This window comes from Leucopleurus acutus (assembly GCF_964270905.1).
Source record: "Leucopleurus acutus genome assembly, chromosome: X".
NCBI lineage: Eukaryota > Metazoa > Chordata > Mammalia > Artiodactyla > Delphinidae > Leucopleurus > Leucopleurus acutus.
Genome location: NC_139148.1, coordinates 32,913,837 through 32,985,925, shown reverse-complemented (window position 1 = coordinate 32,985,925; position 72,089 = coordinate 32,913,837). Strand labels below are relative to the sequence as shown.

Genomic DNA, 72,089 nt, shown 5'->3' with positions numbered 1-72,089 from the left:
CACCAGAAACTAATACAATGTTGTAAATCAACTATACTTCAATAAAAAAAAAAATTTTTTTAAAAATCACCCTTACGTTGGAGAATGGGACTGAGGGAAACTGGTCTTTTTAATATTGACCCCCAGAATTAGAGTTACCGCCCAGTCATAAGCAGAAACATACTCTCTGATGAATCAATAAAGAGGAAGGTAAGAAGAAGCCACTCCACTTCCCAAGGCGGGAATGAGTGAGAGAGTAAAGAAAGATCAGGAATGCTCTGTGAATTGATGATTCTCCACATGGAGAACCATGTGAAATCCCTTTCATATGAAATCCCAACATGAGTGGGGATGAAGCACTGCTCCCTTAACACTTGTCACTGATTCCGATTTTCTTTTTTAAACACTGTGTAGCCTAACCTTGTACAGGCCAAAGAAAACATGTCCGTGGGTTAATGTGGCCCATGGGTCATTAGTCTGCCTCAATTTCATGGTCTACCAGCCTCTACCTTCCCCTCCCACCCTATCCCAGTCTCCTCCACCGTTCGCCTGATGTGGTCGGGCACTGTGATCGTTCTACACATGGTCAACAGGCAAGGGGAAGAAAATTAAGTCAGCTGTTGTCTGGCCTTAAGGCCAATGCAGTATGTCTGGGAGCAGCTATTATTCTTGCACCCTTGATAATACTAACTAGAGAGTTACCACAGAACTACTGTTCTGTGAATCAGTATGCTCTTTTGGGAGGGCACTTTGGCAACATCTATCAGTTTTTTAAGTGTTATATCCCATGAACACAGTTCTTAACATCTATACAACAGAAATAATAACATGAATGGATAAAAACAAACATTTTCCTTGCAATACTATTTGTAAAAGCAAATTAAACAAACAGAAGAAAACAACTAAAATGTCCACCAGTAGGGGAAGAGAGAAATTACGGAGAAGAAAAGGGGAAGTATCACATTTCACTTTATGTATTATATGGTTAGAAACAGTTAAACAATTATACATTACTTTTAAAAATGTAATTTAAATTACACAATACATGAATGCATTTTTTATGCAAAGCTTTTCCATATAACAAAAGCTTAACAAGCCCCTTGCTCCCTATCTTATCCCCTTTTGATCTCCCATCTTGCCATCCACTCCCAAGGGTAATAGGAGGTAATAACTGCTATCATTTTGATGTATATGAGTCTAGGGATTTTTCCACATTTATATACATATACGCATGTATTATTGGAAAACTGTATATAACATGTTATTCTGCAGCTTGCTCATTTTAGGCAACGGTATGCCTTTGGGATTTTTGTTCATGTCAACATATACAGAGCCACCTTGTTGAGTTTAGCTGCTATATTGTATCACATGGTATGGATGGGCCACAGTTTATTCCATTTCCTATTGGTGGACATTCCACCAATGTTCCACTCTTACAAGCAATGCTGATATGAATACCTTTGCTCAAAGCTTCTTGTGTCCACGTGTGAATGTTTCTCTAGAACACTTTAGAATTGGAATCATTGGGTTATAAGATGTGTACCTTTTAAGTCTTAATAGATTGTATTTCTTCTGTAATTTGTCTTAAGAAGAGAGAAAGTAATTCAGACTCTTGAAAACAGCAAGCAGATATATTTGTACATAGGAGGGAATTTCCCCTCCCATGTGCAAATATACATGTATACACATGGCTAAAGAGACCCTGTGCCAGCCCTTAAAATGATCCATTCTAATGGGATTCATCGGGAATCACAAAGCACAACAATCATACACACTGGGCCTGCTCTTCTCATTCCTAGGATATCTTACCCGTCCAAGTCTTTATATGTGATTATGTGTATTTGTGTGTGTGTGTGCACATGTGTGCATGCGTGTGTGCTGCATAGAACTTGCAGTAGGGTTTCTTCTGCATGACTGTCCTGAACCACAGCAATTGCTGTGGAAGTAGGAGGGAAATGTGTAAATGTAAGAAATATAATGGAGTTTGAATTATCTGGAACTCATGACTGGTAGGTCTAGGGAGCCAAGCAGAGAGAAAAACTAAGGATGCCATAGGGTTTGGTTTCTCATCGGTTGAGCTGAACAAGGTTTGTTGAAGTATCTAAAATCACACGGAGCACCATTCACTGGGATCAGCTTCGTTAATGCCTGTAGCTTTGCCTCTTTGCTGCCAACAATGGCATTTGACTGGGAGTAAGAAGGCCTCCATTTTAGTTCTGGCTCTACCTCCGGTTGGCTATGTGATCTTGAAGTAATCATTTCACCTTTCTTCAGCTGTACTTTATTCATCTGTGCAATGAAGAGGGCAGGTTAAGGCCTTTTATTTTATTTGATTTTTAATGTATTTTAACAGGTAATACATTTTATTTATTTATTTTTGGCTGCGTTGGGTCTTCGTTGCTGGGCGCGGGCTTTCTCCAGTTGCAGCGAGCGGAGGCCACTCTTCCTTGCGGTGCGCGTGCTTCTCATGGCGGTGGCTTCTCTTGTTGCAGAGCACGGGCTCTAGGTGTATGGGCTTCAATAGTTGTGGCACGTGGGCTCAGTAGTTGTGGCACACGGACTTAGATGCTCCGCGGCATGTGGGATCTTCCCGGACCAGGGCTCGAACCCATGTCCCCTGCATTGGCAGGCAGATTCTTAACCACTGCGCCACCAGGGAAGACCCAGGTTAGGGCCTTTTAAACTTTAGTATCATGGACTAAAAAAATAAAATCCAAATCAAGAGTCTTCTCATCTAACAGATATTTGACACGACATCAACCATTTGCATCTGTCCAGAAGCTTCTCTGGTACTTTTTCCCTCATAATATGTTATAGGGCTCTACAGAACTAAAATGGAATAGAAAATCCAGTGTTTTAGACTGGCACCAAGCAAAGGAGCAGGTTCAAGCAACAAGCCTGGCTAAAGCTGGCTGTGATCCAGAAACAGGAAAGGCAGACGGAGAATGATCAGCTGCTGAGGCCAGAAGGCTTTGCAACATTGGACGATATTCTTCTCCAAGTCGGCCCACAGGACATATCTTATGAGAAAACCCATATCAATTCTACGTATGATATTTACAAATTTTTGACTCTTTGGCTTTAATGGTTCAGGGCAGTGTCAGAGGAGGGGCCTTAGAACCCTGTCTGTTCTATTACCATTTGGGCCAGTATTCCCCAAGTGTTGTCCATAGACCAACCACCTACAGTGGGAAGACCGGAAGTGCCAGCTAAAAGGAAAATGCCCAGGCTCCGTGCGTGCTTGATGTGCTGAATCAGAGGTGGAGGGCGAGGTAGGGGAGAACTGGAATTCTCCATTTTTGACATTCTCCTCTGGTGATCTGTATGCATGTTAAAGTTAAGGGAACCATTAGCCTTGGGAGTCCACTATGTTCAGGACACATTTTAAACATAAGCTCTCCAGTCACACAAAAGCAAGAGTAAAACGTGTGTTGCTAGGCAGAGGTAAGATGCAGACAGTGAAGAATACAAGGGGGATGGAGATGCCTGCGGCAAGTGAAAGTCTGAAGTGGGAAGGTTAGGGATGGCTGGACTCATAGACTCTTTTTCTTAATTTTTTTTTTTCCGGTACGCGGGCCTCTCACTGCTGTGGCCTCTCCCGTTGCGGAGCACAGGCTCCGGATGCGCAGGCTCAGCGGCCATGGCTCACAGGCCCAGCCGCTCCGCGGCATGTGGGATCTTCCCGGACCGGGGCACGAACCCGCGTCCCCTGCATCGGCAGGCGGACTCTCAACCACTGCGCCACCAGGGAAGTCCCGGACTCGTAGACTCTTGATAGAAGGGAGTGGAGTGAGAAGGGCTCATCATGAAGTCATACAGAAATCCTTTCTACAAGCACATGTGGCAGACGGTTATGAGAGGAGGCTGTCTACGGCCTGGATTAAGGGGTGTGTTTTACATCAAAACTTAGCTGTTGGGGTAATGTCTTCCATTAAAACCAGTCCCCTGGGATGCTGAAGTCATGTGGGTAAGGAAGCATGGTCAGGTTTCAGGAAGGAAAAACACTGCGAGATCTTTATCCCAGGCAAACACACATGTGCACACGCTTCTGGTGGCCACAGGCTTTGAGAGAGAGAACCCTGACATTTTTGTTTTGCCTTCTCTTCTTCCAGGCATTTGTCTTCCTGTGCAGGTTAGCTGTGCTGCCACCAGGGGACAGAAGGACGCCACTGATTGTGTCCTGAAGTCTAAGCTTCAAAATCTCTGCTCTCCCTGAGATTCCAAACCATGGTTCTCTGGTGGCTTTGATCACTTACCCAAGATGGATAGTCAGAGATCTCCAGCTTTTCCCATAAAACATATCCATTTGTTCAAATGGCTAAAATATGTCAGAGTTTAAACCTATCACACTGGAACCTGCATTTCCCAGGCCTCTGAGTATAAGTAGGAGAAACAGAGTAGTTACTGCTTTGTAGCAACTCGTCCTCAGAGAAATCACCAGAATTCCAAATCCTTCTGTTTCATTTGCGGTCTCTGGGCTGGGTGTCTCATTTGTATTCCTCAGTAGCCCTTCTGGGCCTCCTCTTGCCACACTCCCAAGACCTACTTTCCTTCCCTAGTCTCTTCCCACGTACAGCATGAAGTCAGTAATTCATGCAGTAAATATTTACTCAGGGTTGATTACGTGCCAGACACCATTCCAGGCTCTGGGGAAATGAATGAACAAAACTCTCCTGTCGTGGAGCTTACATCCTATTGGAGAGGCAGACGATAAACAGGTATGTTCAGGGGGTAAAAAGTGCCATAGAGAAGTCATAATAAGTAAGAAGTTACACTGGCCGGGGGGTGATTCAGGGAGGGGACAGTGGCAGGGCTGCTGTCTCAGATGGGGTGGTCAGAGCAGACCTCTCTCATAAAGGTGACATTTCATCTGAGAAGGGAAGGAGGTGAGGGAGTGGATCACACAGATTCCTGAGAGAAGGCGCCTTCCAGGCAGACGGAACCATAAGCGTAAAGATCTTGAGGTGAAACCAATCTTGGTATGTTTAAGGGACAGAAAGTGGCCAGCGTGGCTGGAGCTGAGTGAGAAAAGGAGGGACTTAATTGGAAATAAGACCAAATAGGTACCAGGGGACTTGATCACATGGGACCATTTCTGCGTGAGATGACGTTGCGCTGACGTTTTTGAGCTGAGAAGGGATGTGATCCCCATGGCTGCTGTGTTGACAGTGGACAGTGGGCCGGTGGGGACAGAAGCAAAGAGCCCCGTTAGGGCCACTGCGGTAGTGCAGGCGACAGATGACAGTGGCTCAGACTAAGGTAGTTATGGTGGAGGTGATGAGAAGTAGAGGAGGTCCGATTTTGGACATGCTTTCAAGATACGGTCGAGAGGACTTGATAATGAACTGCCTGTGGTGTGTAAGAGAAGAGTCAAGGGCAGGCTGAGGTTCTGGGTAAGGAAATGGAGTCTCCACACACTGGAGTGGGAAGGCCTGGGGGACAGGCAGTGTAGTCAGAAGAAAATGAGAAGAGGGTGGGGTCCCGAAAAGTCCAGGGAAGAGAGTTTCGCAAGGAGGGAGGGTGTGATCAGTTGTCATGCATGAAGGAGGTGGATGGCATCCCTTGTGGTTGCAGCTGTGGTGACAGTTGCTGCCCACCCCACAATCTCACTGATATCAGTGGACTTTTCTGTCATGTCCAACACTCGCTAGTCCTCCTTTCCCAAGTGTTAGAGACAATTTTCATACACGACCGCAAAACACGACTGTCCTCTGTGTTCTGTTCTCAGTTTCCTATTTCTTAGGGCCCCACTAGATGGTAGACAGCTGAACTCCCATCCCACAGCAGGAGACAAAGGGACACATCACTCAGAGCTCCTGTCCAGCACGCCCTGGAGGAAGTCTGTAAGAGGAACCCAGTTTTCTCCATTCGGGGTGGTTCTTTTCCACCTAGAATGCTGCTTCGAGTTGACCATCCACAGAGCACCTAGGGCTTCAAGCAACACCAACCCCTTCCACAGCCATTCACCTCTCACATCCAATCTCCCCAGATAATCACAGGTACTCCAGGACCCACGGTGGCCCTAGATCTGGAAACCATACTGCACTATATTCAAGGATTATGCCTTAAGCATTTTGTCAAAGTAAATGGAATTACTAAAATTGGTGCACGTTATTCTTACTCAATGGTTAACTGTTTACTTAACATCATAACCTAATTTCGCTCTTATATATTGTCACTAATTAAATTTCTGGGTTTGAAAGTAGAATTCTCTTCCAAGATCATCTTTTTTTTTCCATTTTTCAACTTTTAATTTTGAAATAACTTTCGACTTGCAAAACAAAAAAAGTGAGAAAAATAGTACAAAGAATTCCTGAATACCCATCCCCTAGTTTACCCAAATGTTATCATTTTTCACGCCACAGAGAAATGATAAAAATAAGAAAGTTAACATTAGCAAAATACTGTTATCTGATCCACAGTCCTTAAGTTCATCAACTGTCTGACTAATGTTCTTTTTCTCGTCCAGAATCCAGTCCAGGTCCACATGTTGCGTGTAGTTGTTTTGTCTCCCTTAATATGGAACAGACTTTCAACGTCTTTGTCTTCCATGACCTTGACATATTTGAAGAGTACCTGCCCAGGTATTTTTTAAGAATATCCCTCAATTTGGGTTTGTCTGATCTTGACTGAATTCAGGCTATGCATTTTTAGCAATTTTAGCAAGAATACCATAGAAGTGATTTTCCAAGATCATCTTCTGAGGTAAACTCCTGCCCTCCATCCCAGTGAACGCCAGTATCTTCATTCATTTACCTTGATCCTTCGTCATTATTCTATGAAGATCCAGGGTAGTAGTTAAGCTTGGTGGGAGACACACCACCCGGATTCAAGTCCTAACTGCTTTGTTTCCTAGAGGTATGACACTGGGAAAATTGCTTAATATCTCTATGCCTCAATTTCCTCCTCTGAAAAGCAGGAATAATAGTTGTGAGGATTCAATGAGGTGAAGCATATAGCATCTTTAGCACATAGCAGAAGCAAGAAGATGGAGCCTGCCCCAGCCTGGGTCCATATAGGAGGAAAATGTTGAACAGTCTCCCCTCACCCCCAGCCAACATGCAATGGTCATGTAGTATAGCAAGAAGTAAGCTTCTATTGCTTTAAGTTGGTAAGATTTGGAAGTTGTTTGTTACTGCAGCAGAGCCTAATCCTGACTTACTGACATAGAAACTGAGATCAGAAGTAGGGCATACTGTGACAAAACCTAAAATAGGCCTTCCCTGGTGGCACAGTGGCTAAGAATCCACCTGCCAATGCAGGGCACACGGGTTTGAGCCCTGGTCCGGGAAGATCCCACATGCCGCGGAGCCACTAAGCCCATGCACTCCAACTACTGAGCCTGCACTCTAGAGCCCGCGAGCCACAACTACTGGGCCCACATGCCACAACTACTGAAGCCTGTGTGCCTAGAGCCCATGCTCTGCAACAAGAGAAGCCACCGCAATGAGAAGCCCACGCACCACAATGAAGAGTAGCCCCCGCTCGCCGCAACTAGAGAAAGCCCGCAGGCAGCAACAAAGACCCAACGCAGCCAAAAAAAAAGGAAAACTTAAAGAAAAAAAACTCTAAAATAAATGACTTTGACATAGCGATCTGTTGGTGAGTGGCAAAAAAGCAGATACTGAAGGCTGAAAAAGTGAAGATCTTTGTTATGCAAGAGGCAAAGCATTTGTTAAAAATGTTGCCTGTAGTCACTTGGGAAGAAAATCATGTATCTATTAAGCCTGTAGATCTAGGAGGGAAAGATGGAAAACTTAATGTTGGCAACGTGCTCTTGGCTGTTAACTGAGAACTGACTGGCTTGCAGGTAGAAATTACAGTAACTCCTGGGTATCAACCAACATTCCTGGACTTTGAGCTTAATGCTGTGACAGGAAGGGAGACCTTTGGGGTTGTCAACCTTCTGCAAGGGCTGAGCGTATTTTGTGTACAAAAGGACCATGAACTACTGGTGCTCTCCACAAGTGTCAAGTATTACTTGTAGGCGTGTGGCAGGATAGCACTTTCCAGTTCCCTTGATATTAGGCATAATATCAATATTATTAGGTACAAAATCAAGAAGTAAAGAAGTGAAGCCAAAGAAGTAAACACAGTCCCTTTTAAGTCACATTAAAAAGTCGGGGCTCTATTCTGAAGTAGTAGGAAGCCTTGAAAGTTTTTCAAAAGAGGAAAGACATAAGATGGACTGACCGGGATTGCATTTCCCACTGAAATTTAGAATAGGCTAAAGTTTTGTAAGCAATATCTATGCATGACTCTGATCATGTGAAATCTGATCAGAATATCCAAAAAGTAACATAACATAACATAACATAACATAACATAACATAACATAACATAACACAACACAACATGGAGTAAAAGTGAGAATCCCCTTTCACCTAACCCCAAATCTCTCTTACTTCCTCAGATTATCATATCATTATTTTGGTGTGCATCTTTCCAGAACTTTTTACATATACCTAATTCTCCTGTGATTTGTCTACAGGCAGACCTCAGAGATATTACAGTACCAGACAACCACAATAAAGCGAATATCTCAATAAAGCGAGTCACACACATTTTTTGGTTTCCCAGTGCATATAAAAGTTATGTTTATACTATACTGTAGTCTATTAAGTGTGCAATAGCATTATGTCTAAGAAAACAATGTACATACCTTAGTTAAAAATAATGCTGTTGGAAAAATGGTGCCGACAGACCTGCTCCACACAGGGTTGCCACAAACTTTCAATTTGTAAAAAAACACAATATCTGCAAAGCACAATAAAGGGAAGGACAATAAAATGACGTATGCTTGTAATAATTCTGAAATCAGAAAACCAATAAACAACATGTACATTATTATGACATTATAACATTATACATAATATAGATCATTATTTTTTATTAGTATTATTATCTTCGAGCTGAGTTGTGCTAGTATTATTTTTCCTTCTCTGTGGATCTAATGTCATGTCTATACCACTAAAGAGAGAATATTCCTAGAGTGACGTCTGAATGGATTCCTTTTTTTTTTTTTTTTTAACTCCCATCAAATGCTTTTCCCACATGCTCAAGAAACCCAGCTCTCTAACACTTTGCTTATTCCATCAACTTCCTTTATTTCCTGGAGATCGTTTTGGAGCACTCTTCTCCTGCTTCTGTCTGAAACAGCTGCTCAGCCTGAAATACACCACAGCCATAATCCTGGGACATTTTTTCTCTGCTCTCCTGGGTTAGAACAATTGCTTTCTAGATCCTATTTCCTCATTTGTTTTAGATTACTTCCTCATTTTTCAAAAATACAGCCTCAAGTGACTTCTCAGGAAAGAGTTACGGGAGGTTAATTTTAGTGTACCTAAAAATCTGAAAATGTCTTAGAGTTCCAATTGCTCCATGTACCCACTAACACCAAAAGTTTTAATTTTAGCTGTATTGGTCGATACCAGTAGGATTGCCTTGTGATCTTAATTTGAGTTTTCCTGATGCCTGATAATATTGAGAAATTTTCATGTTTATTGGCTATTTAGATATATTTTGTTGAGAAGTGACTGTCCAAGTGTTTTATTCATTTTGAATTTTTTTGTCTCTGTTACAGATCTGTACAAGTTCTTTATATATTTGGAATATGAGTCCTTTATGGATATATGTATTGTAATTATCTTCTCCTATGGAATCTTTGCCTACCCCCACGATCATAAATATAGTCTCCTATGTCTTATTCTAGAAGTTTTGTTCGTTACCTTTTCCATTTAGGTCACTTAGGTCTATGCTAATCTCTAATTTTGGTAGAGGTCAAGGTTTATATGATTCCATATGGATGTAGAATTGTTCCAGCACCATTTATAGAAAAGACCATCCTTTCCCTTGACTTAATTGCAATCGTACATTTGGTTTACATCAAGTTAATATATTAACTTGATTTATTAATATATATTAAGTTGAATATACATATAAACTTGAAAAAATATATATAGCTTATTTTATATCCTTGCCCTTATACCACACTTTCTTAATTATTATACCTTCATAGTGTGCTAGTAAGTTATAAATTGGGACAACCACTTTGGAAAAGTTTGAAAGTGTCTATTAAAGCTAAACATACACTACTCAGGGACTTCCCTGGTGGTCCAGTGGTTAAGACTCTGCACTGCCACTGCAGGGGGCATGGGTTTGATCCCTGATTGGGGAAATAAGATCCCGCATGCTGCACAGCACAGCCAGGAATAAAAAAATAAAAAAAACCTTCAAAAAATACACTATTCTATGATCAAGGAATCTGACTCCTACATATATGCATATGTCTACCAGAAGATATATAAGAATGTTTAGAGCAGCTTTACTCATGATAACCCAAACTTGGAAACAAACCACATGTTTATTAATGGAAGAATGGATAAATGAATTTCAGTGGCATCACACAATGGAAGATTACACCACCATAAAAAAGAAGAAACTTCTGCTGCACACAACATGGATGAATCGCAGGAAGATTTTTGAGCAAAAGACACAAAACTGCATATACTACAGGATTCCATGTGTATGAAATTCAGAGCTTGCAAAAAACAACAAGTATATGATATTAGAAGTCAGAACAGTGGTTACCTCTAAGGGGTAGGGGATTGACTGTCAAGGGGCATGAGGGAAATCGGGTTCTGGAGATGTTCTATATCACGATCTTCATGGTGTTACATGGTGCCTACATATGTAAAAAATTCTCGAGTTGTACAGTCAAGATTAGTGCTCATTATACAACTTGCTTTACATATATTATATGTCAATAAATAATTCGAGGGAATTCCCTGGCTAACTGCTGGCGGTCCAGTGGTTAGGACTCGGTGCTTTCACTGCTGAGGGTACGGGTCAATCTCTGGCGGGAGAACCAAGATCCTGCAAGCCACGAGGCATGGCCAAAATAAATAATTCAAAAAAAGGAAAATGGAAGTCAGAAAATGTCTTTATTCTGCCTCACCATGGAGTGTTTAGCTGGGTTATGGGATATAAACTATGTGCTTCTTTCTCTCCGATTCTCTCAAATGCCTCCTTTCTTTCCCTCTTGGTCAGAGCCCCATCTGTGTGGGCTGGCTCCTTTCCTCCCCACACAGACTTCAATGAAATGTCCCAATGCAGAGTATGATGTCTTCCTAGTTCCTGACACGTCACTGATGCAACCCAAAAGTGTGACCAATATTCCAACACCAGCTGGGTGTCCTACAATTCAATTCAGTTCTGACACCATCTACCTGGAGTTATCAACAGATTACACAAGTTAAAGGCTCAGTCCCACAAGTTGGCTCCCATTTCAGATGCCAATCACAAGTCCCAGGTTGTCACCTGTACTTCTGACCCACGGGCTATAAATTGGGGTTCCCACAATCCCCTCCTCAGCTTTGATAATTTGTTAGATCAACTCACAGAACTCAGGAAAACATTTTACTTTCTAGATTACCAGTTCATTATAAAAGGATACAGTTCAGGAATAGCCACATGGAAGAGATGCATAGCTTGAGGTATGCGGGAGGAGCCGCAGAGATTCCACACCCTCTTGGGATGTGCCACCCTCTCAGCACCTCTATGTGTTCAGCAACCTGGAGGCTCTCCGAACTCTGCAGTTCAGAGACGCTTACGGAGGCTCCATCACACAGGCAGGATCAGTTATTAACTCAATCACCAGCCCCTCTCCCCTTTCTGGAGGACAGGGAAGTGGAGCTGAAATTTCCCTGCTTCTAATTATGGCTTGGTCTTTCAGGTGACCAGCCCCTATACTAAAACTCTCTAGAATTCTGTCCACCAACAGTCGCCACATTCGAACCAAAGATGCTCCCATCACTCAGGAAATTCCAAGAGATTTAGGAGTTCTGTATCAGCAACTGGAGTCAAAGACCAAATATTAGAACAAAAGATGTTCCTAGCACCTATATTGCTTAGGAAATTACAAAGGTTTTAGGAGATCTGGCCAGTAGTCTGGAATATATATATATCTTATATTGCAATGTCATAGGAGGTTACAGTCCCATGGAATGGATCTTGACCAGTGGAAAACAGACAAGAGGAATACACTGGCAAGATAAATTCCCACCCTTTCTTTCTTGGACCACTTGGAGGTGCAGTGCCTTTCGAAGGCCTTCGAGAGAAGACTCAAGCACTGAGCATACACACGTAATGAGTTTGGGGCTCAGTGTGAATCGGTGGTCAGTGCAGTGATGCTTAACATCTGGTGCTTCATACTTCCTTGCCTCACTTCCCCTGTTCCTCACCCTCACCACCCTGGGCTTATACCTAGCAAGCAAAGTATCACCACTTTAATCTTTGCTTTAAACTCTGCCTTTGAGAGGCCCTACTCTGAGATAGCATAGAATTCAAGGTTGAATATAACTTCCAGCAAAACTTTGAGGGCCTTAGTTCATGGTCTTCTAGTTGCCAGTGTTGGTAGAAACAGTTTGAGTCTTTCTGCATTATGGGTTAACTGTGTTTTGATTTGTTTGATTTTGCTTTAATTTTTCTTCTCTGTAGGCTATTGCCATCTTGCTTTAACCTGATATTCTGAAATGTTGTAAAATTGTGTCTAGATGTGGGGTTGTGTTTTCAATGTACTGGTTACTCAGTGGAATCTATCAGCGTGATGACTTGTGTCATTTAGCTCAGATAAATTATCTTATCTCTTTGATGCTTTTCTCCCACCTGCTATCTCTGTACTCTTTCTGGAACTTTCATTGGTTGGATGAGGGATTCTACTCTTGTCAGTCACAGTTGTCACTATTCTCCTTCTTTATCTCTGGTATCTCCATGTCCCTAAACCCTCTGGCATTCTTCAGGATAGGTAGGCATCTTCCTAAGCTTTAGTCTCCTCCTCACATAATTCTGGTTTTGGTTTCCTCCATCCCAGTTCATGAATCACCACTCCTCTACCAATTATCCAGCTTCTAGGAATATGTTGAAATCTTTTATCCCTTGATGGTCCTCTTCTATTCTTTTTGCACGGGTTATACTATCATTATTTTTAAATGTGCTTTATGAGTCTTGGGAGAAAGAGAAGGAGAATTCACCACCTTGAACCGTAAGTGTCTGAATTTTTATTGTGTAGTTCAATCTGTCTTTTCCATGTGACTTGTGGGTTTCATGACTATTTAACAAGGCTATGTTTTTTCTAAATGCTGGGTATGCTTTGGATTCATTTTCCCAGTATAATCTTCACTTAGAGAAGAGCTTATAAGTTCTCTGCCATCTGAAAGCAATCAATACCACCTTCAGCAGAACTTTATCCAGCAGGTCAAAACTTCCTCATTTCTGAAAATAACTAATTTTGTTTTTAAATACCAGTAAGAAAGTGAAAGTTAAAAGAAAAACTTTTTTTAGTATATTCTGTATTTTTCACTTTCAGCAGAAGATTTAAGGAATTGTTTTTATAAGAATAAAACTACTTTTCTTTTTCAATGCCTTAAATATCATGTAACTGTTTTCCCCTCCCCACTTTTAAAGCAACCTAATTCTTGATTTTTATCTTTAAATTAATTGTAAACAAAGTTTATTTTTTTAAGGAAAACCTATACAAGTTCTCCTTCCCTTTCTCCAAGAAATGTGGACATTCCTGTACTGGAAATTAGACATACTAACTTATTATTAGACATACTAATAATGCAAAACTTAAGCCATCTAGGAACACCCTGAAATGAGTCATTCTCAATATCTGCACTTTCCAGATAACTGAAAATTTACCCTTTAAACATAGGCAAAAATCTTAACCACTGTGCATGAATATTTAGCTGACTCAACATGATTTAACTCTTTTGTGAATGGAGTATTAAAAACATCATTGCCATTACACATGTTATTGTGTCAAATTGTAGGTTCTAATGAGTATTCCCAGCCCTTTAGGTTCTGGCCAGTACACTGACCAGAGAAAAAGCTCAGTGTATATAGCATTTGTTGAATAGGAATGAATGAATGAATGAAGACATACAGTACCAAAAGAAAAAAAAAAGAAATACAGTACCATGATGCCTTTAAGTTCTGTTGAGGTATATGGACCTCTTTGCCCTTACACTAAATGACCCCAGATTGTTGGGCTTCTGAGTTACGGGCCTCTCACTGCTGCGGCCTCTCCCGTTGCAGAGCACAGGCTCCGGACGCGCAGGCTCAGCGGCCATGGCTCACGGGCCCAGCCGCTCCGCGGCATGTGGGATCTTCCCGGACCGGGGCACGAACCCATGTCCCCTGCATTGGCAGGCGGACTCTCAACCACTGCGCCACCAGGGAAGCCCGCTTCTGAGTTTTTGAGTCTGTTTGTAGCATTTCTTTCTTTGTCCTTTCTTTAGGTTCTCAGATGTCACTTGGTACCATTGTGTGTATACCTCTAATAATTCTTCTCTCTTCTTTTAACCCTGGAACCAAGATCACGAAGCTTGTTATGGCAAGTGTGAAAAAGCTCTGACTGAATTTCAGATTGTTTTTGGCAGATTTGGTTTCAGAGTTTAATGTACTGTTTGTGGATTTTAGTTCTATTTTGGCAGCTCAGACAATTCCTCCTGCCCTCATCCCCAGTTTTTAGTTCTGTTTCAGACAGTAAGATTGCCCGATAGCTTATTTCTACATAGAACAACATGCTAGTCATTTGGGTAGAACTGTCTAAAATAAATTACCTGTATTTTCTACGTGGCAACAATTTGGGATCCATGATCCCAGGGATTTTCAAAGCAAGTAAAACTCCACATAAGTCATGACAATTCAAAGGATATAGTGCTTTTACTCATAGTGAAGCCAACATGTTCTTTATGGCAACCCCCAGAAAACTTTCCCATGCAATGTGAGCATGAATATAATCACCTTCAACTCTCATCCTGGACCCCTCCAGATTCCGCACTACTAGGTCAAATCTGCTCCATTCTACACATTTCACCTTTGAACAAGCCAGCCTGGGCATACTATCATGGAAAAGGTAGACGAGAAAAAGAGAGAAGAGAAGCATGCCAGGTTTCTTGAGGTCTAGACTCTAGAACACACACATCAATTTCACTGCATTCTATTGGTCAGTGCAAGTCACAGGAATAGCCCAGATTCAAGGGGTGAGCAAATACACTCCTCTTGATGGAAGAAACTGTGAAGCCACATATCAGAGGACATGGATACAGAGAGAAGTGGAAAATCGGGGCCACACTGCAATCAACTGAAATGTTATTTACTTTTTTTAAAGCAAGGAAAAAGAATCACTCCATTTAATTTTAATATTCCCTATTTTGTTTCACTCCGTCTCATTAATGCTGTATCATCTAGTGATGTTTCATTTTTTCCCTATTTCCACCTCCACTCTCGATATACAATATCTTAAAGAGGAAGAAGATTTCTCAAAATGCATTTTTCTACCTACCAAGTGGAAAGTAAAATTTGCTGAATGTTTTCTACAAAGGAAAAAAGTGCAAAAAGTCATATTCCTGAAAGGAGTTTTACAGTCTACTTTCATTGTGAGTTGGATGTGGCCTTTGATCTCAGTAAAGTCACAGGCACATTGGCCCTAGAAGAATGAAACACCGAGTAATAAATGGACCAGGAAGTTGACAGCAGAGTTGCCTGAGTTTAATACTTTAGCCCTGGATAGGTGCTGCAGAGGTCCCAACTGGAAAACAGGATCATCAGATAGGTGTGCTGACCTTCATTAGCTACATATGGAATAACTACCATGTGAATCGTGTGCTCTGGTGATTTTCAGCCACTACAGGTGTGTTAACTAACCCCAGGAAATGCTTAGATAGCATGATTCTTTTTTCTTATCAACCAATGCAAGGATATCTGAAATTTGCTCTAAAATCTCAGGAAAGACAAAGGTGATTCCTTCCTTCTGCCCTGAATTCCCCACCGTCCCCCATCTGATCTGAACGAGTGATGTTTAGCTTCTATGTGAGTGGGAGGGCTGGTGATTTTCTTGTTACTTAATTGGGAACTGCATGACTGGAAAGAGGAAGCCATGTTTAGTAATCAAGTGATCTAACGTAATGGTAAACTTGGTGATTACTTAATATTCTAATGTAATTCTGAAACTTATGAAGGTCTTTTGAGCCTAATTTTAAAAACATAAGTCAGATTTACTGTATTTGGAGTAGTCCTCTCCGAAGGATGAAGTTTCAGAATATAATACTTTGGGCTGTTTCCAGAAATCAGACAGGTACAGTTCTCAGAGTAAGATCGAGAAAATAAATTCATAGCGGCCACTATTCATGTCTAATGTTTCTTAGTACTTCCTTTTGTCCACAGAATGGTATATACACAACAACATTTAGAGTTGAGAAATTGTCCTTTTATAACTTAGCTTCTTCCTCATGCAATTTTACTTCATAACACACCCACACCCCCCCCCACACACACACAATATTGACGATAACTGGCCTTTTCTGTCAGATAGAAATCCTTTATGCACAAAATAAATATAAAAATGTAGATTACATAAATATTATTGAGCCACTCTGAAGGCTTCTTTTCTCCAAGCAAAATCACTCCATTTCTTAATAGGTCCATTCGTAAGTGAAAATTAGCTTACGGGATAGTGACGTAGGAGAACCCAGCTTCCTGATCTCCCTACAAAGATTAATGACTGGACACTCTCCCTGAACAGAAACAGCTCTGGGAGACCTCTAGAGTCCACTTAGGAACTTTCAGCAACACCGTGGAACAAAAAACCTGAGAACAATCACACACAAAGAAAAGAAAAACGAGTTCTTTCTGCCCCCATCACCCCTCCACCCCAGCCCCTGCAGCCGGCATTGTTCAGGGCTAAGAAGGAAGCTCCCAGTTAGAAAGAGTGCCCCTCACCAGAACTCACCCCTTCCTTAAGAGTGGGGTGAGTGACAGCGTCCTCAGCTTCCTGGGACCCCTCACGAAGGTTCTGCTTCAGTTTCACCCCACCCCACCAGCAAAGCTGAAACGTCAATACAGCCGGCCACGAGCTAGGAAGGAAAGCAGAGGCTATTATTAGCAGACACGTAGTGGGAGAGAGCGTGATTCACAGAGACCCGCTCTGCACAGAAACTCAGGTTTTCCCACTGATGAAGCCAATGGCCAGCACAGCTGCTGCAGACGCGCTGCTGATCTCTCCAGCTTTTGCCCCACAGGTATTCTGTTCAATGACGCTAACTACCTGAGTCTCTCCCCGCTCCCCACCTACTGCCACCCCACCCACCAGAAGCGGGATCACACCTGCAGCCAGTGAGCTCTCTGCGGCTGGGCAAGTGTAAGAGGCCAGCCGCCTGAGTCCCTCCCCACCCCATCAGAGCCCTGGAGCCACGCTCACAGCCGGGTGGAGCTTCTGCAGCTGCCTAAGTGCAAAATCCCAGCCTACCCCCCACCCCTAGGTGATCCCACGGCCATGCCTGCTCTGGAGGCTAGCCCCTGTAGCTGTGCACCACTGCAGCCTGCAAGCCCGGGGGGAGGGTGTGTAGCCACGGGTGAGTGAGCAGCCATGGGTGAGTGCACCCACAACCACAGCTGCTTGTGGGCCCAGATCAGGCCGTGTCCTGTCACTGGCCAGCACCACCCTGCCCACCTGTGCCCACCTCCGGCTTTGCACCTGCACGCCCCCAGCCTGACCCCATCACCAGCCTCCACTGCAGGGTGCACACCCAGCAGGGGAGAGTATGCAGCCACAGGAAAGCACGTGAACAGCCAGGTCCCCTGCAGCTACTAGAGAGCACATAGTTAGCCCGACCCTTGCTACCTGCCCTGGTTCCCATCACCACGAGTGTGTCTGCAACTAGCCTCAGTCACTACATGGGCACCTGCAGCTGGCCTCCACAACCAAGTGTATGTATACCACCAGTTCTGGCCACCCCCACCGCCTACACTAGCTACTGGAACTGGAGGTACAGTTTAGGATCCTAACAGCCCTTGCAGCCACTGCAGACTGCCCCCAGCCCCCGCCCCATGCAGTACTCACCAAGGACCACACAGCGGCCTGAGCTGAAGAGACACTGCACTTCTCCAGACCACACTTGGCACCCTGCACCAGTAGACCCAGGGTCACAACATGATCCAGTATGCCCCCTTCTGCAGGTAAAAGGCTTCCCTTACAGAAGTCAGTCCATCAAGTCTGGAAGAAATGACTGCTTCTTCAAATATGCTGACATCTATTGAAGGCTACAGGGATCACGAAGAATCAGGGAAACATGTCTCCACCAAAGGAATACAGTAACATTTCAGCAACTGGCCCCAGAGAAATGGAGATCCAGGAATTGCCCAATAAAGAATTCAAAATAATTATTCTACATATGCTCAGAGAGCTACACGAGAACACAGATAAACAATTTAATGCTATCAGGAAACAATACAAGAACAAAATGAGAAGTTCTAAAAAAGACAGAAAAATTAAAAAGAACCAAACAGAAATTTTGAAGCTGAAGAATACAATAACTGAACTGAAGAATTCAATAGAGAGCTTCAACAGTAGACTTTAGCAAACAGAAGAGAGAATCAATGAGTGCGAAGATAGACCAATTGAAATTATCCAATCAATGAGCAAGAAGAAAAAAGAATGGCAAAGGATGAAGAAAGCCTAGGGGAATTATGGGGCACCATAAAAAATAATGTATACATCATTGGAGTTCCAGAAGGAGAAGAGAGGGGAAAAGGAGAAGAAAGCTTATTTAAAGAATAATGACTGAGAGCTTCCCAAACATGGGAAGAGATTTAGATATCCAAGTTCATGAAACTAATAGGTCACCTAAAAATTTCAACCCAAAACAATCTTCTCCAAGAGATGTAAAACAAAACAAAACAAAACAACAACAAAAAAACTGTCTAAAACCAAAGAGAGAATTTTAAAAGCGGCAAAAGAAAAAAAAAAAAACTCTCGTACAAGGGAACTTCTATAAGGCTATTAGTGGATATCTCAGCAGAGACCTTGCAGGCCAGGAGAGAATGGGACGATATATTCAAGACGCTGAAAGAAAGAAGCTGACAGTCAAGAATACTTTACCCAGCAAAGCTGCCTTTTAGAATTGAAGGCAAAATAAAAACTTTCCCTAATAAACAAAAGCTGAGGGGATTCCTTACCACTAAATCTGCCTTACGAGAAATGCTGAAAAGAGTTCTTCAAGCTGAAACAAAAGGATGCTAATTAGTAACATGAAAACATGTGAAAATATACAACACACTGGTAAAAGTAAGCATAGGGTTAGATTCAGAATACTGTAATATGGTGATGTGTTGACTACTTAACTCTATATAAAGGTTGAAGGACAAAAGTATTAAAATGGCTATAGCTTCAACAATTTGTTAACGTCAATAGTTACACAATATAAAAAGATGTAAATGGTGACATATAAATATAAAAGGGCATAGTAGAAGGATTGAGTTTTTGTATGTAATCAAAATGAAATTATCAGTGTACGATAGACTGTTATATATATGTTTTATGTAAGCCACATGGGAACCGCCAAGCAAAAATGTACAGTACATACACAAAAGGTAAAGAGGAAGGGTACCACTAAGGAAGGTAAACGTAAAGCATACCACTAAGGAATTCCTCAATTTACAAAGGAAGACAGCAAGAAAGGAATAAAAGAAAAATAGAACTACAAAATGGCCAGAAAACAACTTAAAAGATCTCATTAGTAAGTCCTTACCAATCGATCATTACTCTAAATGCTAATGGATTGAATTCTCCAATCAAAAGGCAGAGAGTAGCTGGATGGGTAGAAAACAAGACCCAACTATATGCTGCCTACAAGAGGCTTACTTCAGCTTTAAGGACACACATAGGCTCAAAGTGAAGGGATGGCAAAAGATATTCCACGTAAGTGGAAACAAAAGAGAGCAGGAGTAGCTATACTTATACCAGACAACATAGACTTTAAGGCAAAAATGGTAACAAGAGACAAAGATGGTCATTATATAATGATAAGGTGGCCAATTAGTCAAGAAGATATAATAATCATAAATGTATATGCACCCAATATTGGAGCACCTAAATGTATTAAGCAAATACTAACGGATCTGAAGGGAGAAATAGACAACAATCCAATAATAGTAGGGGACTCCAATACCACACTCTCAACAATGGATAGGTTATCCAGACAGAAAATTAACAAGGAAATGTTGCACCTGAAACACAATTCAGACCAATGCAACCAACAGAAATATACAGAACATTCCATCTAACAGCAACAGAATACACATTCTTCTCAAGCACACACAGAACATTCTCTAGGATAGATTAAATGATAGGTCAGAAACAAGTGTTAGTAAATTTAAGAAGATTGAAATCATAAGTATCTTTTCTGACCACAATGGTATGAAGCTAGAAATCAATAACAGGAAGAAACTGGAAAATTCACAAATATGTGGAACTTAAACAACATGTTCCTGAACACCAATGGGTCAAAGAAGAAATCAAAGATAAATCAAGAAATATCTCAAAACAAATGCAAATGGAAGTGCAACATGTCAAAACCTGTGGGATACTGCAAAGAGTATATCTTAAATGTTCTCACCACAAAAAAAGCGATGGTAATTATATGACCGGATGGAAGTGTTAGCTAATTCTATCATGGTAATCATTTTGTAATATACAAGTGTATGGAATCAACACATTGTATATCTTAAGCTTACACAATGTTACGTATCAATTGTATCTCAATAAACCTGGGGGAAAAAGAAATTGGCAGATTTTTGAGGTTTAAGAATCCAGATATTTTGTAACCATCATTATAAAAATTGGTTCAGTGTAATTTCATCAATGAAGGCCAGAACGAGACTGGGTGAAAGACAATTGGAGAAAATGATATTTATACAGTCAGTACATATTCCCCAAATGCTAATTACTAATTACAAAAGTAAAATAATACCTTTACGTTTATAACAGAAGAATCTGGTGATGAAACTTAATACCACTAATAACAGGACAAACTGACAATACCTACCTCCTAATACAATGCACTAAGGATACAATGTCACCTATACGTAGACTATATAGTAAATGCTAGTTTTGTATCAGTGTTAAATTTCTTGGATTGGTTCATTGCATTGTGGTTATATAAGTGAAAGTTGCTGTTCTTTGGAAAAACATTATTTGGTGAATCATCATGCTGTACGCTTTAAATATCTTATAATTTTATTTGTCAGCTATACCTCAATAAAGCTGAAAAAACATCAGAATAAATAAAAGTAAAAATTAGCATGAATCCAGTTAACGAATGTTTCTAAACTAAGGAACCAAGATACTTAGATGGCATAAACCAGAGGTTTATACCACCACTGTTACCCAGCTATTCTTGGTGCAGAATCTGTACCTAGCACAATAGCTTTAAAAATATCCTTGGTTACTTATACCTTGTCTAATCTGTTAGTGTGGTGTAAAGAACATGGGCTTTTTAGCTAGAAAGATATGGACTTAATTTTGACACAGTCACCCAGTAGTTGTGGGATAGTTTGAGCCTATCAGTTATCCTCTCTCAGCTTCAGTATTTTTGTTTATTTGTTTGTTTGTTTTATCAACGAAATTGGGATAAAATGACTTACAGTGTCCTGAGGGATTAGCTGAAGTGGATGTAAAATGTTTGGCATAGTAGGTGTTTATTAAACATTAGCTATTTCTATTATTGACATTTATTTCAGTTAATGACCTTCCCCCCCCACCCCACCCCCCCCGTGGCAGCATATGCCCACACCTCTATCCCTTTCCTACATGGGGCGGGGGGTCATAACTGGTTGACTCGCTTAGAACAATGACCAATACAGAACCATGAGCACATGATGGCAGCTAATTGCAAAGTTAGAACCGAAAAGGTGAGTGGAAATGAAAAAAAAAGGGGTCTTACACCAGGACTTCTTTGCCTTTGAAATTCTGTCTGCAATGTCAGGTGACACTCCCTTGTCCATTCCCTTATACCAGTGCTGTGAGGGTCACCAGGACATTAGTACAGAACTCAGTACTCAGTTTTCCCTTCTCAATCCAGAAATTGTGCAGTGTTTGACATATCTACAAAAACACAGAGAATCTCAATCCCACTGGGGCAGAGAAAATCTTTGCCACCTGAATCCACCCCTGAATATGAAGATCAATAACACAGACACAGAGAGAGCTCATTCATTTTAATAATTGAGCACAGTTTTGATAGTTCTTCCCAAGAATTATCTCCCAGGGTCCCCCCACCCCCCGTAAACTATTCACACACAACATCTACAAGTATTCAAATTTCATAAATGCAGTGTTGCAAAAGCAAAAGAAATAAGAAAAGCCTTCATAGCCTTGAGATTAAAAACAATGCTTAATCGTTTTCTCACTACCTGTTACTAAATACTAAATGCTAAAAAAGCTGTGCAGGCAGCCGATGGCTGGGGAGAAGAATGGAGAAGGAAGCTCTCATGATGACAAGAGCTTTTACACTTATTTTTCATCTCATAACCAGGATAACACAGGGAAGATCTCTCTATTTTGGTAACTCTGTTGGTGTCAAAAATAGAAAACCCTGGGGCTTCCCTGGTGGCGCAGTGGTTGAGAGTCCACCTGCCGATGCGGGGGACACGGGTTTGTGCCCCGGTCCGGGAAGATCCCACATGCCGCGGAGCGGCTGGGCCAGTGAGCCATGGCCGCTGAGCCTGAGCGTTCGGAGCCTGTGCTCCGAAACGGGAGAGGCCACAACAGTGAGAGGCCCGCGTACCGGGGGGAAAAAAAAAAAAAAAGAAAACCCTGGAGAAACATTTTCAGAGCAACAAATGGAGTTGGTTTTACTTATGCCACACAGGTGAGCGAGGGCCCAGATTCTCAGACTCCTTATTAACTCTGGTTCCCCCTCTGGCTCACACTTTGGTGTAAAGAACTGAAGCTATCAACACAGAGCCTGAGTCATAGTAATAACACAATAAAAGTTTGTTGAATGAATGAACTGATACCTGGGGTGCAGTGTGAACAGGCTGGACCTAAGTTTCTCTTTGCAGAAACAGTCTTGGGACATTGTGGGGAGGTGACATTCTCAAAGCAAGCCTGACTTGTCAGGACCGACCCTCAGTGCCCGGGGCATCCTGGGAACCCAAAGGAACAACTGAGTTCCTACTAGTTCAGCCCAGTCCCCTGAATATGCCCACTCAGCATCAAATTCATGGCCAGAATTTCAGATTCAATACCATATGTTATCAAAATAAAATGAATATGTGTGTAGCTCCTGCAATTACATTCAATACGTATAAGACTTTAAGAAATCTGGGGTAGAAAGTGACCCCCTTCACCTACCATTCCCTTTTGCCTTTTTTCGCTTTCTCTCACTCACCTTCTATTCTCTTCCCCCTTCCCTCCCCTTTCCTCCCAACCCCATCTTCTGCCCTTCCCCCCTGCTCCCTTCTCTTTCTTTCTCATTATCAAAGTTGAATACTTCTAAATATCTGTGGCCCCAGAGGATATAACACATAAAGCTGCTTTTAGTTCCCAGAAGTAGAAGCAGTCCTGAGGGGGGAAAAAAACCTTTCTGGCCACATTAACAATGATTTAGAGACTCTCAAACTCATGGATATCCAGAACATTCTACTGGGTATGAATCCAATACCTACACAGTAAGCTAGGGATTTTAGTTTCTGGGATGTAAATTTCATCATGATCATGATGATAGAACAATAAATCGTTAGTTACACCAGTAAGATCCCTTTCGCATGTGTATTTAAGTAAAACAAAGTGTGGATGCTATTTAAAGCAGATGGGCGTATCAGATACATATTTGTCACCATTCTTAAGTTCAGATTCACAAGTGCTGGCTGGAGGAGACTGTTTCCGGCAATAAATCAGTTTGCATTTCTTTCATAGCATAAGGAGCCGGCCAGAGTTAGGACAGGAGTTCAATTCTCTGCCTCTATCTCCCTTTCCTGCATGTTTCAAATAAAAATGTTTGGACAGGACAACCTACTGGTTACTAACCTTAGCCTGTTCTTTACCTTCAAGAGAATCAGGTTCCTTTGGTCAACAAGAGTCTCAGAAGTGATTTCCTCAGATAATCCTGTTTAAAGCTTTCAATTAGTTCTACCCTGGCATTGTATGGTTTTAAAGGTCCTTTCATTCATTCATTCATTCAGCAAACTTTCATTGAGTATCCACTCTCTGCTGGGGCATACATTAATTCCAGTCAGTCTAATATTCTTTTGTAGGAGGAATCTCTGACCCAGTTAGGCTGCCGCATTGGTAAACTGGAGTGTGCTGTCACCATTAAGTGATGAATCACTCTCAACATATGTTATCTCTTATTTGGAAAATTTCCTTTGATAGGACAATAATGATAACAAAGATGACACAAAAGGGAATATGAAAAGTTACTCCCTGGTTTGCTTCTTCTTTTGGGGAGTATACAAACCTATTTCCAGGCAGCCTGGTATTGCTGAAAGATCACCAAACCTAGAGTCAGATGGTCTAGAGCCAGTCTCAGCTTTAATCTTAGGGAAGCTACTTCACCATTTTGAGCCCCCATTTTTTAACCCTGAGACCTGAGTCTGAGAATCCTTGCCCTACCTTTCTCTGGAATTACTGTGAGGAAACAAAATGAAAAAATGTGTATATAATTGCTCTGAAAACCATAAAGCCCCATACAAATGCAAATTTATGACTGTTAAACAATCTTTGACATTCCTTTCAGGGCAAATCATCACAGTATAGTTTCTCTTTCTCTCTTTTTCTTGAAAGGAGGGAACTTATATTATCAACTGGCATTATTGGGGCATTTGGCGGTACAACCCACATTTATTTCCTCATGGAAGAGACCAGTTAGAAATTTTCCTTATTGAAAATGAAATGCACTCCCCTGGGGCCAGAGTCGGAGTTGGAGATGCACTGTTTATTGAGGGTTTCAGCCAACGCTTCCGGTCCACAGAGGAAAACTCCTATTCTGGTACTTTTGGGAAAGAAAGAAAAAATACAGTTTCAGGCTTTGGGATGGGCTCAATTACAAAGCACATGGGGGGATTTCCTATTGATTTCAGGCCGCAGAGCAGAGTCCCCTCTGCTCCTTTGTCCTTCCGCAAATGACAGAGGTCAGGTTACCATGAGGGAGCGTGGCTCGGCCCTGTTTGCGGGGCTGGGAGGGGCGGGCAGCTGGCCACTTCAAAAGGCAGCTGACTTCTCTGAAAAAATGACATGCAAGCAGGGTTTGCGGAAACTTCTACTACAGGGAAAATGAGGGTGAATTTGTGAGCCTGTGGGCTACTGCCCTTCAGGGCTCTATGTCCCCAAACACTCCAGCATCTTAAAATCAAGGACAAACCCGCTTCAGGAACACCACCTCTGCCAACAGCTTCGTGTGACTTCATCCCTCAACATTTTAGACTTTAAAGCCTTGCTCCTCTAGCTCTGGTTCCGGACCAGTAGCCTCGGTGTCAGCTTTTTAAGAACGCAGATTCTTAAAGTAGGTCAACTGTGTTTTTAAATTGTTATAACTTCACACCTTTTTGAAATCTGCCCTACAAAATTGGTTTGGCTTAAATGTCAAAGCCGTGACAATTTGTTCTTTGATGTGATTGTATTTCCAATTTCTTGTTCACGTAAGATTTCAGTAAAACTCAAAAATCTATTCAAAACCAAGAATGTAGATTCTTTGGCCCTACCCCACACGTACTAAATCAGCGTTTCAAAAAGCTTCCCCAAGTGATTTATATGTTCATCAACGTGTAAGAAGCAATGGCGTAAAGAGTGTATTTATGGTGATTTCTTGAGTTTGTCATGTGTTCTAGATTTTAGAAATGCAGTTTTCAGACTTCTAGCCCGCCACGATACACAGGAGAGCATGAAGAGTGGAAATGGAGCCTGAAGCCAAGAGACAGGTAAGTAGCACTTCTCCTCTGGAGCTTCATTGGAAGTCTTAGTAAACTAAGGCAAATAAAGGTTGCCTGGAGATGTTCTGAGAAATGTTTGCGACTTTAAAGAAGAAAAGGGAGAATCTGAAAATCTAGAGAACGTAAGAGGATAAGCTTGCGAGACAAGCAAGAACTGTAGTGCTTCCTTTGCATCCTGTCTCTTTCTTAAGCTACTTTCCTTTACCAATCAATCTATTCGAGAAACCAACCAAGCCTCGTTCACTCTAAAGTGTAAATGACTGATAAAGAGTTTCAAGAACAGTCAGTACAGTAGGCAGGAAAAACTTAGAAATACCAGGGAATAGTAGCACAATGAAAACTGACCTAAAACAGTTTCTCAACCTCAGCACTACTCACATTTTAGGTCAGGGAATCCTTTGTTGTGGGGAGCTGTCTTTTATATTATAGAACATTTAGTTTCACGATGACCAAAGCTTTAGTGAGGGCAGGAAGGACCTGGAATATCTGTCAACTTATGATCTTGGACCCAAAAACTATAAATGAAAGTGGGGACAGTGTCTCCTTAGTAATAAATATAAATCATAGAGAATTAATAGAAGTAGATACACGACTGAAATTTAGGAGGTGAAAGAAAAGAACTGAGTTATGGGCCTATGTGGGGGGAACAGGGTTCAGAAAGCCTGAGGTGGGGCCTGGGAATCTTTGTTTGGTGTGATTTAAAGACTTCCTCTTAAAGTCAGAGATATCTAGAACCTTTTATGGGTGTGAATATGGTAACCTAGGTATTTTAGTTTCCGCAATACATAAATCTAGCCATGTTTGGAAGCTGTTGCTTTCTGTAGACCATGAGCCTCAAGAACACCTTGGCAAGAGGGAAGAGATATGGGAACATATGTATATGTATAACTGACTCACTTTGTTATAAAGCAGAAACTAACACACCATTGTAAAGCAATTATACTCCAATAAAGATGGTAAAAAAAAAAAAAAAAGAACACCTTGGCGGGGGAATTCCTTACCTGGGGTGTTGACTCCCAATGGTCTTGAACTCATTATCCCAGTTGGGCCGTCCATACAAGGTCTTTTGTTTCAGGCCTGTGATCACATCTTTCTCCTCGTCATGGTGCACAGCAAAGTGATTGGCCTGCAGGAAAGGACATGAATTCAGACAAAAGAGGCATGCTGTATAAACACACACAGATATACTTACATATCTCACAAACCAAGCTCTAATTACCGTTCTAACTGTATGTATTTGGGGCAAGGCACCATGCTGGAAGCTAGAAGGTCAACACTGAAGAAACCAGTTCTCAAGTAATTTACAGTCTAGAAAGGGAGACCATAGAGGAGGCACAAACATCTCCATGAGGACAAAGAAGGGAGCACGGGTGGAAGGATATGGGAAGGTTTCAGGGTGGCCACATTTGCGCCAGACTTTGAAGTGTGGGTAGGATTTAAATTCTCTATCTCACTGTTTTTCTCTCTGCAGTACGTCTGACAGTCTCTTCTCACCCTAATATACTCCCGCTCCTTTGGGAGAATCGCTAAGAATTAAGACAACCATAGACTAAAATGTATTCATATTTTGGTAATGTAATGAGACATCAAACCAAGCCTAAAGCTACTCTGTGTGTGTGTGTGTGTGTGTGTGTGTGTGTGTGTGTGCAGTCATGTGTTGTTTCCTGTGACCATTCTAGGGGGCCTCAGTTTGAACAACAGGTATTTTTTAAAAATAAAAATGGTTAATTACATTTATTTAACAATCAAATCAGATTTTAAATTCACTGGACAGGGAATGGATGATGGGGATGGAAGAGGTTAAGAAGGGTAGTTACCCCGGTTTGATAATCCTGTAGGGACAAAGTTTTGCAAAGCAAAATAACTAGTTTTCAATGCAAAGAGATTTCCCACTTAAAAAACTGTGTCTGGCTTTTGAAAAAAACAAAACTGCAAAGCAATTTATATATTATACGTTTTTTTCCCCTGGGTTTCATTTTTATCAAATTTTGTTGTTGTTGTTTCATTTTTAAATTGCAGAAGTGGCATCTTAAAAGCACTTTTTCTGGAGCAGCAATTTTCATGGTCATGTGTCCCTGGACCTACGTTTGCAACAAGCCTTTCCTAAGACTTGGAGAACCTATGATAAGCGATATGCCAAAACCTAAATGAGAAGAAGTCGGTTTTCGCAGGGACCAGGTGCCTGTGAAAACTGTCTTAGCTGAGGACCCATTGTGTGGGGATGGCCATCTGAGGCAGTGGCCAGGAGTGGGCAGAGACCCTTGCCTTACCCCCTCACTCAGGGGGACAGTCATGCTGCTTCCAGGCCAAGTCATTAATGTTTGCTTATTTAGAAAGATGTTACCCCCTAGGAATCATTAACTTGTTTCTGAGTTTCTCAGTCTCATCACTTTGGACATTTGGGGCCAGATAATTCTTTGTTGTGGGGGGCTGTCTTGTGAATTGTGACTATCTTATCAATAATTGTAATTAACTGTAATTGTCTTCTCAATCGAAAATTCACATTTCCATTGCTAAATGTCTCAGGAGGGAGAAAGCATATATACATATATACATATACATATACTACACACACATATATACATATACACATACACACACACCCATATATATATATACATATATATCACCTTCATTAGATATATATTGATTTATTTACAAATGATAATCATGAACTACTGGGAGTACTAAGAGTGCAGGTTCTGGAGCATTTATTACTTGGATGCCCTTGGACAAATGACCTAACCTGTTCTGGGCCTTGGCTTCCCCATCTGTAAAATCTGGAAAAGAATAATAGCTACTTCATAAGGTTGTTGTGAGGATTTAATTAGACAATCTATGTAAACACTAAGAACAATACTTGGCACAAGCATATGCTTAATAACTATTGCCAGTTATTATGACTCCTTATTAAATGTATTATGTATAGTATAAAACATGCATAAACATAAATTAAAGGAATATATACACATATATATGCATGTGTATACATATATATGTATATGCATGTGTATATATAAATACAGACAGAGAGAGAGAGAGAACGAGAGAGAGCTGATCTTTTCTCTATTTTCTTCCCATAACCCCGTAGATCATCTTGTCCACCTGGTTCGATACCCTGGTGGAGGCATTGCTCTAACAAGGTCAAAGTCATGGCTCTGATTCCCTTGTAGGCTCCCTAGCTTTGACCCGTCCCGCAGATACCAACTTTGAATCTAATATCAACCGTCTGAACAAATGGGGATACTGAGTCAGAGTGAATGTGCTGGATCACCCGAACCCATCGACTGTTCTTAAAAACAGTACACAAGACATTCCAATAACCAAGGGGAAGTCGGTAAGCCCTGGGCACTGTGGGAGGGACCTGAGATTGGGGATCTTTTCCTCACCTGAGACTCATCCCAGCCAGTGAGGTAGATGTTGTAGCTGAGGAAGCCGGCGTTGTCCTTCTCCTGCATCTGGGTCTCCAGCAGCTGCAGCAGGTCTGCAAACCACTCAAAGGCATGTGTGTCCCGGCACAGCCAGTAGAAGTAGATCTGAGAGGGGGACAGACCGTGAAGCAGATTATGTTTCTTTTTTTATTTTTATCTTTTTTTGAAGGATAGTTGATGTATAATATCATATAAGTTACAGGTGTATAATAGAGTGATTCACAATTTGAAAGGTTATACTCCATTTATAGTTATTATAAAATATTGGCTATATTCCCCATGTTGTGCATTATGTCCTCGTAGCTTATTTATTTTACACATGGTCGTTTGCACCTCTTAATCCCCTACCCCTGTCTTGCCCCTCCCCACTTCCCTCTCCCCAATGGTAACCACTAGTTCTTTCTCTGTATCTGTGAGTCAAGCAGATTATATTTAAATAGGGACCTATCAGCATTGAAATATGGATTTCTACCCTCCCCACTCCCACTTTTCCCTGCTGCTCAGAATGCCTGGAAACATGGGTTTTCAGAAAGCTCTAGATATTTGACAAACTAGCTCACATGAACCTGCTCTGGCCTTCACACGGCAGGGCAGAAAATAAATAGCTTGTTCTCAGAAATCCGTAGCTTAAGAAGAAAACATTGGCCCACCACTTTCCCCCTGGGTCTGCTCTTGCCCTCCTAGGATCCCCGGCTTCCCTTGACCCTCCTCTCAGAAAGACCAATAGGATCTAGACGAGCCATGACTGCCACCGCACTACGTCCCTACCCGCTACTGGCAGACTTCCCTGAGTTCGTAGGGGAAAAAGTAGTCCTACCCACACCTCCCCCACATCGAAAAGAGGGGAAGGGGAGAATGAAAAGTCAAGGTAAGCTCAACGTGCCTGTTAGAGGTTATCTCTACAGCTATTAGAATGACTCAAGCTTTATTAAAGATGTCCATTATTGGGCAATGAAACCAAACTTACATGTAACCAAAACATCCCCCAGGACTTTATTCTGAGGAGAGAGCCATAAGAAAGGAAAAAAGTAGAAGTGTCACGAAAGGACATGTCTCCTGCCCTCCCCCTGCAAATAAATGTGCTGGGGGCTGGAAATGGAATCCATGTCAATATCTAACGTAAGATGATAGAAAAATTATTCTATCCTCTCAATGGAACATGAAAGAATCATCAAAAATGATTATCAGCAAGCTTGTGACAACACTGAAAAGTACTATATGTTTTAAAAAGAGCAGGACATGAAATTGTACATACTCAATATATACAGCTTTCTAAAAATATGTAAACATGTTGGAAGAGAATTTACAAAAAGTGTAACTATTGGATTGGGGTTGTGGACACTTTCTATTCCCAACTCTCTTCTGACTTTCCAGTAATGCTACACAAATACAGTATATTTGTACTTTCAATAATAGGCTTGCTTATAGAGAACCACATTTATTTATTTGTTTGTTTGTTTATTTTTTTGGCTGTGCCACGCATGGCTTGCGGGATCTTAGTTCCCGGACCAGGGATCAAACCGGCACCCTTGGCAGTGAAAGCGCTGAGTCCTAACCACTGAACCGCCAGGGAATCCCCAGAAGCACCTTTGACTTATCAAACAGCCCTTTTGTGCAAAGCCTGCCTCTCTGAAACTACCTAGAACTTGTCTCCACTTCCGCCAGTCTCTGCCAGCCTCTGCCCTGAAGGCTCTTTGAGGCTTCACTTGGCAGACTGTGGTGAATGCTCCAAGCCCTCTGAAAAAGAAAAGAACCTACCTTTTTGAGCCTCAGATTGGGGGCTTTATTGCAATACTTGTACCAGATCGACTTGAGAATGGATGCAAAGGGCGTGACCCCGATCCCTGCTCCCACCAACATCACCACCTCATAACTGAACACATCTTCACTGGCAGTGCCGAAGGGCCCGTCAACAGCTATCCTGGAGGGAAGCATGGGGGAGATAGTTACACGGACACCTTGCTCTTCAGAGGAGGATGGGGCACACATTATCACTGCAGGTGTGTGACACGTCACTTCAAACTGGGACAATGTATTGATGTGACACTTTGTTCTGTGAGATAGCTTTCAAGTAACCAACTCGGTGTGAACATCGGGGTTGGAAGTAAGAAGAGGAATTTTTAGCTAACTGAAAACATTTGGTAAATCTCAGGGGTATTTTTTTCATGTCCCCAACCCCGTTCACTCACTACGCACGCGCGCGCGCGCGCACACACACACACACACACACACACACACACACACACACACACAAATGTCTGTGTCTCTTGCCAGGTGAGCCCACACTTGAAATTCCTGCTTACACTGCACATTAAAGTGAGAATTTTCCATGTCATGATATCTTATAAATTTAATATCTCTACTTTATGTTGGTCTATTCATTGAGTTATTTGACATACTTTTCTTCAGCATCTACTAAGTGCCTGACACCATGTTAGGCGTGTGGGAAGAAAGAGGCCAAGTGAGTAACATCTGGCATTTACCCTCAAATAACGTACACCAATGAAATTTTAAGTATAGCTTTGATTGCAAGTTAATATACCTTGGCCTTGACCCTTACAAATTTATAGGCACTGGGGAATATCCATGATTAATATTTGATTCAAACATTTTATATTTCATATAAGATTTATACATATATGCATAAGCACAGCACACGTACAAAACGGGGAACACCGAGATAGCTCCCTATAGAATCCGTATGTTTCGTCAGACTCAGGAGCTAGTAGAGTGACATTTTTCCTGAACTGATGCACCTTTGTAATAGGCGCTTTGTACTCACTTCGGTAGTTTCCAGGCATCTTGAAACTCCTGCTTATCACAGCCACAAGCTTTGAACAGTCCCTCCGTCCAGTCCCCCACGATGCGGATATGGATGCTAAAGAAGTCTTCCTCGGGGGCAGAGGTCAGGGTGAAAGGGTGCCACTCCAGCCTGGACACCACAGGGCACTTGACGAAAATGTATTGGCCCACCTCCATCTTGAATCCTTTTTTCTTCATCTGTAGCTCGATGGTTTTGAAAGGGTGAGTGACCACCTATGGAACAAAATGTGTCTCTGGAAATGAACCTTTCCCCCAGTACTTGCCTTTTCAGTATCCGTATGGATAAAAGGCTGAGCTAAGATGCCCCACACAGGTCCCTTCTTCAGGGCCAACACAGCAGTTCTTCCAGCAAACCTGCCTCTCGCTGGCAACTGCCCTCGGCTGTAGCCCATGGCCAACAGTGAGCCGGGGCAGGGATCCAAAGGCCTGGCCCTTGTCCTCACTTTGGGACAACTCCCAGGGGCCATCGCAGCTGCAGCACTTCCTGTAGGATCAGCTGAGGTTGCAGTTGCAACCACTTCGGGCCAGCAATTTCCTTCCCCCAATCCTGCCTTTCTTTTCTTTTACAGGTTCATCTCCTGAGAATATGCCCCGATAAGACTTCTGCATGCAGTTCTCTGTCTCAGAATCTTTGCCAGGGAATCCAACCTAAGACACCAGCTTAATGTGATTTTCTTTTTCTCTAAGAAGACAAGGCAGTTGCTAGAAACAGGAAGAAGAGATGGTTTCCTGCTCAGCCTTCCTATCTCCCCAAGGGATGATCAAGAGCCTTAGCAGCCGGACAGAAGCAGGAGACCCCATTGGCTAATAATATAGCAACATCGCCCAAACCAAGCCTAAGGTGCTGGTCTGTCTTTGTCCCAAGTCCCACCTTGAACCTGCCTGACTCCATGCATTGTTTTTACATTTCTCCCTACCTGGGGAATACACCATCCATCTCTCCCAAAGCCAGGCCCCACCCACCTGTTGCCATCCTCCTTCTCCGTGTACCTGAATGTTCATAACAGCTTTGTTTACAATAGCAAAAAAATTGGAAGCACTCCAAATGTCCATCAACTGGTAAGTTGGTAAATAACAAAATGATTTCATTGTAATATACAAAGTAATATGTTTCTTTGATGATTCCTGAGATCCTAGAGGGACTTTATATGTGCAACTGAAAACAAACCAAGGGACATCAAAGGAAAGAAAAATCAATAGAAACAAAATAGCAGATTCCTAATGTTGACTGATATACACGAGCTTTTCTTTTCACCCGTGAGGAGTAGGACAATAGGAAATCCTTTTAAGAAAAATTGCCAAGCATTTCCAAAACTTGTGATTCAAATATAAGTTATATGACAAGGCTGTAACCAACTTCCCTTCATCACTGAAATAAGGAGGTGTAGAGCTTCATTTTGAAACAGAAAATAAAAATGGATGAAAATGAGTTTGAAAATTATGTTGCTCATGTTGCAATTTTGTGTGGTGAGAATGAGTTCCACCACATTGCAATTTTGCTACCACAGGGAACATCGGGATAGAAGGGAATAAAATGCACTAGTGGACAGCGTTGTCACCAGAATACTTTTGGATAGTACTTTGTTTCTTATGTGTGTTTACATGAGAAGAAAATGAATACTTATTTTCTTCACAGGCAAACAAGTTTGCCTTAGAAATAGGCTTAGAGGAAATACTTGTCTGGTTAGTTCATTCTAGTCTAGTAAGGGAAATTTTGTGGTGGTTCTTTTTGCTGATCTGTGGGCTTTTTCTCATAGTACAATATAAATATCATAAAAGGAGAACTGTTGTGGCTTCCTATATTTCAAGGTTTCCAATGTCAGCTGGACTAACTTTACTATGACCTTCCATAGATGCCAAGAAAGAAGAGCTAGGGTGGTGGAGTGGAAGATTTTTTGTGTTTTGCAAAAGCAACCCATGGTAAGCTTTTGGTAAATACTTTCTGAACTGAACTGAATTAAATTTTATTTGATAAAAATAGTCCTGTCTGATGTTTCCTGAAACTATAATAAGGCAATTCCGTTTCTATTTATTTAGTTGGATATTTATTTATTTAATGATAAGAAGCAGCATAGACGTGTGGGGAAAAACCACTATATACTTGAAGTTAGCGGATTCAATTCTAAATGCAGTTTAGTTATTAGCTCATTTGAGACTTTGAGTACATTAACTCTGATACTCTGTGACTGTATACAAAGCACAGAGACCTGCCCTTGGTTCCCTGGTTCTTTTGGCATCTGAATATTTTAAGGCTCAGTGCATGACCTTTTGAACTCACCTCTTTTGCTTCTTTACTCTTTTTTTTTTTTTTTTTTTTGCGGTACGCGGGCCTCTCACTGTTGCGGCCTCTCCCGTTGCGGAGCACAGGCTCTGGACGCGCAGGCCCAGCGGCCATGGCTCACGGGCCCAGCCGCTCTGCGGCGTGTGGGATCCTCCCGGACTGGGGCACGAACCCGTGTCCCCTGCATCGTCAGGCGGACCCTCAACCACTGCGCCACCAGGGAAGCCCTGCTTCTTTACTCTTAACTAATCACATCATCTCTCTATGCTCCTCCCCTCTACACACACACACACACACACACACACACACACACACACACACACACACACAGGGATTCATTTACACAAAACATTTGGGTTCACTTTTCAACAGAAAATGTTAACTTCTAGTTTCCCCAATTAAAAGGCCCAATCATTTGATTATCAAGCTAGGTACATTGAAACAAACTGTAGGTCATCTCTCTGCCCTAAGTTTAATCAAAATAAACTGAGTAAAAGTGAGATCTGACAATGATATAGAGAACTTGGATAGACTTGTCCATGATATAGTTAGATAGTATTAGTAATTCCTAACCCAGCCAATACCTTGGTGATGACCACCTTCTGTTGAGATCGCCAAAACCGTACCAACCTCTCACAGAGATACAGGAACATGGGACCCACTATCCATTTCCAAGTCTGTAATCAGAGCAAACAATGAAAAAAGGATGTGTTAAGGGGCGGTAGTTGATAAAAGATTCATGGGGACAAAACATTTTAGAAGTTCACCTTTTTTGGTTTGTTTAAATATTCCATGATAGACTAGTAAATTTCTTCTAAAATATCTAAAGTTAAAATAAATTTTTGAGCCAGTAAAAATGAACATTCTCCTTGCCCACATTGGGGAACTATATCTACAGTATGGAACTTTCCCAAGAGGAACTGCCCACAAGAATGGGATTTCCTCCTATTGTCGCAATAGGAGTTGCAATAACCCTACAGCAGAGTAAGGTTGGTTTCAGAATTAACATTTCTCTAAAGGACAGCATTTCAACAACATCATATTTTTAATGCAACGTTGCAATTACTTTCTCTTGGTCACGTAGCCAAAGCTTCATTCTTTGCAACATGAGAAATTCCACACTAGAATTTAGCTCTTCCTCCAATATCCTGGCAAGTTCTAGGAGCTATGCAATGCACTTTCTCTAGGGTGTTCTCTTGTCAGAATCTGCAGTGTTTCAGAACACTGGAATTACCCCGTGGCATTACTGGCTATACAAAAACATTTAGGCCAAACAGATCCATCCTGGGATTCAGTCAGTTAGGTTCCTAGATGAATATCTGAAGTGGCAAAGAATTTTAGAAGTCGATATCATCTAAAATACAACATTCCAGAAGGGATTCCAAGAGGGGAAAAAAATCCCAGAGTGCTTCCCATAGTCTCGCCTATGATCTTTCTATGAAAAATTTTAAGAAAGTTATTGTTGGAAGTTGAGAGCACCCAAATGTCCCTATCTCCAGCCTAAGTTGAAGGATATCTGCCCGGAAGTCATAAATGCTCTGCTACTGGCCTTCATTTTCATGGGACAGTTTTTTCAAACGGTCTAGCATCATCCATCTATGTCCTGGCTGCCACCTGGGGCCCCACTGAATGCAGCCAGGTCTTGGACATCACTTCTAATCTCCCCAGAAACCCAGGAGCTCCTCTGAGGTAGATGCCTGTGAAGGTAGCAGCGCTCTGACTTAGCTGTCTTCAAGGAAATGTGCCTTCCCCAGCTCATAAGAGGACCTGCAATAGAGTTCCCTTGTAATCCTTTCTATTGATGTCTGCATGTAGTGGGGGTAGTTCACTGATGTGTCTGCTTGCTTTCATTAATGAGCAAGGATGCTGAAAGATGTGGAGTCTGCAGACAGCATGCTGTTTCTACAGGAAGAGTACTCCTATATTATGAGAGTCAGAAAAAAGGAAAGAGAAAATGGGATGGGAAATTTGCCTTTATATTATACTGTGCTTAAGGACAAAATAATCATCCTGTTCAGAAGCCCTGTACAAAAGTTGATTTTTGCTTAGTTTTATACCAATGGCTAGCATAATAACCAATAAAGTATATTGCTTGCCAATGGGGGAAAAGGTGTGAAGATCACAGCGTCCACTGCTCACTCTATGGAACGGAGATATTGAGAATAAACAAAACGGAGTTCTTCAGAGCTCCCAACAAAAGGTAAATATTTCAGCATCTTTTCCCTTGGTCATCCTTGCCACACTCCTGCTCTACCATGAAGTGCTGATGGCATGACCCTGGCTCTGCAGCCTCCTTTATGCCTCATAGACGGGACCTCCTGATACCTAATGGTAGCCCTATGTGCCACCTCACAAATTTCCTTCCCAGCTCTGAAAGCTGTATAGAAAGTCCTACTTCCTGGAATCTGAAGAGGCTCCTGCCTCCTTATAAATCATAATCTGAGCTTTCCAACTCGGCTCAGGATGGAATCCCTCTGAAAATCATTAACTGGTATTATTGTGGCCATCACAACCAGAAGAGAAGAGGTAGAACTTCTTGAACCCAAAAGCACTTTAAAAAACAATACTTTTCCAAGTTTTATATCAGGATGTTCATAACAGACTAACGTAAAGCTTACTTTTCAAGAACTAATTCTAGACAATAAGCATAGCAGAAAAACACTGGATACTTATAACATCCTAGCAGTTCCGTGACATTCATAACGGACAACTCTATGACATTTGTATCTCTTTCTTAGACACAGTTTGAAGATTGTTGGTAATGAAACTATAATAGCTACAATGAATTGTACATACCATAGGAGGGTTCCCAGAGAACTCTGGGATTGGGCAGTCCTTTATTTTTCCCCATTGTGAGATGTTTTGATAACATTCTCTTGGCTTGTGTTTCAACAAACTCTCTGCGGTCTGCCCACGTACAATTCGCCTGAGGAGGAAATGTAAGTCCAGACCATTTAGAAACAAGAGATTAAATTCTTGGTTTTCTGAGATTCTGACATATTTTTATTAGTATTCTCATATGGTTCCTATACTTTTCACTTAAAAGTAATACTTCTTGCCCCCTCCAAATAGATTAGAGGAAGGGAAAGAAAATTCATAATCTTTAGCAATAGAAAAAAAAAAATGGGGACTTCCCTGGCGATCCAGTGGTTAAGATTCCACGCTTCCACTGCAGGGGTTGTGGGTTCGATCCCTGGTCGGGGAACTGAGATCCCACATCCCACATGCTCTGCAATGTAGCCAAAAAAAAAAAAGAAAAAGAAAAAAAATATGTACAGTGGCACAAAGGATATTTATATGTAACATTATAGAGGGTAAGTTTTGGATCAGTACATGTTTTCCGGAAGGCAACATTTGTGCTTCTGTTTCAAGTATTATTCTCATTTATAAACAGACAAATAAAAAGAGAAAAACTGCAAATCCAACAGAGCAACCGCTGGCCCGTACAGTACCATTGTGCATATTAGAACAAGATGCCCCCTCTTTGAGGACAGCTCTAGAGGCAAGAGCTTGGCCAGCAGAGCATGGGCTAACTTCTTTCCCCTTGGCCAGGCACCCTTATGTAGTTGACAACCCATACAACCATATACAGTAGCCCTGAGGCTTAGTACAAATCTTTTATTTGTTGTTTCAAAATTGTCTAAATTCAACCAAAACGTTGAAATCCACTTAAGACGACTTAATTTTGTAGAGATTATGCCATTCTCACAGACATCAATGCTGACGGTGTGTCCCTTGAAGTGCTCGGAGCCCATTCACTTCAATTCAATAAATATTAATTGAGCAACTACTAAAACATAAGACAATGCAGGTTGAGTGGGAACAGAGGGAGGGAGGCACAAAGTTAAGTCATGTCCCTGACCTGAAGGAACATAAATGACAAGGTCTTCAGAATATATAATAAGAAGAGACACAGAAGGCCCTTTGCTTGGGGGACCTAAAAGTTTGTTTGGGGGACCTAAAATTTATTATGCTAGTTGGTATATTCAGAGGATGTTTTAATTCAAGGTCATTAACCATCGCTTTCTATCCCTAGGTCTTGGGGAAGAGAATTACCATGTATTGAGCATCTATCACATGCCAAGCCTGGGAAAGCCACTGTACACAAATTATTTCAGGTAATTCTCATAACAGGCCTGAAATGTAAGTATTAGTACTCTCATTTTATGTATGAGGACACCAAGGCTTAGAGAGACCAGGTAACTAGAAGCAGAATGATTTGGTGAAAGCAATTCTGGACCCAAGCCAGACAGCCTTGGTTTCACATCCCGCGTCCACCCCTTGCTAATTTGGTGGCCTTAGGCAAGTTATTTAACTTCTTTTGAGCCTCAGTTTCTTCAGCTATAGGATAGGTATAAGTGCCTCATTAAAAGTTCGTTTTAGTAATCAACTGGCATGATGCATATAAAACGCCAGACACAAAGTCAGCGTCCAACAAATGATAACTATTAAAGTTCTTAATGTTCAAGTTTACTTGGGGAGTAAGTGATAGAAAAAAAGTCGGATTTTCTCCTTCTCTTCTCAATGCCAGGACCGGCAGTCAGTTTTAATCCCAGTTCAGCTGCTACCTAGCCAGGAGACTGGCTAGTCTCAGGAGACTGAGAATCAGCATAAGTAGCAGATTCTCCTCAGATGGAGAACGGGGTACATATATCTCCTCTGCCGGCTCCAGAGGAAAATACATATCTATGAAACTATACAAACGTAAAGTGGTGGAATTACTAAGCTAGAGAGGGGAAGAAATTCAGTTTTGTTTTTTTTTTCTCTAGGATTTTCTGAAACAGCTGGATGATGACCGAGTCCCATTTAAAGATACTCAAATGCTTTTAGGAGAGTTAAGAGAGTCTTTGTCTACACAGATTTTTCAGTGCTTAGAAAGAGATGACCAGGCGTCAGGGTCAGCAAGTTGATCAAGAATGCACTTGAGGACAGGGAACAATATTCAGTATCCTGTACTAACCTATAATGGAAAAGAATATGAAAAAGAATGGATATGTATAACTGAGTCACTTTGCTGTACACCTGAAACTAACATAACATTGTACATCAACTATACTTCAATAAAATAAATTTAAAAAAAGAATGCACATGAGGGGTTGCCACAGGCTGCTTCTCTCCACCCTTCCCCTTTTTAGGTCTCAGCCACTTCTAGGCTGACTTGACTCAGACCAGAGTCATTGAGCCTTGACACCTACTTCCTCCACCCTTAGTTATCTGGAGCCCCATACCCACCGGGGAACTTCCCAGGTCTGCTTTTTGCGTGCAGGTGGGAGAATCAGCTAGTGTGAAAGAGTAGAAAAAGGAAGCCTGGTATGAAAGAAGGGTCCCAATAAGGCAAACTCTCCCAGCCACACATCCAGGCACCGTGTGTCTCTATGAGAGCATTCATCATGGCCTGCCTTAGCCCATCCGGTCTCCAACCCCAGCTATGCCACGGATAAACTGGTAGTGGCTTGGCTACACACTTTACCTTTTTTGGTCTGTTTCCTTGTCTACAATTTCCCCTGGAAATGGGGATAGTAAGGGCATCTCTACCTTTTGGAGATTAAAAGAAACATTTCATGTCTGTAACAAATGCTCAGTAGAAGCTAGCTTTCCCCTTTATTATGTTAGGATGCTTGAAGGCAATAACCATGTATTTCTCCTTCTAGTATTCCCCACAGTGCCTGAGATAGGTCCTCATACACAGTAGGCAATCAGTGAATGATTGGCTTGAATCAAAACTCATTGAACGGGGACTTCCCTGGAGGCTCAGTGGATAAGAATCTGCCTGCCAATTCAGGGGACATGGGTTCAAGCCCTGGTCCGGGAAGATCCCACATGCCGTGGAGCAACTAAGTCCGTGTACCACAACTACTGAGCCTGCGCTCTAGAGCCCGCGAGCCACAACTACTGAAGCCCTGAGCCCTACAGCCCGTGCTCCACAACGAGAGAAGCCACCGACTGCAATGAGAAGCCCGCACACTGCAAGGAAGAGTCGCTCCCGCTCGCCACAACTAGAGAAAGCCCACGTGCAACAACGAAGACCCAACATAGCCAAAAATAAATAAAATTAAACAAACAAAAAACCTCATTGAACGACAGCAAACCCTTTCACCTGATTAATCATTAACCTCTCTGGTTTGGGAGCTTGTCTAATTTTCTAGGGATTAAGCCACAGGAAACATCATTGGAGACATCCAAGACCCTGCCAGCACTCTCAGCGTGCTTTCTATATGCTTGCAAAGATATTCAAAACTTTGGTGTATTTTTCCAGCTTGCTATAAATAACCGCACTATGAATAGTTATGAGTCGGGTACCAGAAACTAAAGTGGTGCTGAGTGGTTTCTATCAAAGTGACTTCTGTTTTCCCCTCATATTCCCTCAGCAGACAGGCTAAGGTCACACAAAGACAGGGAGGTCACTGTGCCTCTAGCAGAGCATCACATCTGGAAACTGAGAGACATAAAATACTTGGTCTTGGAGTTTAAATACTCACTCAGCTCCATGGATGGCGAGACCAATGAAGAAGATCACAAAGAGATGGTGTGTGTACCAAAACACTTCAAAGTAAGACCTCCTGATGGTTTTGGTGGAGGAGGTGATAATTAATATGAGGCAGAGTGTGATGACAACTCCAGTGATGCCTGCCAACCGCGTCACAGCCACGTACAGGCCTCCTTCAGGATTCTGTAAAACACACACACACACATTATTTGTAGGCTCTCAAAAGCAGGGCTACCTATTTATAAAGTGTCCAGTGAATAAGGCATAGGCATTTTCATCCCCCCTTTAGATTATCCTAACCATCCCCCCCCAACAGAGTGGTATAGAATTGGAATAGATATTTCCAAATTTAAAAAAGTCTTACATCTTCTTTACCCATTCATCCGATGATGGACACTTAGGTTGTTTCCATCTCCGTATATATAATGGAATATTACTCAGCCATAAAAAGAAACGAAATTGAGCTATTTGTAATGAGGTGGATAGACCTAGAGTCTGTCATACAGAGTGAAGTAAGTCAGAAAGAGAAAGACAAATACCGTATGCTAACACATATATATGGAATTTAAGAAAAAAAATAATGTCATGAAGAACCTAGGGGTAAGACCAGAATAAAGACACAAACCTACTAGAAAATGGACTTGAGGATATGGGGAGGGGGAAGGGTAAGCTGTGACAAAGCGAGAGAGAGGCATGGACATATATACACTACAAAATGTAAGGTAGATAGCTAGTGGGAAGCAGCCGCATAGCACAGGGAGATCAGCTCCGTGCTTTGTGACCACCTGGACGGGTGGGATAGGGAGGGGGGGAGGGAGGGAGACACAAGAGGGAAGAGATATGGGAACATATGTATATGTATAACTGATTCACTTTGTTATAAAGCAGAAACTAACACACCATTGTAAAGCAATTATACTCCAATAAAGATGTTAAAAAAAAAAAGTCTTACATGGTTGAGGTATCATAGGAAGTATCAATTGATACACAGAAAGAGTTCTAAGGGAGTATCAAATGATCAACTATATGTCCTAAAAGGCTCTGAAGCTCTTTCTCCCTTTGATTTGAAAAGTGTCATAGTGCTTAGTTTGTAAATGTATTCTGTGCATGCCTAACATCTTAGGCTGCGTTCCTCCAAAGCAGATCCTGGGATGAGGATTTAGAAAGAATGTGCTCCAGAAGAAGCTGGTAAGGGGATGGTTAATAGGTTAGGAAAGAGGAACAAGTCAGGTAAGAGGACGATCTCGGGCCAAATCTTCAGCCTGATGCTGCAGGGGAACTGTGGAGGGTAAATTACACCTTAGAGTTTATCCTGACTCAAGGCAAGGAAGCTGGGTTTTCATGGCCTGCACCCATCAGTTATTGGTTAAGAGATGCTCAGCGAGATAGCTATCCAGGCCCTTTCAGATATGGGCAAAGGGACTTTGGGCAAAGGGACTCCAGTAGCCCCAGGGCAGTCCTTTGAGGAGCAAAAGCAAATAGAGGAAATTGAAAGTGAAAGCACACAGAAGGGTAGGGGAGCACAGACATAGTAAAAGTGATCTGAAGAGATCTGGGCACAGCACTGCAGTGTCAGCTCACTCGATATGTTCACACTGCCACTCTTACGTATCATTGTACAATGAACAAGTAAAAGAAAAATTATCCAAGACATTATAGAAAAATAATTTCTATTTTATTTGATGTGGTTTAATTCTGTCCCTAGATAGACCAGGCACACTTTTTTATATCAGCCTGAGGATAATTATTTCTACAAAATCATGGAACTTTTCTTGTAATCTATTCTAAACAGACAAGGAAACATGTTTGGAATTCGGTGTATACTGAGTGATGTGATTCGGCTATCCTCCCAAACTACTGGGCACATGAAGATGACTTAGAGCTTCTCCCTCTGAGTGTAGAAAGCCTCAGCAGCTGCTGGAAGGGAAAAAGTCCTCGCCTGAGGATTCCCCAAATGACTGCCCCTGGAGCAATTAGCAGACATAGGCCACCTCTCAGATGTTGTAGGCAAGAAAGAGGAAATGCATTGCTGACAGATGTCAGCTGGTGGCTGACCTGGTATTAACACCTCAGCCAGAGGGTTCCCTATTTCACATAAACAAGTTCATAGAACACCAACATCAGACAAGGTCATTCTGTCACTGTGATGGACTGACACAAAAACGAGACCACTCTGAAATCTTATCTGAGCCAAGACAAAAACATGGGTGACTGCTGCTTCTTGACCTATTACAGATTTAACCCCATTCTTCTGCCTCCTAGAAAAAAAATTATTAAGATACCCAACGCTGGAACTGTCCCCAATTCCTGACCATACCTGATCCAGAGGAAATGCTTGCTTCCTGAAACCCCTCCTGAATCATCTAACACAAGTCCCACAGCAAGCCTTTCTCAACACCCTCCTGAGATGCCCCCAACTTCCTCATAGTGTGAGGTCTCTTTGCTGCAGTAAGTAGTAAACCCAACTTTGTTTGACTAGACTATGTTCCTGGCTTTCTTTGACTGTTGGGCATTGCCATGGATAAGCCTGTGTTACTCCAGGCTCCACGTATACACATTCTGATAGGTGACTTTAAGAAACTGGAGAACATCTAGTGACCCTCTACATATGGGATCAGGAGTGTGGGAGACATTTTCTCTGTGGCCACATTCTTAGAACCTACAGAATTGTCCCTCTGATAGTCAACTTTTGTCATTGTTCTGATCAAGTAGAATTCTTCACTCACTGAAATCTAATCCTCAGTTTTAATGTCTACAGAACATCTGAATCAGGAAATAAGAGGCTTACCTTAATTCTCTGTCGAGCAAAATTGAGGTAAGTTTCACCAGGCTTATCTCCAATGTCAGAGAGTGCTATTGAATAAGGGTCAGAATTGTTGACTCGGGCATTGACACACCACTCCACATTAAATAGGTGTGCAATGGTGTGAATCGCTGAAGAGGGCACAGAAGAGAAACAAAGAGGGTGAAGTGTGTGTACAATTTTATTTGTAGCTGGGTTTTTGGCTGCAGCCCCTGACTCTACGATAAGTTAGTGGAGATTTGATAAGGATCCCTTCTTACACCACCACCACCACCTTAATAATTATAATACTAACACAAAATATACATAAACACATGAATACTATCATATATACATATGTGTGTGTATATATATATATATATATAAACAATAATAAAAAGAAAGTGTTTAGCTAATAAAGGCTATCTTAAGAAATTCCCAACTTATGGGCTATGGCCCTTGTAGGATTATTGCAAGAAATCCATGAATCTACACGTTCAACCAAGTATTTAAAAGATGAATGAATAAAAGCTCTCATATGTGGACTAACAAACAACTTTGATGTTAAAAAGTGTATAAAAGGGTGAATACACTGGGATTTTATCAGAAGAGTCTAAGGGGAAAAAGTTTTAAGACCTGAAGGAATAAATCCTAGTGTTGGGATGGCAGAAAGAGGGGTGAATATTTTTTCATAGAACTCATTCAAAAAGTACACATCCAATCACCACCTAATCTACCTGCAAAGGCTGATCCCTTATTTTAAAAATATCTTAGAGGGAACACTCTGGTTCCAAGTTTTCTTTGCAATCTCAAATATCTTAATGAACATACCAGTGTGAAGTGCAATCATCCATGCCACCATTTTATGAAAGGTGAGGTTCCTGTCCAGTTGTCTTCGAATTCTTGTTGAGCAGCACTTTGGATTAAAGGGAAAAGAATGAAATCGTAATTGTTAACAAGAAAGTTTTCTCTGTGCCAGGCATTAGACACATATCATCTCATTTAATTCTTATGACCACCCTAAAAAACTACATCATTCTACCCATTTGACAGATGAGAACACTGAGGCTCAGATAGATGTAGTCATCTTCCCAAGGTCAAACAGCCAATAAGTGGCATGGCTGGCTTAACCAATGTTTTAGGTTCTCGTACTATTAACATAAAAAGCCTCTCATGGAATCCATTGCTTAATTGTATAAAATATGAATTTGGACAGAAAACATCTAACTACATAGTTTCTAGTTCAGATTAATTTATTTAATAACGAGGGGATATAGAAATTTTAAAAGGACAGGGCTGCCCTCAAAGACCTGAAGGTCCATGGGGATACAGACAAGTGAACAGTTCTAGAACAAGTGAATAGTTTTAGAAGAGCACCCTTCCAGGACATAGACACTATGAGAGGAGAAAAAAAGTGTCCACCTGCATATGTTGATAGAGACAACGTAACAAGGGAGATCATTAACAAAATAATCATAGCAAAAATTATAATAGTACTTACAAAGAACTTGTGCAAGGAGCTGCTTTAAGTGTTTTTTTTTTATTGTTTTTAAAATTTTTGACCGCACTGTGCAGCACGCAGGATCTTAGTTCCCTGACCAGGGATCGGACCTGCACCCCCTGCAGTGGAAGCGCAGAGTCTTAACCACCGGACCACCAGGGAAGTCCCTAGGAGTTGCTTTAAGTGTTTTACATGCATCGACTCATTTCATTCTTACATTAATCCTATGTGGGAGGTACCATTATTATCACCACATGACAGATGAGGAAACAAAGGCATAGAGAAGTTACCTTCCCTTAGGTTGCATAGTTAATAAGTGACAGAGCTGAGGTCTAAACCCAGGCTCTCTGATGCCAGAGATATCAACATTCTGATATTTCATACCTTTTATGATTACCTTGGCATTAAAATGGCATTTTGGTCAACTGGTTAGTGTAATTGTCCTACCGACACATGTTAGAAGATGTGGGTTTGAATCTGGATTCATGTCAATGCCCAAAGTAGAGGAAAAAAACAAAACAAAACCTGGTTTCTGGTTGAATCAGACAGAGCTTTGTTCTCTGAAAAGTGGTCAAGTGCTCGCTCTGGATGCTTTGTTTCCAAGGCTAGATGTACTGCCATAGAGATTCAGAAAACTTCTAAGGAGAACAGAGTGAAGTGCAAAAAACCCCCAAAACAAAACAAAAAGCTCAGGTATTTTAAACACCTGGTTCCAAACATATTCAATTTCAATATACGGGTGTTAAATATTTGGCTTATTTATTTTTAATAAAATGTTCTGGTTTTATAGAAAAAATAGAATTGCATAGAAAATTGTGCTTACTCCACTACCTCTGAGTTAGCTACATCTAGGGAGGGCAGGCTGTTTGGATCATGAAAGCAGGTTCCTGGAACTGCAGAAATACCAGTAAGGAAGACACTGAAGACTTCAGAGAAAGGAAAAAACATTTAGGCTTTATCGAGTGACTTCTGTGAGCCAGGCAGTTTACCCATAATCATTGCCTCATTTAATGTAACCAGATAAGTATTACTGTCCTTATTTTACAGATAACAAAACTAAAGCTAACTCTCACATTGGCTGGGATCAGGACGATTTGTCTTTAAGGTTCATTCCCTTTTCCATCAAACCAAATGTAAAGATACAGTCACTATTATTCTACATGTCTAAAAACCAAGACAAGAAGTTAAGTGAAAGTACTCTATCTGGAAAGTGAGGTTAGAGGGAGTAAGTTTGGGAAGGGAAGGAAACCAATAAAGGGTGTATTAGCACATCAACTACCACTACCATATCTTATCAGCGGGCTCTCCGATCAGGGAACTCTGGGAGACTGTGTAGGATACGCCCCCAGAGGTTTGTTACCTGAGGGGTTAGGAAACTTGGGTAGTCTCTACCAACTCCTATCCATCATTGGCTGAGGGCTCTTCCCAGGGCATCAACTCCCTGGCATTTCCGGCTTGTCCCAGGAGAGGGCTGAAAGAAAATCCTCAGGCAGAGAATGACCTGAGCTGGCAGAAGACAGCTGCCCCATGTACTGGAACTGACAGTGCAGAGGGAATACGGGTGGAACCCTACCAGCAGCAGCTACAACAACCTGTTCACCGGTGACTCAGGCTCTCAAAATAAGGGTTTCCTGGTTGAAATCACTTCTCTTACACTCCTGTGGGTGAAGAATTGACTGTCCTGTTTTCTTTCATAGCCTCATTGTCTTTTGTGTTTATTTCAAGCGCCGTACATTGTTCTACTCCTTTGTAGTTTTTACAGTGTTAAGGAAATATCTTTTTCCTGTTTCCTGATTGCTAGGTTCCTCCACAGCTTCGTAGAGTCCCTGTGGTAGGCAGAATTGTAAGATGTTCCCCAATGACCTTATATAATCTCCTCCCCTTGAGTGTGGGTGAGACCTGACCTATAACTATGATAGGATGATACTCCTGTGATTTCGTTACCTTATATGGAAAAAGGGATTTTGCAGAGGTAATTAAAATCCCAAATTGACCTTAAGAGAGAGGTGATCTGGGTGGGCCTGACTCAATCACACGAGTCTTTTAAATCTGAGTCTAAAAGTCAGCAATCTTAGGTGCAAGAAGTATTTGATACGCTGCTGCTGGCTTGAAGATGGAAGGGGCCACACGGCAAGGAATACACCTCGGATCTGAGAGCAGCCCCAGAGTAACTGTCAGCAGGAGACAGGGACCTTAGTCCTGCAGCTGCCAGGGACTGAATTTTGCCAACAAGAATGAGCTTGGAAGATTTTACCCAGAGTTTGCATGTGAGTATTCAGTCCAGTTGACGCCTTGATGTCAGCTTTGTGACACCCTGAGCAAGCAGGATGCTGGACTTCTGCACAGCTGTGAACTAGTAAACGGGAGTTGCTTTAAGCCTCTAAGTTTGTGGAAATTTGTTACACAGAAGTAGAGCATTTAATACAGTCCTCATTGGAGTGATAGACGCAATTGGAGTCCCAAGAATGAGAGAATGGGAATTAGTAGGGTCAGAAAGCAATTTGCCATCAGATATATCTGTGCTGGACCCCAGCCCTACCACCTAGCTGTGTGACATTGAACAATATGCTCAGTTTCCAGCTTTCTCACCTATATATTTATCATAATTATTCCCTTGTAGGTCTGTTTCATAGATTCATTGAGAGGTATTTAATAAACACTCGCGCTTTTTTTGGTATCATTATTTAACTTTTCAGCTAGTATGGCATGGCTCCCCAGCTAGAGGGTAAGCATCCTGTGTGCAGAGCAATATATCATGTATTTTTAACAATCCTTACATAACTATTTGGTTAAATGACATTTTCACTGTCCTAGAACCCAAGACAATTATTCTAAACCTATAGAGATGTATTTGCCCACATATCTATACATGCCAAACGATTTTCTTTTCTCCTTCCAGACAAATTGTTTTGAAACTTTTGGGGGAAAAGATACTTGCTCCTGCATGCTGAATTTGAAGAAAAGGAATGTGGTTTCCTCGTGGTCTCTACACTGTCTCCATAGTTCTACCCTTATCATCATCAACATGGATCATCAAAGATATGAAACAATAGATTTCAATGTCCCTTATCAGCTTGAGCAACAAACTGTTAGAGAAAAGTTAACTGAGTGCCAGAAAAATGGAGAGATGTGCTTGGGAAACACAAGGTCCATTCAGTAAGAGTCTGATCTTAATAGGTGGTTTAAAAAATGCTATTTAGTATGAAATACATACATTTTATTAGAAGAAAAAACGGAGACTCTTAGTCACTAATGAGTTAGTAGAACTAACTAAGGTCCTACCAGGGCACCAATCCCTCATTTTTCTAAGCCACCCTCTATAGTGTGGTCAGGAATGGCAAACACATCCAAAGAGAAGCCGTAAGCCATGATTATACGGGGCTTCCAGATATAATTTCCTCATCATTTCCTGACAAGGTGGCAAGATGGCTGGTTGGTGGGGTAGAAAGGAGGGCTTTGCTGCCTGTGACGGCCCAGGGCTTTTTTCTCCCTCCCTACCATACAGAAACCATTTTTATGCTTTTGAGTCACTTGTGAATTACCGCCAGCCACCTACCAATTACCCAAGCTGCCATCATGCACAACAGCTTCCTCACCGAACAACTGCTCTTCTTTTTGCCATTGACTTCTAAAGGGAAGTTCCTCTGTTACTCTCAACTAGAGCCTTGCCCAATCTCAATAAGCTAACATTCAAGTGCAAGGGAGATTATTGAGTTATCTCGGCAGCTTGCTATGCTCGATTCAAACTGTGAGAGCAAAAAAATTCAAAGCATTGAGAAATGGAACAAAGAAGTGCATATTTAATGGGGCAAAACATTAACTTCTGTAACATGAGTGTTATGGAAACTTTAAAGTTCTATTTTATGTACACCTGGTCTCGCCACAGGTGCCATGAATGAATTTGAATTAGATATTTATATGCAGTTTGAGAGAAATTGCAAAAGCCAGCCTTGAATCTACAGAACTCAGGCAAAGAAACTGACAGTAATGTTGAAACCTGGTGGCAGTAGAATATGTGATAAATACGAAGAACACCACTGGATTTGTACAGCACAGCCTATAATTTTGAAATTACATGTTTATCTTCTATCTCTTCCATAAAACTCTAAGCTCCCTGAGCTCATGGCTCATCCATGTCTTACTCTCTACTCACTCTACGTCGCTGTGCTTAGCATATAGTTGGCACTCAACAAATATTTGTTAACTGACAACTCATTAGTTGACAGGCTTAGTCCATTAGCACACTTTTAGAATATCATTCATATTCATTCTTACACTTGCATTATCTCACCTGCTTTTTAGCTAAAAACAACAACAAAAAGAAAAACAACAACTATGAGACAGGAAGTCCAAGAGCCTTGCCCTGGACCACATGGTCAGATATAGAGCTATATCGAGGGCCTCTGACTCCCAGGCTATATAAGGTTAGAGAAAAGAGCTCACTCTCTTGCCTTCCTGTTTCTTTCTGATCTTCAGACTAGAACTTCCATCCAAGTTGAGGTTATTAAGGCTTCTTTGGGGACTTCTGTATGCCGAGTCCCACCATTCCCCATTTCCCTCGACAGAGCAGGCTCAGAGTCTTTACCCCTAGTTTTCCTGGGGTGGGCCAACCCTGTGGTTTTCTTTCTTTCTCCAGTTCTGTGACTGTTAAGTTTGCATAAAGGCCTACTAATAAATCCTTGAAGTTACAACACCCCTGTCACTTCTAGCCTAGGTTATTCAGCCTGCCCAAATATTCATATATACATGATGGCCTTTCTAAGACCATAGGACCACCACAAGAGAGTTTTTTTTGTTTGTTGTTTTTGCGGTACGCGGGCCTCTCACTGTTGTGGCCTCTCCCGTTGCGGAGCACAGGCTCTGGACGCGCAGGCTCAGCGGCCATGGCTCACGGGCCCAGCCACAAGAGAGTTTTGAGTTTAGGTGGCATGTAGGAAAGTGAAGAGGCTCTGGAGGCACAAGCACCTGGGCTGGAATCCCAACACTCCCAATGAATTTCATCCCCACCTCACTGGTCTGACATGCAGATTTCACAAGGTGAGGTCTAGGAAGACTCAATAAGTGGCAGGTGTTATAATTTCCAACATCAGTCACAGCATGTGTACTCATTTTAATCCCAATCAGAATAGAAGGTTCTTTGCCCAGTTAACATTTCAGATTGGGAAATCTGGAGGAGGGACACACCCCATCTGTAAAAGAATCTTACTTGCTGCTAATTTTAAAAAATATTTTCTTTGACATACAGGTCTCTCTGGTTAGAGAGTTGAGTGTCTCTGCAATTTGAAGAGCAGCCTCATTTCACCCCTGTCTTTAGAGACCCTCATGAGGATCTTCCCTCCTTTTAGGCCACAGGAAGCCTAAAAGTGGCCATTACAACATGTGCCACTCATGGGGCATGGCCACGCAACAGCATCGCAATTTGGGCCTGTGGGGTAACAAGGATTTCTTAACAGGCTGTCCTGGCGAAAACACTGCCTGTTTCTCAGGGTTTACTTCCTCTAAATAGAAAGTATTTGAACAGGGGGTGGGGGGAGAATAAAAAAGCTACAGTCCCCGAACTTCATTTAGCAAATGTTCATTGGGCACCTGCAATATACCAGATGTTGTACTTTACAGGTGGCGCATCAATAAAACTTTGCCATTACCCTATGATCCAGCAATCCGACTCCTGGGCATATATCCGGACAAAACTCTAATTCAAAAGATACATGCACCCCAATGTTCATAGCAGCACTATTCACAAGAGCCAAGACATGGAAACAACCTAAATGTCCATCAACAGATGAACGGATAAAGAAGATGTGGTACATATATACGATGGAATACTACTCAGCCATAAAAAGAATGAAATAATGCCATTTCCAGCAACATGGATGGACCCAGAGATGATCATACTAAGTGAAGTAAGTCAGAAATAAAGACAAATACCATAGGATATAACTTATATGTGGAATCTGAAATATGACACAGCTGAACCTATCTACGAAGCACAAACAGACTCACAGAGAGAACAGAGAGAACAGACCTGTGGTTGCCAAGGGGGAGCGGTGTGGGGGAGTTTGGGGTTAGTAGATGTAAACTATTACATATAGAATGGATGAACAACAAGGTCCTACTGTATAGCACAGGAAACTATATTCAATGTCCTGTGATAAATTGTAATGGAAAAGAATATAAAAAGAATGTATATATATGAATAACTGAGTCAATTTGGTGTACAGCATAAATTAACACAACATTGTAAATCAACTATACTTCAATTTAAAAAACAGAAAACTTTTCAATCAAATGGAATTCTACCTCTATGGTTTCTTAGGTTAAAAAGATGATTTTGGAAATCCTTGTAATCAATGTCTACTGTTAGTTGTAGCCTGCTAACCCTATATTAGTAAATCAAGTATTGTATAGTTCTCAAAGAAAAAGAATCTCCTTAGGATCAATGTGAATTTAGTAAGACTAGAGAAAATGAGGCAGAGCTCAAGGCAAGTTTTGTTATTGGCAGTTTAGATCACTTTCCTTTACCCACTTAGTCTTCGATTACCAATTAAGTATTAACATCTCAGCTATACATTTAAGGTCCTAGTTTACCAGCAAAGCTCCAGCCTGACCTCAGACACCTACCCTTTAAAATCCCTACACTCCCATCAAAGTAGATTGCTTGCTTCTCTCCACTATAAATGACCTCTACTTAATAGGTAATTTTTTTTAAAAGCTAGTTAATATAAAAAGAACATCTTATTAAAAGGAAAAAGAGAGGCTACTAGTCACTAATGGGCAGTGGAATGGGTCCCACCGGGGTATCAGTCCCTAACTTTGGAAGAGCTGCCCTCTATGGTGTGGTCAGGAATGGCAAACACATCCAAAGAGAAGCCACAAGTCATGATCACACAGGACTTTCAAGGATATGATTTCCTCACCATTCCCTGTGCTTTTGCCCATACCGTTTTCTCCATGTAGAATGTCTTTCTCTCTCCTTTATATCTCGTACAGGCTTATTTTATCCTTATATGCCCATATCTGATGCCACCTTCTCTAAGAAGCCTTTTTCCATCCCCTGCGCCACCTGATATAATTTCCCCCTCCTTTGATGGATTCCCTGTAGCTCCTTATTTGTAACATTTTGTGGGACCCATCATATTTTTCTTTGTATCGTATTAATTTGAGTACATGTGCAGATTCCAAGTTCCTCTTTTCTCATCTTTGTATAACAATATCAATAAGAAATTCGTATACCATTTTATAGATTACAAAAGCTCTTCCTACATAATCATTTTTTTCTTCTAGCATAGTATATTAGGGGCTCTCTGTATTGTTGAAGTGAGGGTGAAAGACCCCGGGCATTTAGAAAGCTCTGAACTCCTCAATTCCATGGACATAACACCGGTCACATTCATTACATAGTGACTCATAGCTCATTGATCCCATCTTCTTTGGATATTATCCACAAAAGAGATTTTCTCTGACTTAAAAATTTTGAGAAACATGGCACTGTGAGATTAATTCCCAAATTTCACGTCAGTCTCATAAATCTCTGTTTATATACATATACATATATGTCATATGATGTATGTCTGTGTGTGTACATGCATATGTACTTTATTGCTATTGTTGAGGTATATGTTGATTGGTTGTTGTTTACTTTTTGTTTGTTTGTTTTTAATGTCTGTTCCAGGTTAAATGGCTATCCCAAGGAGCTCCACCAACAAATAATATAAAAATAAACTAGAGAATCAAGCATTGCTTGGCTTGTGAATATTGTACAGAGGTTGGAATCCTCACAAACTCTTGGTTTGCTTTCCCTATTGGTGCAGCCACTATGGAGGACAGTATGGAGGTTCCTTAAAAAACTAAAAATAGAACTACCATATGACCCAGCAATCCCACCACTGGATATATACCCTGAGAAAACCATAATTCAAAAAGAGTCATGTACCACAATGTTCATTGCAGCTCTATTTACAATAGCCAGGACATGGAAGCAACCTACGTGTCCATCAACAGATGAATGGATAAAGAAGATGTGGCACATATATACAATGGAATATTACTCAGCCATAAAAAGAAACGAAATTGAGCTATTTGTAATAAGGTGGATGGACCTAGAGTCTGTCATACAGAGTGAAATAAGTCAGAAAGAGAAAGACAAATACCGTATGCTAACACATATATATGGAATCTAAGGGAAAAAAATGGTTCTGAAGAATATAGGGGTGAGACAGGAATAAAGACACAGACCTACTAGAGAATGGACTTGAGGACATGGGGAGGGGGAAGGGTAAGCTGGGATGAAGTGAGAGAGTGGCAAGGACATATATACACTACCAAACGTAAAGTAGATAGCTAGTGGGAAGCAGCCACATAGCACAGGGAGATCAGCTCGGTGCTTTGTGACCACCTGGACGGGTGGGATAGGGAGGGTGGGAGGGAGACGCAAAAGGGAGGAGATATGGGGATATATGTATATGTATAGCTGATTCACTTTGTTATAAAGCAGAAACTAACACACCACTGCAAAGCAATTATACTCCAATAAAGATGTTAAAAAAAGTGGGGGGTGGCATTGAGCTTGATGGCCTTCGAAATTCTGAGGAACTCAAACTTTGTAAATGTTGGTTCTTACCGCACTGGAACCCCTGAGGAAAGACAGTAGATTTCGACAGACTGGCAGCAGAATCAGCATGCAGTTGAAATTCAGGCAGGCTGCAGGGGCCCTGGCCAGTGCCAGCGCTGACTGGAAAAGGCAGGATAAGAAGCAGGGTGACTCTTGTGCGCCCAGGACACCGCCCGCCCCACTTGCCTACACCCACTCCCCCAGGCTTCCCAGCATGAGGCCCACACTCCAGAGATATCAAGTTGTAGGGGCTTCCCTGGTGGTGCAGTGGTTGAGAGTCTGCCTGCCGATGCAGGGGACCTGGGTTCGTGCCCCGGTCCGGGAAGATCCCACATGCCGCGGAGCGGCTGGGCCCGTGAGCCATGGCCGCTGAGCCTGCGCATCCGGAGCCTGTGCTCCGCAACGGGAGAGGCCACCACAGTGAGAGGCCCGCGTACCGCCAAAAAAAAAAAAAAAAAAAAGAGATATCAAGTTATCTGGGAAGGAAGGTCCTTTAGAGCCAGGGCTCTTCTTCATCATAAATGAATAAAATGTTGGGGTGGGGAGCAAGGGCCAGATTAAAATAAATATTATGAATATTTTCAAACATAAAGAGAATTTGAAATAATTTCACAATGAATACCTGTTGATTCATCTCCAAGATTCTACCTTTTACATTTTACAATGGTTGCTTTAGCACATGTCTATTCACTTCTCCATCCATCTACCCATCCCTCTATCCATCCATCAATGCATCTTATTTTTGATGTATTTCCAAGTAAGTTGCAGATATCGGTTTACTTCCTCCTAAATATTTAAGCATGCATATCATTAACTAGAGTTCAGTATAGAAATTAGGTCTTTGTAAAGAAGATTTTCTTAGCACATAGACTAACCTCAATAGTAACTAAGTTCGTATGGTATGATTGTTCTTTGTAATGCCTAAAGAAGTTGCATATTTTGGAGGAGGAAAATGCAAAGGGAAATCATCCTTTTCAGCATCAACCTGAATAAGTTAACAACAATTATAATAATGTAGTGTAATTATATGTTATAATTATTTATGCATATGATGTATAATACATATTATAATTAGTATTATTAAGTAATGGTTTCAGTATGATGTAACAAATGATATCCTCTGGGGGCAGCCGTAATTGTACTTATTTTCTTATTTTCATTTATGATGAAGAAGAGCCCTGTCAGTTCAAGGAAACTGAGAATGTTATTGGACCCAAGAAAAGTCAGGGGCCTTTGCTCTGCCAGTCGAGTCAAAGAACGTGATCTTTGGGCAGGTTCCTCAAAGCCTCCATATGTAGGGAGAGGCTTATTTCCTGAAGAGTATTTCATAACATGTCATTAGGAGCAGGGTTTTTCATGCACAAAAGTTAATAGGAATCGGATGATTCCTAATAGGAAGTCCCAGTTGTGCCACCTGTGTCACCCCTGGATCGATCTTTCCAACCTGCCCATCCATTCCGGAGTCAGTATTAGATTTCTCCTTCAAGCTAAACAGTAGCACAGTAGTTCTTGGGAGGGGAAGGATGCTGCTGGGACCCCCTGCCACACTTCTGTCTGTCCCACACTGGAAGGCCTAAAGACTCTTGCCCAGGGGGTTGCAATGGAGGGAGTTAGGCCGATGGTGCTCTTTGGGTTGGTCAGAATATTTCTTTAAAACGTTAAAAGGAATAGGAACAAGAATCTCTGATTAGACATGGGAGCCAGTCAATACTGAGGGAGATGGAACTTCTACTTACCCCAAGAAGTTTTCGAGTGTAGAAGAACTTATCTGGAATATCATAAACCCGGTAGTACCAGACAAAGAGGAAGACGTTCATCCCCAGCCATACCAGCTGCACAAACAGAAGTGGTTGCGTGAAGTTGTCATGTTTCAACAGGTAGATTTCACAGCAGTTTAGAGTCAGACCAAGGTCAGGACTTCCCCAAGTACAGCCTTTGATTAAGGTGGTTACAAAGCCAGCTCCTTCCTGCAAGAGTATCACTACACTTCTCTGTAAGTAACCTTTCCTCCCTGTGTTGTCCCCCATGATTGTTATACTACTTGGGCCGTATGCCGAGTTATTATCTATCTCCCCTCCTTTCTTTCTCCTCCTTTTAGATTGATAGATGACAGCAGGTGACTCTTCTTACAAAGAGAAGGGAAAGGAATCTGTTCCTATACTGTCCCCTGCACCAGCAGGACTTTGTGTTTGATTCTCACAGGTGTGATTACCTCTCTCCGCCACACAGCATCCCGCCCCAGCTAGTGGAGGTCTCATCAGCTAAAATGACAAGGCTTTAATTCTACTTGATAAGCTTTGCTTCACTTTTTAATTTTTTTTTTTTTTTTTTTTTTTTTTTTTTTTTTTTTTTTTTGCGATACGCGGGCTTCTCACTGTCGTGGCCTCTCCCGTTGCGGAGCACAGGCTCCGGACGCACAGGCTCAGGGGCCATGGCTCACGGGCCCAGCCGCTCTGCGGCATGTGGGATCTTCCCGGACCGGGGCATGAACCCGCGTCCCCTGCATCGGCAGGCGGACTCTCACCCACTGCGCCACCAGGGAAGCCCTGCTTCGCTTTTGAAAGAGGGACTATTCAGCACCAATGAGGGAATGAGAGGCATGGGATTTTTTTTTTAAAGGGAGATCCTTCTAGATTGTGACTGCTCATTTCATCCCAAGCACTGACTGCATCAAACGATGACTCTACCCAGTCCTCCACCTTCAGCTCCACAGTAGCAATCTGTTCTTAACTGTGCTTTGAGGCTATTTGATGTCCTTCGATGCTTGAGAAGAGTCTCTCTTTATAAAGAAGAAGGTACTAAAACCACTTCTCCATTTCCTAACCTTGTCATTTTTACTCTTGCCTTCCAAGCTGTGGGTTCACTTTCAAGTATATGAGTATATAATTTAGACAGAGGTCACTTCCCTGGGAAAACTGTGGTAAGAGCTAAAAGTGTTTATATTTGAACTTATTTTTTAGAGGAGTAATCTGTTCTTCAAATGGGGATAAGAAATCAACTTAACAGCTTGGAGTCCTCAGAACAATTCTGTATTGCATTAGTGTTGATTTGGCTTAATTTTTTTTAAATGACAAAATATTTGTGATTTTTATTTTATCTGTGCCACTCATTTCTCTCTACCTCTACAGCTCAAAGAGTCATATTTACTTCATGATAAATTCTTTCAAAAATTCATACATAAGTGTTCTTTTTAACATCTGGGTAATACTTTAATTGGCTATTTGGAAAAGCTACTTATAAATCACATTTCTATCTTCCCAATTGTCTGTGATTGCTTTGCTGAGACCATCATCTTAAAAAAATAGTTGATCTATGTTATGTTAAAAACTAGAGAAATCATCATGTCTGTTCGAAAATTAGCCATATCTTTACTTACAAAAATTGTTTCTCAAGACAGACTATATTGATTTATATACAGCTAAATATAATATATATCATATATACGCTATAAATGTGTCTAGATAGTTTTTTTTTTCAATTCCCTTCCCTTAAATTTTTAAAAACCTCACAAATAACTAAAGTTTACCTCAGAGAAAAGAAGATACTTTTTTAAAAAAGAAAATTGAGAACTTCAATTATTTTTGGTGTAATTACTGAAATAAAGGCCAATTTCCCATACATGAGCCAGTCTTGCATTTGTTATTTGGAAAACTGTATAAAATTTCAATTGCCCATTTTTAGGTGGTATAAATACATTAAAAGTAGAGAAATTTGCCTCTGAGTAAACAAGGATCATTAGCATGAAATGTCTCCTACTCCCACTGTGAAACGCTGGCTAATTTATTACTCCTAAAAACTCCAGAAATAAACTAGGTGAAGTGAGTCCCCAGATACATTCTTTCCATGAATAAGTTTGGAAGAATGGACTCACTCTGCTTACAGATGGATGCATGTTCACATAATAAATCAGTTTCAACACAATTTCTCAAACAAAACAAACAAAAAAGCTTTGCTCTATTTTCATTTCCAAGAGAACCCAAACAAGTCGGAGAATTTTTCATTTCATTCTCATGGGTACTTACAATGACGAAGATGGACAGGCCCTCATTCACAAACAAGTTCCCCATGGTGGCGGAGGTTCAGTGCCTTGAGCGTGCGCCTTTCTTCTCTGCTATGCTTCTTCCTCCCGTGAGGAAATGAAAACAGCAGCCTTGGGGCAATCTGTTTCCTTTTCTATGATCAGAAATTAGCTAATCATTGGTCAACTGAAAAGCTTGTCTCCATAACAAATTTAAATCTTGAACCACAAAAAAATGACAGAAAAAAAGTCTACAATGATCCAATCACAACTAAACATAGTGTGAAATGAAACTAATTTCTACAACTGAGAGGCAAATAACAGTACAATTCATGGTGTTTTACACTGTGAATTAATTTTTGGACTGATCAGTTATCAAGTGTCAATTTTTAAAAAGTCACCCAACTAGTCATGACTTTGGGCTAGGTAAAAAACATTAAATAGATGTCGTATCTTTTGATAGGCTGGCGCAGCATTTAGAGTCTTGTTGAGAAAAATTATAACAGGTGTGATCGCTGATATTTATAGAATGCTTACTTTGTGCCAATTTTCTAAGATATGTATGTGTGCATGTAAATACATGTGTATGTACATATATACATACACATATGTATATATGAGTTGATACATATCTTATGTGTGTGTCTACACACAAAGACACCCATACACACACATACATAAATTCAGTATATAAATAAATTAATTCGATACTAACAATTCAACACTATAAAGTACTTTCTATTATTAGGATTACATTTACAGATGAGGAAACTGAGACCCAGAGCCGTTAAGTTACTTGGCCAAGGTCATGCAGTTAGGAAACCATGCAGTTGGGATTTAAAACCCAAGCAATTTGGCTATACTTTTAGCCACGATACCAGACAAAAAAGCCTGACAGTGGCAACCACATCCCAGATCACTCCTAATACAACCATGGGAAAAGAAAACATAACAAACAGACCAAAATGTTTGAATGACTGTAGTATTCCCAGGCGGACGTGACATTTTGCTAGGCAAGGTAGGTAAACAGGGTCAGAACAAAGGTATGTCAGATGTGGTAGATGCCAAAGGCAGATTTAGCTTTTTTCTTTTCTCTGACTCCCATCCAGTCTTTAGGACATGAAAGAGACAGAAGGGTAGGATGGTAACCCCTGATTGCATCAGGGTGGTTGTACAACAGCTAGAGTGAATAGAGAGGTAAAAGAAGAAACTGAAGGAGCGAAAGGGAACAAGAGAAGAAAAAAGAGGAGAGGCCTGAACTCTTTGGGTTATTGTCTATGAAGCACTTGAGACAACCTGCAGAATTATGACCGTGAGTAAAATAATATTGTTTTTCACTTTTTAATATTTAAGGAAAGGTACTCCACTGTGACTTTCTGCATGGCTCTTGAGTCATAGGTAACCCACATAAAAGACAGTCGGTTCCCTGGTTCAGTTACACACACAGATGAGTTCAAAGACACACAGTTAGACCATCAAGTTATACGCCAGTTATTTGCCTCTCTGCTCTGGGACTTATTCCTCAGCCTTTACTCGCTCTGTTCCGTTTCAGATGAGGAACAGAGGATGGAGGATAGGGACACCCCCTGCTTTCTGCTTCAAGTGGCATCTTGGAAGTGGCTGCCTTTCCACCGGAAGCTCCGGCTCCCACCGGCCAGCCTTCCCCACTGTGGCCTGAGCTCCTACTGGCCGTCACCACCGTAGTTCCAGCTCCTGCCACAGGCCCTGGCTTCTGGGCTTGACTTACACAACCTCCTGCCAGGTTTCGTCCAACCCGGAGGGCGGTCACCACTTCCTGTAGTTGTTAATCTTGATGTTGCCTCCGCGCCCACGTTGGGATTCTCCACTTTCCCATCATCCATGTAGCAAATCCCTGGGGTGAAATTCCCTCTGCTGAAATAGGGTGGTTTCTGTTTTCCTGACTGGACTTGGCCTGATACAGAAAGGAATTCAGACCTGTACTCATTTTCTGGTGGAATTAAAGAAGTGAGGCATATATGCCTAATGAGGAATAAAACACCTTAAAATCTGCTCTCCCTCTGTCTGTTACTCTCACATTCTTTCACAGTGATGACTGCGGCTCCATCAGCCTCTTTGAAACTTACCAAAGTCTTCCCCTCCCTACCCCTCCTCTCTTTTCTCTTTCCCAGCCTACTGGGAAAGGGTTGATCTTCCCTTACTCTATCTTAATCTTCAAGTCTCTCCCACATTTTTTCATGTATCTCCTGAGGCCCGTGCTCTGCTGGGGAAGCAATGGAGAAGGGACCCTGGATACTCATATACTAGGAAATAATGTTCCTCGAATATTTCCCAACTTCTTTCCCCTCCCTCTGCAGTTTGAGAAGAAAATTCAAAAAAGAAAGAATATTTTTGTGGGTGATCAACCATTCCCTCCTATGGCTTTTTTTTTCTCCTTTATAAAAGTAATCACAGGGCTGTGAGTAGAGCTGTCTTACGAGCCTTAAGAAATTCAATCAGTTTCACAGCTGGAGGAAGAGAGCTCAGTTGCAATGAAGAGTAAAATCTTTCTTTTATGGAAAGTAACTTCCCTTTTGAGAACACTGTTCCAGTGAATTTCAATGTCCTCTGCTCTTGAAAAGACAAGCAGAGGGTTTGATAAAGGAGCAACAGGTACTGGTTGACTGGTATGGACTGGACACGAAGAATGAAGAAAATTGAACCTCTGTGCATTAGCTAACCGTCTATCTTCTCCCAGTCACTTCGGCTTCCACTGCCTCCTAAACTGTTAATGTCAAGTTAGACTGTGATGAATGTAAGGAAGTACTCACCCCTTCTAGCAGGCAGTAATGACCAACACCATCAGGCTTGTGATTGAAATCCTAGACGCCTCTTGCAGAGGGAAAAAAGAGAGAAGCAGTCCCAAGTCTCTAGGAAACCCCCTGATTTTGCATCGTGACAATAATTCCTTCTTGATTTGTCAAAGTAAATAAGTAGACTCTTAATTTCTTCCAAGAAGGATGTATGGAATGCTGAAGAAAGGGAGGTGTGTTGCCACACCAAGATGCCTGATGAATTTTGTTCCTGGTGATGATGAAAAACGGATTTGTGTTCCTTTTATCGCTACTGTGCATGCTATTCTTTTCAGAACTGCCATGATTCCACTCTCTGTGCATCCATGAGTTATGTGGCCCCAGTTTCCTTGCTTAAGGATGACAAATGAGAGGACTTCATCTCCCTAGATACAGTGATTGTCCCAGGGGTGGGCATTTGACCCAAACGAGGCCAATGAGAGTTTTATTTGCATGAGGAGGGAGTTGTTAGGGACTATGGAAGAGAATGGGTGAAGCTTTTCTTTCTTTGTGAGTGATGCATGCCTGCTGCTGCCATAGACCATCTCTATTACCTTGCGCTAAGAAGCTGCATAAGAATTACGCCAACACAAAATCAGATCAGTAGCTGGGGAAGGATTGAGAGGTTTTGAGACAAATACAATGACAAGGTTTGCATTCTTGGGTCTGATCTACCTGAGACACTTGGACATCTCAGTTATTCTTACAGATTGGGTTCCCTGGAAGTATACTCTGAGGTGGAGATTAGTGTTCAGGAGTTCGATCTGAGAGTGTCCTTGGAGGTACACACCCGTGGAAAGGAAGGAAAGATAAGAAAACAGGAGCGGGCAGAAGGAGAAGTTGAATTATCGTGTGGTCACAAGAAAGGTCTCTGCAATCCTGTAGGCACCACTACCATTTCCTGCTGTAAAAAAACTTTGAGTTGGCTTTCTACCACTTATATCTAGAAGGGTTCCTACTAAAGCATGGTGTAATGAAACCCACTTTAATTCCATAGCCATGGTCTCAAAGGTTAGTGGAAGTTGAATAAGGCAGCTGGAATGGGATCCAGACGTTCTATTTCCTGTTTGAAGGAGAAAATAACAAAGTGAAAGAATGGACGGTCAGGGAGGAAGGGGCAATTTTCTGATGTAGGTGATTAAAGGCATTAAGAACATGGTTTTACCTGGTATTGTATTTATTAGAAAGTGAAAATGTCTGGTGGTGAGGATTTAAAATTTAGCTCTTTAGGTTAAATGTGATTTGCATACATTTATTCATGAGAATAAGGAAGAAAATGAGGAAAGCTTACATATTTTCTCCTACTAATCATTGATTTGAATTTAAAACTTTCCAGTATGCTTGCTGTGTAAATTATTTTCTCTTGAAAAAAAATCTACTTTTACAGACTTATCTTGGTCTTAACAACAGCCAACATTTGTAAAGCATTTTACACATGCCCAGTGCCTTATGTGCTTTATCTCATTTACTTTTCATGACCACACTATAAGGTGAGCAAAATTATCATATGTATTTGAAGTAGGATGAATATTGCCCCCCCACCCAGAGATGTCTAGGTACTGATTCCCAGAACCTATGAATATGTTACTTTACATGGTTAGAAGGACTTTGCAGACATGATTAAGTTAAAGATTTTGAGATGGGGAGATTATCATGAATGATTCCGGGGGGGCCAGTGTAATCACAGGGGTCCTTATTAGAAGGAGGCAGGAGGTTCAGAAGCCTTGAGAGAGGATGTGAGGGATGAAGCAGAATTCAGACAAGAAAGAAGATGCTATGCTGCTGACTTTGAAGATGAAGGAGGAAGAGCCATGAGCCAAGGAGTGTGAGAAATGCAGCTCTAGAATCTGTAAGAGGCAAGGAAGTGGCTTCTCTTCTGGAGCCTCCAGAAGGAATGTAGATCTCCTGACACCTTGATTTCAGCCTGGTGAAAGTGATTCCAGACCTCTGAACTCCAGAACTGTAAAAAAGTAAGTTTGTGCTGTTTTAAGCTGGTCATTTGTGGTAATTTGTTACAGCAGCCATAGAAAACTCATACACTTTACAGACCAGAGAGAAGAGCTGCGAGGACAGAAAGTAGCTTGCCCAGAATCACACGGCTGCCTGACACCAGAGCTGAGATTCGAATCTGTGCAGTCTGATGTATCACTGCTTATTCGAGCCACCAGAATCATTTTGTAAAGCTAGGGCTTCATTGTCAATAATAAAGTCATTTTATAAGCATCAGCTGCTGTCCCAAGACCCCTGGATTGAACTCTGCTATCCTGCTGTCGGTTGGCGACACATATTATAGCTCTTCCCCACAGGACTGATCAGAATAGCCCTTGATTTTCAGCCTCCTTCTGACAGCCTATGTGTTGCTGACAGCTTCCTGCAGTAACCATTGGTGTGCAGAACCAGCTCGGCCCAAGAAGCCTGAAGTTTGCTGAGCCACAAGTGTTAGGTCCCTATAACCAGTTTCTGCATATTTCACCTTGACCTGAAGCATGAAAGCTCTGTCTCTGTGTCTCCACCATCACTTTTCCTTGCCCCAGGATGTATCTGAGCTCTCATAGCCCCACTTTGGGCAGTTAGCCAGGGCTCATCCTGGTGAAGGTGTTAACCAGTCACTTAAGTGTTGGCCACGTGAAAGAGTCAAGTGTCGGTTCTTGTAGGAATGCCGGCATTGTAAAAGGATTCTCTCCAAGAGAAAAGGCATATTCCTTTCACACGATCCTGAGGTCTAGCTCCCTTGATTGTTTCAGCAAATGATATCTAGCCTAAGAAAACCAATAGTGTCTGACTGCTTGCTAAGGAGAAGTTGAAGATGTTTCATGTAAACACGTGTAGTCACATATATAGCCACAGTACAATTATCAAAATTAGGAGCTATAACACAAATACAATATTATTGTCTAATCTACAGTTCATAGTCAGAGTTTACCGACTATCTTAATAATGCCCTTTTTGTGATTTTTTTGTGGTTGTTGTTGTTTTTGTGCTCTAGAATCCAGTCTAAGATCATGCATGGAATCCAGTTCTCATGTATCTCTGGTCTCCTTTAATCTGGACCAGTTCCTCAGCCCTTATCTTTTTTTTTTTTCCTGATTGTGGCATGCTTGAAGAATATAGACTGGTTATTTTATAGAATGTCCCTCATTTGAGGTGTGTATTGTATTCATGACTAGACTCGGTTATGCCTTTGGGACAGGAATATGCTAGAAGTGGTGTGTGTCCTTCTCAGGGCATCACATCAGGAGGCACATGATGTCAGTTTGTCACATTGCTGGTGATGACCTTGCTCTTAGGAAATACACACAGAAATATTTAAGAGTGAGTGTAGGCAATTTATTTTCAAATGGTTCAAAAAAAATAATATGGAGGGAGAATGATCATGGAAATCTGACAAATGGTAAGAGTTGATAAATCTGGGTCAGGAGCACACTGGATTTCTTCGTCCTATCCTGATAACTCTTCTGCACGCTTGAAATTATTTTAAAATAAAGCAGTTAAAAAATCTGACATATTAGAAGCTGTCTTCAGTGTACAGATTGCTCTGGCAGCTGGGGAGCATTAGTTTTGGGGGGATACTGCTCTTTTGTTGGGGAAGGCACTTTGATGGGATTTTTGGCGATTCAAAGGCACTGCCTGGTCTAGGGGTTGGAGGTGGAGTCAGAGAAAAGCTAAGCTACTCAGCACAATAAAAGGAAAGGATGATGTCCTCGGGTGGAGAAACTTACAGTGTTACCTGATGTGAGGCTCGCACTGGAGACTGTGAAAGAGAGCGTCATGGAGGATAGATGTGGCCCCAGAATAGCACAGAATGTTTGGCCCAAGAGAGGACATGGGCAATCAGGGACTTTCCTGTTCGTGGTGATGATCTGAGAGAACAGGGCCACACACTAACGATTGTTGGTTTTCCCTTTCCTACCTTGTAGTTCCTTTATGTTGTTTCTATGTCTTCACTAAAGCTGACTGACCAGCACAACACAGCATCAGCCTTGCATTAATGGTCATCTTGAGGGATAAGGCGGAAGCTGGCCGGAGGGTGAAATAGACTAGAAGGGCCTGAGGCAGCAAGGAGAGAAAAATGATGAGCTGATCAGAGGTGACCCAGAGGAACAGCAGGAGACATCAGGAGGATACCAACAGTCTGAGAATCCCTGGAAATATCTGGGAAGAGACAATGGACTTCTAGGTGTTCTCTGGCGTTTGAATTGTAGTGATTTGGATATTAAAGGGAAGCAGACTGCAGAACTCTGGGGAACTTCATCATATATAGGAAAGCAGAGTTCAATTGCCACATACGGGTTGCATACAGTAAATGGTTAAAAAATATATTTCAGTGGTTTACTCTAGTCCAAAGGAAGAGTTGGTGTGCCTACCTTCTACTGCAAAAAAAGCATCAGGAGAATAATGATTTTGATAGGCAGAGTCGTCCATGGCAGATGAGGTGGATCAAGAATGAGAATTTTCCTCTGTGTGTACTTTCAAACTTTGCTAGTTTAGGGACAATAATAAGATAGATAATGAATACTTATTTTATTTTAATGCAGTGATTTTATTAATTTGTGGTCACTTGTGAGATTGACTGAACTGCTTTCTTGAGACTGAGATCTCAGGAATTGAAAAAGTCTAAGAAACTCAACCAGCAAGAGTTCAAATGAATCATAAGGTTTTATTTTCTCACTGATGTGAGAAGACATCTGCACACAATGAACTTGAAACTACAGGCTAAAAATGTGAATATTGCTGTCAGTTCAAAGAAGTGAAGATAGTCAGACACAGCCCAGACTGTTCTATAATTCAGAGACCACATCCATTTCCCTTATTAAACTTCCCTGGACTCAATGGATTAATGATTTTGAACAAAGGCAAACATTTCGCTGGAAATGAAACCATGATTTTAAAAAAAGATTGGATGACTATGGATGACACTTAAAATTTATTCAGTTGCCTTGGAAATTTAAACGTCTATATCTATACACATATCATTGGATGAATATCAGTCCTGTCAGTGTGATTCAGTTTTAAATGTACTGACTGGGCTTAAAAATAAAACATGCCCATAAAAACGGATAGTGTCCGTGGAAATATAACAATATGTGACTATAGATGCTAAAACTCTCATAAAATATCTAGCAATATGGTGCAATGATGAACAATGCTTGGGTCTTAGGTAACTGTATAAAATTGCTGTCATTAATGAAATAGCTGAAATCAAAGAGGCACCATGAGCCATGCAAGCCCAGAGTCAAAGTGAGGTACTCTCTAGCTCTATCCACTTCACATTTCCCCAGGATGGTTTAGCCCTGTTAAATACCAGCACAGCAGGCACTGTTTTTCATTACTCTAAAGATTTTCTTAACTCCCTTCTCGTCTACTGCCTCCCAATATAGAGGATGAAAAAAACAAATACTAGGTCTCCCGAAGTTCCCAAACTTCCTTGCAAGTAGCCTTTTAAAAAAATCTTCCAGGAGGATGGAAGATAAAGCATTACGGGAAAGCTTTTTCTTTTATTGAAAAAGTAATAATAAAAATAAAGTCAGGGATGATGTCAGTGAAAGTGGTGACGTTATAGACTGAATTGTGTCACTCTAAAATGCATCTGTGTTTTTTTTTAACAGCTTTATTGGAATCTAATGGCTTTACAATGGTGTGTTAGTTTCTGCTTTATAACAAAGTGAATCAGCTATACGTATACATATATCCCCATATCCCCTCCCTCTTGTGCCTCCCTCCCACCCTCCCTATCCCACCCCTCTAGGTGGTCACAAAGCACCGATCTGATCTCCCTGTGCTATGTGGCTGCCTCCCACTAGCTAGTATTTTACATTTGGTAGTGTATAAAAAATAATAATAATAAAATAAAATAAAATAAAATTCATCTGTTGAATCCCTAACCCTCAATGTGACTGTATTTGGACACAGGGCCTTTAGGAGGTAATTAAGGTTACATGAGGTCACAAGGGTGGGACCCTAATCTGATCGGACTGGTGTCCTTATAAGGAGAGGAAGAGACACCAGAGGCCTGTCTCTTTTTCTCTGTGTGCACAGAGAAGAGACCATGTAAGCATACAGTGAGAAAGCAGGAAGAGAGGCTTCACCAGAAACCAACCCTGACGGCACCTTGATCTTAGACTTCTAGCCTCCAGAATTGTGAAAAACATTTTTCAGTTATTGAAGTCACCCAGTCTGTGGTATATTGTTGTGGCAGCCTAAGCAGATAAATACAGGCAGAGTAAGGAAGTCCAGGAGGTTGTCCATGCCCAGAATCATTGAAAAACTGGGGGAAAGACTGTCAGAAGCCTCATCAGAACGCTGGACGATAATGAAATGTTTACAGCAACAAGTGAATGCTTAACTAAAAGAAAGGCCATGAGAACACAGTAGGAGAACTTTGTGGCACTTTAACTTACCTTGGTCCCATCCCTCTCTGCAGGGTGGCAGTTGACTTTGAAGACGGCAGCATGAATTCCCATTGTGGGCACCTGGCTGCAGAGGAACTAGAGCAGACCTTAATCCCAAGGAGCTGCGTTTGTCTGTTTTGATCGGTCTGGGGGTTCCCTGAAGGACAGGCACAGGGTGCTTGATTTTGTTTCCCCTAAGTCAGAGCTCTCTCAGGGTGGAGAAGGGGCCATGCAAAGGTCCTCCCTCAAAAGCATTGAAAGGAAAGCCAGTACCACTTGGGGCAAAATATAACAATTGGGGCAAATGATAGAAACACTGACAGCCTGGCAGGAAAAGCTAGGCATGAGATTCTTGGGGCAATAAGGGTTTTGACAAGCTGCCTTGTAGACTGGGGAAACTAGAAGGCCACACACATGTCCAGAGCAGGATGCATGCTCAAAAGAGACCTGAGAAAACCATAAATTTCCACATCTAGCTCATCTTTATGCTTGGAGTAAGTAGGAAGTGAAGGTTAAGGCAGAGTTGTAAATGGTATGACTAAGGTGGGAAGGATTGCGCCAACAGGGAGCCAGTCTTCAAGGACCTGGAAAGTACATTTTTCTTTCTTTCTTTCTTTCTTTTTTTAAAATTTCAATCAAGGCATTTAAGGAAATCTCTGTCAAATGACTAGCTGACCACTGAGCTAAAGGAACAGAGACCTCATATACCACTCATTGCAAAGAAGACAGTCTTTACAAAAGTATTTTAGAAAAGTCACTAAACAAACAACTACGACCCAAGGCAAGCAACAACAAATCCCGGAGGTAGAACAAAGAATCTAAGTTACTACATGATAAGATTCAAAATGTGCAGTTTTCAACAAAATATTACAAGGCACATAAAGAAACAAGAAAGTATGGCTCAGATGAATGGATAAAGAAAATGCAAGCAGGCTTCCCTGGTGGCGCAGTGGTTAAGAATCCGCCTGCCAGTGCAGGGGACACGGGTTCGAGCCCTGGTCCGGGAAGATCCCACATGCCTGGAGCAACTAAGCCCACGTGCCACAACTACTGAGCCCATGTGACACAACTACTGAAGCCCGCGCGCCTAGAGCCCGTGCTCTGCAACAAGAGAAGCCACCGCAATGAGAAGCCTGCACATTGCAATGAAGAGTAGCCCTCACTCACTGCAACTAGAGAAAGCCCACGTGCAGCTGAAAATAAATAAATAAAATAAATAAATTTATTTTAAAAAAAAGAAAATGTGAGCTATATATATGAGTTGGTGGTCAAGGGGTACAAACGTCCACTTATAAGATGAATCAGTTCTGAGGATCTAACGTATAGCATGGTAACTATAGTTAGCAATACTGTATCATATACTTGAAAGTTGCTAACAGAGTAGATCTTGAATGTTCTCACCACAGAAAAGAAATGGTTTGTAGTGAGGTGGACGGACCTAGAGACTGTCATACAGAGTGAAGTCAGAAAGAGAAAAATAAATACCATATGCTAACACATATATATGGAATCTAAAACAAAAAAGGTTCTGAAGAACCTAGGGGCAGGACAGGAATAAAGACGCAGACGTAGAGAATGCACTTGAGGACACGGGGAGGGGGAAGGGTAAGCTGGGACGAAGTGAGAGAGTGGCATGGACATATATACACTACCAAATGTAAAATAGATAGCTAGTGGGAAGCAGCCGCATAGCACAGGGAGATCAGCTCGGTGCTTTGTGACCGCCTAGAGGGGTGGGATAGGGAGGGTGGGAGGGAGGGAGACGCAAGAGGGAAGAGATATGGGAACATATGTATGTGTATAACTGATTCACTTTGTTATAAACAGAAACTAACACACCACTATAAAGCAATTATACTCCAATAAAGATGCTAAAAAAAAAAAGAAATGGTAATTATGTATGGTGATGGAGGTGATAAGTAGTCTTTTTTTTTGACATCTTTATTGTGGCTTAAAATAACATCCAATATTATTTCAGTGAGTATGTGGATCAGTTGATAGATGACTTATCTACGCTGGGCAAGTCAGGAGTCAGCTGATCTAGACTGGGTTTTTTATCCTCCTCCTGGGAACGGTGGGCAAACCTGGGCACATCCTTCTCCTATGGACGGAAGGGGTGCAGGAGAGCAAGCCCAAACAGACAGGCTCTCTTTCAAGCCTCTGCTAGCGTCATGCCTGCTAACATCCCATGGGGCAAAGCACACCACCTGGCTGAGCTCAATTCAAAGGGGAGCAAATACATTTCACCCCTCGATGGGAGGAGCTGTAAAGTCACATAACAAAGGGTGTGCATATAGGGAGGGCTGAAGGATTGAGGCCATTCATGCGTTCTACCTGTCATGTAGGATTCTGTCCATCGTGATGCAATGGTGGCCTCCAAGTACACTACCAGGCAAGCTATATAAGAGGTCACAGAAAAGAAAGACCTCCTGACCACATGAAAAAGCTTGACTCACTTAATCAATAAACCTTAGAACGCACAGCAAATGGCAAGGGGAAAGAGATGGGGACACTGAATACAGGGTCTAAACAAGCAGAAGTACTACACTTCCTGAATCCAGGAACGCGCAGTGGACGAACATCCGCCCTCTCTCTGTCTCTGCTGCATCAGCCTTCCCTGCCGACGGTGTGGTTACAAGCACCAGAGCTGAGGTTTGAGCCAGGGGTCTACAGACAGAAGGGGCCTGGGACCGAAGGCACATACTTCCTCTGAGAGATGCAGAGACTAGCACAGCTGGCCACAGCTGTAGCCTGTCAATAAGTCTGCTGAAGTAAGGGTTTATTCGTATTTCTTAGGAAGAGGACACATGGGGCCACGATGGGTGTCACCAAGGCGTGGCTGAATTAAGACTCCAGAAGTTTGTAGTGTTGCATAATATCGACATAAAAATAGTCTGCCTCATGGACCTCACGTTTATTTATCATATATAGAGAGAGTATTAGTGTTTCCTTGGTCCTTCCATCCTTTTCTATCTATAGGTACACAAATGTGCCTTACTTGCTTTATTTATCTCACATGTCTTCTAGGTTAATAACTCACTTACTGCTATGAACTGAATTGCGTCCCCCACCAAAATTCATAGGCTGAAGCTGTAACTTCCAATGTGAGTGTATTTGGAGATAGGGCTTTTAGGAGAAAATTAAGGTTAAATGAGATCATAAAGGTGGGGTGTCTAATCTGATAGGACTGGTGTCATAAGAAGAGGAAGAGAGAGAGATATCTCTCTCTTTCTCCATGCACATACACTGAGGAAAAGTCAGGTGAGGACACAACAGAAACACAGCCATCTACAAACCAGAAAGAGAGGCCTTACACGAACTTGACCGTCCTGGCACTTCCAGTCTCCAGAACTGTGAGAAAATAAATTTCTGTTGTTTAAGCCACCCAGTCTATGGTATTTTGTTATGGCAGCCTGAGCAGACTAAGACACTTATCTATGTCTAACCCATCTGAAGAGTTCCATGCGTCCCATTTGTTTTCTTGTCTTTTACAGCGGAATTGAATATTCTCCAACAGTACAGCAAATGTACAGTATTCCACCGCTGTGAGAGATGGTAGTGATGTGAATTAGACTAGACTAGAAAGGACAGCAAGGGAGAGAGATGGAAGGATTCAGAATTCGCACTGCCGGCATTTGTTGCCTGAGGAGTCAGTTGCATGAGACTGAGGGACAGGAAGGTTGACCCCAGGTTTCTGGCTTGGGCAGCTGCTCAATGGTGACGCCATCCTCTGAAGAAAAGTGCCGGAGGAACAACCATTGTGCGAAGAGGTAAGAAATTCAGCTTTGCACGGGCCTGAGTTTCGGTGGCGGGGGAAGGGGAGACGAGGTCTCCGAGGAGACGTGCTGGCTGGCTAGTCGGATGTGCAGTTGGAGTTCATGACCGTGGTCTGGCTGGAGACAGAGGTGTACGCGTCAGCAGTAGATGTTAAAGTAGAAAGTTACAAAAGGTCACGGGAGAGGGCAGCGGTAAGAAAGGAGGAAGCCCCTCGACAGATGCTTCTTGGAGACCTCGGTTCGAAGGAGAGCAGAAGATGAGGAGACTGAAATGGAGAAGAGGAAAGGCAGGCGGAGAAGAGAGGCCACACCTGCAACGATGGGCCTTGGCAGCCACTGGAGTCCCAGGCACCAGTCATCTGCTGTAAGTGTGATGCAGACTAATAAGTGACCTGGATTCGGCAATGAGGAAGCTACTATGAGTGACCTCAGTGAGAGGTCTCTGTGGACAGCAAGGATGGGAGCTAGATGTTAACGGGTTGGGGTGAGGGGTGGCGTCACCTCAAGATGCTGCCTGTGATGGCGAAGAGAGGGCCTGGCTGGAATCGAGAAGACATGTGGACACCACGTGGAGCTGGTTTCGATTCGTTTTTGAATAAGAGCTTGTGAGTGTTGTGAAGAAGGAGCCAGGACAAAGAGAGAAGCTAAACACGGGGGTTCTCTGATAGAGCCAGGCACCTGGGCCCACGGCAGCAGGGAAATGGGAGCAGCCCTTGTCTTGTAAAAGGAGGGACAGAGAGCGCAGATGCAGGAGCGTCTGCAGGGCGGTGGCAGGAAGCTGAGGGACTTCCTCTCTGTGGTTTTCATTTTGTTTGTGAAAGAGCAGAAAAGGTCTTTTGTTGAAAATGAAGTGGTAGGTGGGTGTTTCAGGACAATGAAGAAACTTTTCAGGTTTTGTGTCTGCTGTTCCTAAGTGGGGCTTGACTACAGAAGCCCAAATGGCTTCCAGAGACCTGAGAACCCAGTTGAGTCCGTGCTCATAAGCCGATAGTGGTCTGAAGCTGTGGGTCACTGTCCCCGCTCTCCTTACCAACTCGTGTGCAGGTGCAGAGGAAGAAGGCAGTGCAGGTGATCGCCTTGGGTTTTGCTGGCAGAGGGCACAGGAGGACAGTGTGCGAGGGGATGCAGGACACGTGCAGGAGAACGGCGGAAGTGACGGATGGTGGAGTCTACGACGGGCGTAGCACCAAGAAGGGAACACAAGAGGGAAGCAGAGCCAAAGGGTCGAGAAGAAACCAAAGGTCTTGATGAGGTTGCAGGGCAGTCATCTTGGGTGTGAATGAATGAGGGACAGAGAGGAGGTGGTGTTCCGAGGGGGCACATCTGCGATGGAGATTTTAAACGTGATGCACTTCCGAGAGATGATGCGGTTTAGAGTGTGGCCTTGGCGGTGGGTGGCTGAAGTGGAGGGGGAAGATTTCTGAATGA

The 72,089-nt window shown here is 41.9% G+C and overlaps 1 protein-coding gene across 1 annotated transcript; it reads right to left on the bottom strand.

The window, feature by feature from the left end:
* Positions 1-24,546: 24,546 nt before the first annotated feature.
* On the bottom strand, positions 24,547-57,785 carry CYBB (cytochrome b-245 beta chain). The gene is made up of 13 exons (XM_082864757.1): positions 57,691-57,785; positions 55,405-55,500; positions 53,678-53,788; positions 44,388-44,472; positions 43,563-43,708; positions 40,767-40,957; positions 37,084-37,213; positions 34,872-34,964; positions 31,966-32,219; positions 30,942-31,104; positions 29,142-29,288; positions 26,754-26,878; positions 24,547-24,815 (listed from the first exon to the last, which is right to left on the bottom strand). Exons 1-13 carry the CDS (start codon positions 57,733-57,735, stop codon positions 24,689-24,691), a joined length of 1,713 nt encoding a protein of 570 aa, XP_082720883.1. The 5' UTR covers positions 57,736-57,785; the 3' UTR covers positions 24,547-24,688.
* Between the last annotated feature and the right edge of the window lie 14,304 nt (positions 57,786-72,089).

Excerpts from the sequence above, each read along its gene's own strand:
- CYBB (XM_082864757.1), bottom strand. The coding sequence starts at position 57,735 with ATGGGGAACTTGTTTGTGAATGAGGGCCTGTCCATCTTCGTCATT. Across the intron at positions 31,105-31,965 it reads GATGCCTGGAAACTACCGAA|GATAGCTGTTGACGGGCCCT; the intron begins GTGAGTACAAAG and ends GCTTCCCTCCAG. Across the intron at positions 24,816-26,753 it reads ATTGGGAGTCAACACCCCAG|TACCAGAATAGGAGTTTTCC; the intron begins GTAAGGAATTCC and ends CTTTCCCAAAAG.